Genomic DNA, 72089 nt, shown 5'->3' with positions numbered 1-72089 from the left:
TATAGGGACTGTCAAATGATGTGTATATCTAATATCTAAAGTTTCATGTGTGTTAGTGTATACTCATAAAAAAAACACACGTGTATAAATATATATATATATATATATATATATATATATATATATATATATATATATATTCATATATATTCTTACGTACAACTTCCAAGAACTTAATCCAGTCAATGTAGGACATCTAACACACTTCTTTCACGCCCAAAAATAAACATCTGATCGTGAAATTTACAAGACATTAGCGGATGGTCCATAAGAGCAGTCTAACGTATACCGATAGGTGTGAGTTCTGATATCATGTCAAATTTGTGAGATATCTAACACGGATTCAGAAACATACAATACCCAATAACTTAAGTTCAAACAAACAATACCCAATACTCAATACTCCAAACATCTAAGTTTAGAGACATCTAACATGGATTCAGAAACATACAATACCCAATACTCTAAAACATCAAAGTTCAAACATACAATACCCAATAACTTAATTCAGAAAATGTGAGACATCTAACACGGATACATATACGTGAGACCGGTTTATCCAGTCAATACCAGCAGTAAAAACTAATCATTTTCGACATCATACTAATATTTTTCATGAGTCAGAGATCTGTCTCATAAAAGTATCATGCGAGATGGTCTCACAAGAGTTTTTGTTTTTTTTTTTAAAAAAAACGCCGCCAGTGTGGCGGGGGGTTTGGCAGACCCCTACCTGTAAATAACTGAAACAAAAAAAGGCATCCGTAGAGAGAAAAGAAAACCTAGGTGAGAAAGGGGACTAGACTCACAAGAGTTTGTGTGTGTACATATATATCCTGTCAAATTATTGAACTAATATATATATATATATATATATATATATATATATATATATATGTGTGTGTGTGTGTATGTGTGTGTGTGTGTGAGAGACCCCGAAAATAAAATAGCTTCGATGGTACTTTGGTAAATAAGTTGAAAAATATTCAATTTATTTTGATGGAATTTTCGTCAATAAGTTGAAAAATAATGAATTAATTTTAAGGGCAAAATGGTAAATAGCCACGTATCTTTTTCATATGAAGTCCAAATGATTTGAGATTTGGATATGACATAGAAAATTCAAAGATATAGAAGTTTCATGTTTTGAGTTTTAGAAAATTTGATCGTTTGACTGGTCCGAAGGGATATACCGGCATTAAAATTTTAAATAGTATATATATTATTATATTATATTATTTTATTAATATAATATAATATAATATTAAAAAATAAAAAAAAAATAAAAATATATATATATAATTTGAAACTTACGAGAAGTTTCATTTGAAATATTTCAACAGAAATATAGAAACGAGAAGGGAGAGGAGAGAAGAAATAAGGGTTTGATTTTCTCTTCGATCGTGCAATTTATCGGTTTATCCAATCGACGAATCGACTTCAGTTCTGGGATTGTTGACACAAGGTCTTCGATTTGAGGTATAAATTTTATATTTTTGGTGATGTTTGAAATTTGTCGATTTTCGGAATAAATCCGATAAATTGTTAAATCATACAGAAATTGAAGATTGTTGAGTAGTGTATGATTTTAACGAAGTAGAGAAGATTATAATGATGTTATTTTGAATTATTCCTAATTTATTACAATTAGGAAATTTTAATAGTTGGATTGAGATTGAAGAATTATTTTTCAGTTATTATTAATTCTGATAAATATATGTGATAGAATAACCGACAAGAAGCTAAGTTTTGAAGTCGGAATTGAATTATGTTATGATTTTGATTTGATATGAATTTTTGAAGTTTCAAAAGATATTTGAAACTTATATTATTGAACTTGAATGAAGTTATTGATCGAAATGAATATGTTATTGATGTAGATAGAGTATTATATTACAATCTCCAAGCTACATCAACTGGAAACGAAGAATTGAGGTATGTTGCGACCGAGTAACATACGACAGGTATCTGTATCATATGATATATGTTGGATTGATTTGATTGATTGGATTGAGATTACATGTCTATATGCCTTATTTATTGAGTTGATGTGGCATACATGACATGCACGTTGAGCTATGGTCCTTGGATACCCTGATATGATTGGATTTGATTCTGAGGTTTGTGAACACGAATGCTATGTTTGGCATTATATGGCCCTTAAAACATAGACATTAGTGGCCCCGATGATTGATTGAGATTTGGGATTTGATGGCGCTTTGTCGACGCTATCATACGAGTATCCCTGATTGAGGCCGGTGTGCCAGCTCGAGCATTGATTTGATAGCGATTCGATTGATTCTGGCATGTGCTCAGTGGATGGGCATTTGACCTGATACCTCCACGACATACATGCATTGCATATCATATATCATTGTTTAGATATCTGTGGTATATATTGTGGTTGCTTCAGACTGAGCTTTGCTCACCCCAGAGGGGGCTGTTGTTGTCTTTGTATGTTGACAATGACAGGTACTTCAGGATTTCAGGAGACCGGAGATGGTACTTCTGGAGGGAGTCATGGTTGATTTGAGGTTTAGTGTCTATCTCAGTATATATGTATCTATATACCGGGGGATGTCCCGATGATATGAGTTTGTTTGTTTGTAGTTGGATTTGATTATGTGTGGGCGTATTTTATGATGCGAGATGAAATACTATTTTTAGTATTCAAATAATGTATTTTGGGCTCATTGTAAAGAAAATTTAAACTCGTTTTTCGCTGTAATTAATTAACCCTAATCAGATTGTATTGTAATAACGGTTAGGAGTTAAGGGCCCCACACGGAGTGGTATCAGAGCATAGCTGGGAATGTTCGATTGAGTCTTGTGTACACTTGAATAGGCACAAATGAATTGTGCGTATGTGTTTGATTTATTTGTATTACTTGCTCTTACTTGATTTAGTTTGAGTAAGTTATTGATGAGACTATGGATTTAACATGATGATGATATGAGATGTTGATGATGTGAAATTGATATTGATTTGTGATATTCATCCTTTGATTTGTAGATGGATCCCACAAATGAAACTGCGAGTAGTAGTACTGAGAGGATTGTTGGACAATTTGAAGGATTGTCCATGGATCTGGTGATGGCTCGATTCCAGGATCTGAAACCACCGAAGTTCTTTGGCACCGAGAGTGCAGAAAGAGCAGAGGCTTGGTTGAAGGATATCGAGCACTTGTTTAATATTGTTGAATACTCTAAGGCTCGGCGAATGAAACTTGATCTTTACCAGTTAAAAGACTGAGCAAAATCTTGGTGGGAAGCCGCTGAGATTGGATTGAAAGAGGTCGGGATTGAAGTCACATGGGATGTCTTCAAGGCCCAGTTTTTGGAGCAGTATTCCCCTCCTTCATATTATACTGCTCAGGAGAATGAATTTAATAGTCTGCAGCAGGGAACGATGACTGTTGCGGAATATGCTTCGAAGTTTTCTACTCTATTGAAGTTTGCACCTCACGTAGCTGCGAATGCAAAAGCAAAATATAACAGGTTTGTGAACGATTTGCATCCTGCTATTTATACTTTTGTTGTTTCTGGGTTGCCTACCAGCTACGCAGAGACAGTGGAACGAGCGAAGGCAGCCGAAGCTGGACTAAAGCGAGGAGGTCCGCAGTACACTCCTCCACCTCCAATGACAGCTCAGCAGCCTATTTTGTGTCCAAGAGGCAAGAAGTTTAAGAAGACTGGTTCTACTGCTTCTTCATCTTCTTCGAGTTCTTGTGGATCCCAGAGAGGGAGTCCCGTGATTGCTCCTTATTGTAGCCATTGTGGGGGCAAACATACTATCGAGCAGTGTCGAGGTATGTTTGGTACATGTTATCAGTGTGGACAGAAAGGTCATTTCTCTCGTGTATGTCCGAATAGGGGTACGACTTCTTCTCAACCCCAGCCAGGATTTAGAGGTGGCCCCAGTATGATGAGACCTGATGTTCATGTTCCCTCTTTCCAGCAGTCGAATGTTCCACGATATCGAGGACCGGGTGGTCAGACTGCTCAAGTCCCTCCTCAAGTTCGAGTGTATGCTATGACCGAGGCTCAGGCGAAGGAAGCTCCTGGTGGTGTGATTGCAAGTATTTGCATGCTTTGCGATTATCCTACACGTGTTTTATTTGATACAGGAGCATCCCACTCATTCATATCTCATGCATTTGTTGCATCGCAAGATATTAGTGTACTCCGTTGTATGATACGTTGTCAATAGCCATGCCAACAGGAAAGATTATTTTGTCTGAGAAAGTTGTGCATAATTGTGTATTGATATACGAGGATAATGTGATATTTCTGAATTTGATTGTCCTCCCAATGCACGACTTTGATTGTATTGTTGGCATGGATATTTTGACAACAAATCGAGCTAATGTCGATTGTTTTCATGGAGTGGTTCGATTTCGACCTGTTGATGAACCCAAATGGAATTTTTATGGCAAAGGTTCACAAGCCAAAATTCCATTGGTATCTTCTTTGGAAATGTCTCGACTTTTGATTAGCGGGGATGAGGGTTATCTTATCTACGCTATTGATGTCTCTAAGAAGGAGCCTTCTTTATCTGAGATTCCTGTTGCGAAAGAATTCCCGGATGTATATCCCGGTGATATTCCTGATTTTCCTCCTCATCGAGAAGTTGAATTTAGTATTGATCTTATGCCGAGAACTGCGCCTATTTCAAAAGCTCCTTATCGCATGGCACATCTGGAATTGAAAGAATTGAAAGGGCAATTACAGGATCTTCTCGATAAGGGATATATTCGACCGAGTGTATCACCTTGGGGAGCTCCAGTTTTATTTGTTCGGAAGAAAGATGATACTATGCGAATGTGTATCGATTATAGGCAACTGAAACGGGCTACTGTGAAAAATAAGTACCCACTTCCTCGTATTGATGATTTATTTGATCAGCTTCAGGGTACTTCTGTATACTCGAAGATTGATCTTCGTTCTGGGTATCATCAAGTACGAGTTCGAGACGAAGATGTGCCTAAGACTGCTTTTCGTACCCGGTATGGCCACTATGAATTTTTGGTTATGCCTTTCGGTCTCACGAATGCTCATGCTGTATTTATGGATATAATGAATCGTGTCTTTCGAGATTATCTTGACCGATTCGTATCGTCTTTATTGATGATATTCTTGTATATTCGAAATCGAAAAAGGAGCATACTGAACATTTGAGACTGGTACTTCAAACTCTTCGTAATGGACATTTATTTGCTAAATTGTCCAAATGCGAATTCTGGATGGATCGAGTAGTATTTTTAGGCCACGTCATTTCGAGACATGGCATATCTGTTGATCCTACGAAGGTTGAAGCCGTATTGAATTGGCCGAGACCTACGAATGTTCCTGAGATCCGTAGCTTCATGGGTTAGCTGGCTATTATCGTCTTTTTATTGAAAAATTTTCGAAAATAGCTTAACCTATTACTCAACTGACACAGAAGAATCAGAGATTCATTTGGTCAGATGAATGTGAAGCTAGTTTTCTTGAATTGAAGACGAGATTGACCACAGCACCTGTGCGTACTATTCCCTCAGGTACCAGAGGATTTGTAGTGTGTACAGATGCATCTGGTAGAGGTTTGGGCTGTGTTCTGATGCAACATGGTAAAGTGGTTGCTTATGCGTCTCGTCAATTGAAATCTCATGAAACTCGTTATTATGTTCATGATCTTGAATTGACTGCCATTGTGTTTGCTTTGAAGATTTGGCGCCATTACTTGTACGGAGAAAAGTTTGTTCTTTATTCAGACCATAAGAGTCTGAAATATCTCTTTTCTCAATCTGATTTGAATATGAGACAACGCAGGTGGATGGATCTCTTGAAAGATTTTGATTGTCAGATTCAGTATCACCCTGGATCGGTGAATGTTACTGCGGATGCCCTGAGTCGTAAAGTGCATGATTCTGTTTTAGCTTCTGTCAGTGTCGCCAAGGTACATGAATATATATGTACTTCTGGTTGGACTTTTCACTCGAATTGGAATTCTGTCACTGTTTCCGCATTGCAAATTGAGCCGAACTTGATATCTAAAATACGAAAGGCCCAACGAAGCGATGCTCAGATCCAAAAGTCGAAAGAACTTGTATCTGCAGGACATCAGTCTGGTTTTCAGATTTCTTCTGATGGTTCTTTGCGACTTAATGGTCGGCTGGTAGTTCCTGATAATGCTGATTTGAAATCTGCCCTTCTTCGTGAAGCACATTGTAGCAAATACAGTATTCACCCTGGAGGCCGAAAGATGTATTTGACATTGAGACCTCAATTCTGGTGGAGACGTATAAAGAAGGACATTGCTGAATTTATTTCTAAATGTCTGGTCTGCCAGCAAGTGAAAGCCAAGAGAATGAAACCTGGAGGGTTACTCCATAGTCTCGAAATCCCAAAATGGAATTGGGAACATATTGCTATGGATTTTGTGACTCATTTGCCTCGTTCGCCCAAGGGCTGTGATGCTATTTGGGTTGTTATTGATCGGCTTTCGAAATCTGCACATTTTATTCCGTATGAGCGGACTTATCCTTATCAGAGAATGACCCGTTTATACATTGAGAATATTGTGAGACTGCACGGTGTGTCAGTCTCAATTGTATCAGATCGTGATCCCAGATTTGCTTCTAAATTCTGGGGTAGTTTCCAAGAAGCGATGAGTACGCGTTTGGCTATGAGTACTGCTTATCATCCTCAAATTGATTGCCAAACTGAGCGTACAATTCAAACGTTAGAGGATATGTTACGTGGGATTGTGATGTATTTCAGAATGGGATGGCAAGATGCCTTACCATTGGTAGAATTTTCTTATAATAATAGCTTCCAAACGAGTATTGGTATGGCACCGTTTGAAGTCTTATACGGGAGACGATGTAGATCATCGTTATTCTGGGATGAAATTGGTGAAAAACAATTGACTGGACCTGAAATTATATAGGAAATGAATGATAAGGTTCAGTTGATTCGACATCGAATGAAAGCTGCTCAGGATCGTCAAACGAGTTATGCGAACAAAAGAATACGACCCTTAAAATTCCAGAAAGGTGACAAAGTGTTTTTGAAAATATCTCCCTTTAGAGGCACTGTTCGATTTGGTATGCGAGGGAAATTATCTCCTCGATATGTTGGTCCATACGAGATCCTTGATCGAGTTGGGGATCTTGCTTATCGGTTGGCATTGCCACCAGCTCTATCTGTCATTCATGATGTATTTCATGTTTCTATGTTGAGAAAATATGAACCAGATCCATCACATGTACTTTCACCTGATGAGGTTGAACTTGATCCTTCTATTTCCTATGTTGAACAACCTGTTTGCATCATGGATCGGAAGGAGAAGGTATTGCGTAATAAATTGATTCCGCTAGTTCGAGTACAATGGACACGACATAGTGTGGAGGAGTCAACGTAAGAATTGGAAAGCAAGATTCGAGAATCATATCCGCACTTGTTTGATTCTATTCCACCTGTTCCATTGTATTCAATGTATAGTGATCCGTTTACTGATTTTAGTTTTGATATGTACTATCACTGGTGACATATTATATGTTTGTCAATGTTATGTATATAGAGATTTTTGAGATTTCGAGGACGAAATCTTTTAAGTTGGGGAGAAATGTGAGACCCCGAAAATAAAATAGCTTCGATGGTATTTTGGTAAATAAGTTGAAAAATATTCAATTTATTTTGATGGCATTTTCGTCAATAAGTTGAAAAATAATGAATTAATTTTAAGGGCAAAATGGTAAATAGTCACGTATCTTTTTCATATGAAGTCCAAATAATTTGAGATTTGGATATGACATAGAAAATTCAAAGATATAGAAGTTTCATGTTTTGAGTTTTAGAAAATTTGATCGTTTGACTGGTCCGAAGGGATATACCGGCATTAAAATTTTAAATAGTATATATTATATTATATTATATTATTTTATTAATATAATATAATATAATATAATATTAAAAAATTAAAAAATAAAAATATATATATATATAATTTGAAACTTACGAGAAGTTTCATTTGAAATATTTCAACAGAAAGATAGAAACGAGAAGGGAGAGGAGAGAAGATATAAGGGGTTTGATTTTCTCTTCGATCGTGCGATTTATCGGTTTATCCAATCGACGAATCGACTTCAGTTCTGGGATTGTTGACACGAAGTCTTCGATTTGAGCTATAAATTTTATATTTTTGGTGATGTTTGAAATTTGTCGATTTTCGGAATAAATCCGATAAATTGTTAAATCATACAGAAATTGAAGATTGTTGAGTAGTGTATGATTTTAACGAAGTAGAGAAGATTATAGTGATGTTATTTTGAATTATTCCTAATTTATTACAATTAAGAAATTTTAATAGTTGGATTGAGATTGAAGAATTATTTGTCAGCTATTATTAATTCTGATAAATATATGTGATAGAATAACCGACAAGAAGCTAAGTTTTGAAGTTGGAATTGAATTATGTTATGATTTTGATTTGATATGAATTTTTGAAGTTTCAAAAGATATTTGAAACTTATATTATTGAACTTGAATGAAGTTATTGATCGAAATGAATATGTTATTGATGTAGATAGAATATTATATTGCAATCTCCAAGCTACATCAACTGGAAACGAAGAATTGAGGTATGTTGCGATCGAGTAACATACGATAGGTATCTGTATCATATGATATATGTTGGATTGATTTGATTGATTGGATTGAGATTACATGTCTATATGCCTTATTTATTGAATTGATGTGGCATACATGACATGCACGTTGAGCTATGATCCTTGGATACCCTGATATGATTGGATTTGATTATGAGGTTTGTGAACACGAATGCTATGTTTGGCATTATATGGCCCTTAAAACATAGACATTAGTGGCCCCGATGATTGATTGAGATTTGGGATTTGATGGCGCTTTGTCGACGCTATCATACGAGTATCCCTGATTGAGGCCGGTGTGCCAGCTCGAGCATTGATTTGATAGCGATTCGATTGATTCTGACATGTGCTCAGTGGATGGGCATTTGACCTGATACCTCCACGACATACATACATTGCATATCATATATCATTGTTTAGATATCTGTGGTATATATTATGGTTGCTTCAGAATGAGCTTTGCTCACCCAGAGGGGGCTGTTGTTGTCTTTGTATGTTGACAATGACAGGTACTTCAGGATTTCAAGAGACCGGAGATGGTACTTCTGGAGGGAGTTATGGTTGATTTGAGGTTTAGTGTCTATCCCAGTATATATGTATCTATATACCGGGGGATGTCCCGATGATATGAGTTTGTTTGTTTGTAGTTGGATTTGATTATGTGTGGGCGTATTTTATGATGTGAGATGAAATACTATTTTAATTAGTATTCAAATAATGTATTTTGGGTTCATTGTGAAGAAAATTTAAACTCGTTTTCTGCTGTAATTAATTAACCCTAATCAGATTGTATTGTAATAATGGTTAGGAGTTAAGGGCCCCACAATATGTGTATATATATATATGGAATTTAGTAACATGTTTTTATATATAAGTAAATTTAAACTACACATAAATATAGTTTCAATAATTTGACCGGATAAAGCTATCCTTGTTTTGTGGCTAGTGTATGCATGCAACATTTTCATTTGCTGTCGTTTGTCTACATGCCTCCCTTGTCCGTTGCTAGTTTGAATTTGTGATACCATCTTTAATAAACATCAGTAACAATTTGCAATGTAAAAGAATATATCAAATTAAACGAAAACAATAAAATTATTTAAAAACCGTAGTAACTAGGTAAGCATATTTACTCCACCATTTTCTTCAAACAGACATAAAAATAATATTTTTTTATGAGTCGGATTGGCAAAATATCTGTCTCACAAAATTTACTCGTAATACGGTCTTCAGGAGTTCTGTGTGTTTGAAGAAAAGGCTATATATTATATTTCGTAAAGGCGTTATCGGAAAAAAAAAAAAAAAATCCCTACGGCAATTAAGTTGTACTACTTCTATCCCATTCGCTAAAATTAGTAGCGTCGACTCGACCGCTACTTTGTTTTTGTTACATAGTTGATCAAACGATTCAGGAGAACTGATTCGTTCCCATGTGAGATTGCCTTAAACTATTGCCTTTTTATACTATTATTATCTGAAGAAAAATATGATTGAATATTCATGTGACCCTAAGCCACTAATAAAATTATTAAATATTTATGCAAGAGGGTAATGGTGCACAGAAGTGGACAGATAATAAAATCCACGGGATAAAGAAAATGAGAGAAAAGAAATAGAAATTTAGCTGGCTCAATCTACGCAATGATCGATCAGTGAGAACCAGATGTATAATAATTTAATTTAATTCCTTATTGAGATAATAGATATAATTATTCAAGAACGTCAAAGATATCCAAAGTTAGCAAAGAATGAATGGCGTTTAATTAATATATGTGAATTTTTGGGCTACCGCTCACTCTTTCGAAAGAAACGCCGCGATCTTTTGTTTTAAAATTGCGACTTGTTACAGTTGATGTGACTTCAATCTTTTAAATCGTACCACGAATATTTGGGTCACCCATGAAAAAGTATCACTTTTTATGCTAAGAGTATTACTTTTTATTGTGAATATGGGTAGGGTTGACCCGTCTCACAGATTATGATCCGTGAGACGGTCTCACATAAGACTCACTCACTAAAATATCAATTTGTCGGTATATAAGTGACATATTTGAATTACATTAGCCTCAAATACTTTTAAAAAATTTATATTTTAAAATTATTTTGGTCTATATAAGGTAAATAAATCCATATTAGAGAGAATATATCCTAATACTGTTATACGAATTATTGGCGTAATATATTTTGAGACATGAGAACACATTATTCAATTGTTTATTCGTTTCTGCTAAAAAACAAAGAAAAAGAAAATCTTAATAATGTTTGGAGAAAACCCAATCTGTGTTTTTCAATGACGATGAAATTCGCAATCATTATTTTTGTGTGTCTATTGAATAAATCTCTGAGTTAACGTAACGTTGTAGCCCGTATATCATGTTAGTCAGATAAACCATATTTGACAAACTTTGTGTGACAGGCTCTGCCAAAAAAGTGTCGAGTGTGGTAATCGAACTCATAATGATTGGTCAAACGTTCACCTACTATACCAACTCAATTCCGTCATGTGTGATTGATTCCATTCAATCAATTTGCCGGAAGTTTGTTTGGCCACCAAAGCACCCGCCTATTGCATGGACTTCAGTTTGCAAGCCTTTGGAGGATGGAGGATTGGGTCTTAAGGATCTCAAGGCGTGGAACAAAGCTTTACTTGAAAAAACGCTGTGGAAAATCCACCTCAAGAAAGATAGCCTCTGGATTAAATGGGTCCATCACTTCTATCGCAGTTCAAGTGACATTTGGAGTTGGGAGGTGCATAAACAAGACTCGCCACTACTCAAAAAACTGCTCCATCTCCGTGACTTGCTCATAGGTGGTTTCGGTACAAAGGAAATAGCCCAACATAAAATCTGTTATTGGTTTGCTTCACATCATGGTATGTCTAGGGCATATGAATACTTCGTGCAATCTAAAGGGAAGTGGCCTTGGAAGATCATCTTGTCTCGGCATTGCATCTTGCCAAAGCACCGTATCATTTTATGGTTGCTAGCCCATCAAAAACTTCTAACGCGTGATCGAATGGGATTTGTGGAAGACAAGATATGTATCCTGTGCAATGAAGTTGATGAATCAAACTCACATCTTTTCTTCAAATGCCGTATTTCAAAGAAAATTTGGGATGGGGTTTGACATTGGTTAGATATGAAGAAGATCATGGCCACGCCAACCTCTGTCCTCAAAGCGTTTAGAGAAACGTACAGAGGTAAGTCTACTTTAGACAAAATGAGAGTCACAGCCCTTGCAGCCACGGTATACAATGTTTGGACTTAAGGAATCGAGTGATTTTTGAGGGAGAAAAATCGAAGATTGAAGATACCATTAGGAAAATCCAGATTCACACCTACAGATGTGTACCGAATATGATTGATATATTTTCTTAAGAACATTGAGTAGGCAGTTATGTATTGCATGTTGGTATACTATCTCCTGAGGATGACCAGTGTATCTGTACTGCTACATTTTTACCTTTTTCAATGAATTAGTTCATTAAAAAAAAAGAGCAAATAAGTGTTAATTTTTGTAGCTGCCTCTCGAGAATTAGGGGACTGTCGTAGCAGCACGTACGATCTAGCAGAGCCATCAAACATCTTGAAATAATGTGCTGAAATTAGTAGATATATACATAATCTATCATCTATCCCTTTTATTATTGGCCTATGATCTTTATTCTTTGCGCACTTAATTATTTTGTGTGCTAAAACATTTATTATATGTCATATTATTCAAGAATTGGCCCTTAATCTTCCGTACAAATTATTGATTTAGTTGCACACAAGTAATCCGTAATTAGTATGCATATCGTATCATGATTTTAAGATAAAAATATATTAATTTCTACCACAATTTTTTTTGGAAAAAAGAAAGACAGAAAGAAAGAAAGTTGGTCACTAATATTTTGCAAAATAATTATCACTTGTAAAAAAAAAAAATCCAAGAATCAAATAAAATATTCCATATTCCATATGTAACGACGCTAAGTCTATTTATTTCTCTAAAAAAACTATTACATAATATCATATAGAAAATATTTAGGTTTGTCAATTTTTGACTATTTTTCTATGATACGTCCTTATATATTTTTTCATTTATCCGTATATATTTTTTAAAAATTTTTAATGAACGGAATACTTTCTTTTGATAAAATAGTATTGTAACGTCTTAAAAATCAGTCTACGTAAACCGCATGTATGCAAAATTATTTTAATTGCTTAACTGTTTTATTTAATTGATTTTAAATGCTAGCATGATGTTTATTATATGATTAAATATATAATTGCATGATTAAATGATAATATGACATGTTTACATGAAATTAAGGATTTTACACGAATATTCGATAATAGACATGAGAAAGGAGATCGGGGACGACCAAGACAAGGATATGTATTTTTAATTAAATAATAGTACGGCTTCCTAATATGATTTAAAAATGACTTACTTTTTCAAAAAATGTTAGAGTTCGAATTATTTTACGAATCGAGCTCGATTTTTCCCGGGAAGTCGGTTTTGGGCAAACCAGTAGTTTTAAAAGATCAAAAATATTATTTTATGAAAACTAATTTTATAAACTTTTATTATTTAATTAATTAAGTGTTGTTGGGCTCAATTTAATTAATTTAAGTAGGCCCAATTACCCTTAAGTTACAAGCCCATTTAACTAGTTAATTAAATTATAATTATAAATAAGTAAACCTAGGTATTTTGACTCCATAATCAGCCGAAAATTTCACACACAAGCACACATAAAATTTGAAATTTACAAAGGAAGAAAAACTAGGATTCTTTGTCGTCCGGCCGTCCGTCTTCTTACCCTCGCCACCGATCGAATAATCGAGCGTAGACATGTTTCTAAACCCTTTTAAACATCATACAAATCATAATATGCTTGATTTAATTGTTTATGCATGAAAAATATGTGAGTTCGATTATTTTACGGTAAGTTGCGTATTTTCAAAAATTTAACGATTTCGTACTTATTTTGAAAACGTTTTGAATCCAACGAGTGCGCTGCCAAACCATGATAAAAATATGAATATATTAGGGACAAAACATGATAAATTAATCTAGAGAACATGCTGGATCCGTAGGAAAGAATTCAGGAGGGGACCCGTGGGTTGGTTTGGCTTGTTCTTAATGATATGGCTCGGTTCTTATGCGTGGGGGTATGTGGCTCGACCAGGTCAGGAGGTTATGTTCTAGGGGTCATGGTTAGGACCTGGAAAGGGTCCTAGGGTGGCTAGGGTTCGAGCTTTGGGCTAGGGAAGAGTCCACGTGAAGAGGGACTCTCCCCCCACGCTCGTGTGTGTGAAGCAGCGGTTAGGGGGGGCGCTGCTGGGGCTTGAGCGAGCTATGTAGGTCCATCAGGTTCCTAGAGTGTTGGGCAAGGGTCAGGCCAGGGGCTGGAGTGGCTGGGTTGGGCGCTAGCTCGAGAGATCGTGAGGGAAGCACAAAGTGCGCAGGTTCTGGTGTGGCTGATAAAGAGGGCTCGTGGCTGGCCTGGGGGCGAGCCAGGTGGGTCCTATAGGGTCTAAGGAAGTTGGGTAAGGGCTGGGCTAGGTGCTGGTGTGGTTGGGTCCAGGGACGGATCCAGGAATAAGAGTTGGGGTGGGCTTGAACTCAATATGATAAATTATATATTATTAAAAAAAAGTACATTATATCGTTCAATGAAGTTGTGCCTTACAGGATTTTAAAACATAAAATTCATCAATAATAGAATTTACATCAATATGTTTAGCTAAATCTCGTTCAATATAGAGTGTCAAACAATCGGCAAGAAAGTCATCCTCCATTTTATTGCGAAGTGCCGTCTTCACATGCTTCATTGCTGAAAAAGCCCGTTCAATAGTGGCAGTAGACACAGATAATGTCAAAACAAGATGAATCAATCTAGTCAACATAACATAAACACTTGACCGTCCACTCTCGGTCAATTGCTGACACAACTCAACAAGTGTAGAAACCTTTAAATTCTGCATCACATCGAGTTTATAAATGTATCAATGCATACTTCAAAACAACAATTTCTTGATCTGTGAAATCTCCAGGATAAAAATTCTTCGCAAGCTTGCAAATATCATCACTGTTAAATGAGTCAAATGAATTTTTAGGATCTAAAGATATACTAAGAGAAAGAAGTTTCACCGATGACTCATTGAACCGAGTATTTAACTCCATCAAAATGAAATATATTGCTGCATTAAAAACATCAAAGTGGTAATGATGTTCTATTGAATAAACCGTCGCTAATTAAAACCAACGATCCACCTTTTTTTTATTTTTTAATAATTTAGCGACGGTTTTAGCAATAACCGTCGCTAATATTTGCGACGGCTTTTGATAAAACTGTCGCCGATCCAATCGGCGACGGTTTACTAACACCGTCGCAACAGTAGCGACGGTTATCAAAAAATCGTCGCTAAAACTGTCGTTAAATAAAAAAAATTGGGCTGACCTACAGCCCAGTATAACCCTAGCGTAGATCCGTCTCTGGCTGGGTCACTGCTGCCTTGAGGGAAAAAATGGAAGTGCAGGCAAGGAAGAACGCGCAGACTGTTTTTATGATTCAGAGCTTCGTGCTTGGGCTCCAGGGGCTGGGTTGGTCTGGGATGGGTCTGGACGTGGTCTAGGGATGGTTAGGGTGCGCTGGTCTTGGTGGTGGTTCAGCTGGAAGAGTCCTAGGCTAACTAGGAGTCCTAGAGCAACTACGATACACACTTACACAGATGCATGCAATAGGGTCACAAGCAGGAGGTTTTAGAGCGAGCCAGGGCTAGGTTAAGGGGATTGTGCTTGGTCAAGAGGGTGCCTAGATGGGTTGGCTAGGGTTTGGCTCGAGGTGGCTCGGACGTGGCTTGAGTAAATTGGGAGATGGCTCGGGTGGTTGGATTATGTGTCAATTTCAAAAATTAAAGAACAAAAATTGAATCCATGGGTCCACGGGTGACTTGGAAGGGTAGAATAAATACTAAAAATTTTACTTTTAAAATTTGGGATCAAAATAATGAGTTTTGGATTTATCCAAGATTTTATCGCCGCACAAAACGTTAATTAAAGAATTAATTGAAAAACCTAGTTTTATGCTTTAGAAAATTATGAAAAATTATATTTAAGCTTAAATAATTATTTAGAATAATCTCATGTCATTAAATGTGAGAAAAAGATAAATTCGAGAATTTTCACGTCTAGGGGCAAAACGATCTTTTTACACTTACGAAAATTCGTAAAAGCTTGACAGCGTTCCGAAGGATCATAACGCATGTTAAATGATATTATATGATTTTAAATGATGATTTTGATGATAATATGTATTTTTATGATTTATGGTAAATCTGTGCAATTTATACTGTTAAAAATGCTATTTTTGGAAAGCTGTCTTATTTTATGATTTTTAAGAAAAGGAAAAATATTTTGACCAATGTGAATTGACTGTGACAAAAGATATGATATATGATTTTGTGGGGATGACGTGAGGGCCAAGACCCCAGAGGGAGCCTATATACGGGCCAAGGCCCAGAGGGACCCCGTGTATGGGAAAAGGCCCAGAGGGACCCCGACGATCGTATTTCCACGGTGGAGCCTGGTGTACACCCCATGGACCATGTGGAGCTAAGACTGCAGTCGACCAAAGGGTTAAAGCTAGCCACTTTCAAGGATCAAACTTCACCTAAAATGATATATGATTGAAAGTTTTATGATAAAAATGATTTTATGATTTATGATTATGATTAAAGCTATTTTTAAATGATTTTTAAAATGATTTATTTATGTTCAAATGATTTTTAATGATTTATTTAGGTTCAAAAGATTATTTTAAATAAAAATATGATTTTAAATGCATGTGGATGTATATGTATTATTTGTTATCCATATTTAGAACGTGCTGAGTCTTTAGACTCACTAGGTTTATATGATGCAGGATTTGATGATTTATGGGAGGTGCTGACGCTTGAATGGATCGAGTGCAACAGTACACACCCGAGGGCCTTAATGTTTCCGCATTAGCTTGATAGATTTATTATTTAAATATTTATGCTAATGGTTTATTTAGAGATATTTTATATTTTATTTTTATTGATAGTGATCTTTTCAAAGGTCGATTTAGGTGTTTTAGTTAGTCGATGATTTGATATTTATTTTGTCGATGATTTGATATTTATTTTATGCACTTAAGATTTAAATTGTTAAAAAATTATTATCTCATGTTTGGTGCTTTTTTAAAAATCCAATGATAATATCATAAGCCTTTAATAAATAATTTTTTAGAAGGATAAAATGTTCCTTCTATTAGGTGTGATAATTGAAGTTTTGACAGAACATGAATTTTTATCAAATTGTACTGAAAATCCACTGTCGCATAACTAACTGATGCTAATCAAGTTATACTTCAGGTTTTCTACTAGTAGAACATCTTTAAAAGTAAAGTTACCATGGATAAGCTTACCCTTACCCACAGTTCTACCTTTTGAATTATCACCAAAACTGATGTTTGGACCACTGTATTTGATCAGTTGAGATAGCACACTTGCATCTCCTGTCATATGTCGTGAACAGCCACTGTCCAAATACCATATTGAGTTTTTGCCTGTACCTGTTACCTGCAATCACACATATAATATGATTTGGTAAACATATCTATTTGGGTCCAGAACTTATTAGTCCCTTTGAAACCCATACTTGGATTAGTCTAACTGACTTTCCAGTAGCCATGTTCCAAATAGTTTTTCTCGGCTTTTGTGTCTTAAGTGTGCGGTTTACAGATGACACAGTATGTGTTTTAACTTGGTTCAACTGATTGTTCAGTCTATATCTTTTCTGGACTGGTTTGCAGTTATAATAATTTGAATAGTTGTTTGAGTAGTTCTTGCGAAATCTTTTTGATGAATGAGTTTCTGAGTCAGTATAGATTTTTGGACTGTAACCAATCCCATGTCTTCTGGCTTTATACATATTTTCCATAGGTTGTTCAGTCAGTTTACTAGGCTTTATCTGTTCTTGTTCCACTGTTGATTTGACAAAGTGAATATATTTCCCTTTGTCCATTTTCTGTTTAGGTTGAGTATCTCTTGGAAACGTTTCACCTTGAGTGTTGAGTCCTAATCCAGATTTATCAAAAACTGATTTTTGTGAATTTTGCATTTCATTCAATGCAGCTGATGACTTGTTCCAAGATTTGATGAGCATAGTTTGTTCTGAGTTTTCAAACATTAATTTTTGAATTAATGATTTATCTTTGTTTCTCTCTTCTCTTAGCTCAGCAATCTCCTTTTTTAGACTCAACTCATCAACTGATTCATCAGTTTTGGTCTTATTGTCTATGGGATCAGTTTGCTTTGTTTTGATTTTCTCAAATGATGATGCAAGTTTCTGATATTCATTTACCATATCATGCAATGTTAAAATGAGTTCTTCTCATGTAAAGTCAGTTGAACTAAAATCAAATACATGCTGACTTGTAGATTCTGCTTCAGTATCATTTGCCATCAGACATTTGACTTCCTCATCATCACTTGAGCTATATGAGCTTTCTGGTTCTGACTCGTCACTATCAATTTCTGCCCATTTGGATTTGTTCTCTTCAGCTAAGAGAACCTCATGTTTCTTTCTGTAGGTTTTCTTATCATCTTTGGCTCTTCTCTTATGCTCATATGATTTCTTTCTTCTGTCAGTTGATCCTTGACTGTCCTTTTTAGGTTTAGGACAGTCAGAAATGAAGTGACCTGTTTTGCCACAATTGTAGCAAGCATTTGTTTCTTCTTTGGAATTATTTCTCTGGTATGGCTTCTGAAAGTTTCCTTGGTTCTTTCTCATGAACCTTCCAAACTTTTTGATGAATAATGACATAACATCATTGCTCAACTGATCAGCAGATTTCTCGGCTGAACTGGTTGGTTCAGTTCTGACAGCAGCTTGAGCAGTTGTGGCTGCAGGAGTGGATGGTTCTCCTTCTCTAGTCTGCAGTTCGAATTCATAAGCTTTTAGATCAGCAAATAGATCATGAAGTTCGATCTGATTCAAGTCTTTGGACTCTCTCATAGCCATAGTTTTGACATCCCACTCCTTCGGAAGACCTCTCATCACTTTTAGTGCAACCTCTTTGTTGGTATACACTTTTCCAAGTGCATTTAATTCATTTATGATACTGCTCACCCTTTCATCATACTCGTTCATTGATTCTCCTACTTTCATTTTGATATTGTCAAACTTTTGAACAGCAACAGAAAGTTTATTTTCTTTAGTTTGGTCATTTCCTTCACACAACTGGATCAGTTTCTCCCAAATTTCTTTGGCTGTTTTGCACATCTTTATCTTGCTGAAGGTTGCTTTGTCCAATGTTTTGTATAATATATCTTTAGCCACATTGTCAAGATTGGCTTTTCTTTTGTCCTCAGTTGTCCATTCATCTCCGGGCTTTTGTATTCTCTGTGGTGCCCCTTCAGTTATGGCAACTGCTGTATTTGCTTTTAGAATCTTCATTGGTCCGTCAGTTATGACATACCACATGTCATCATCTTGTGCAGCTAAGTGAGCCTGCATTCTGATTTTCCAGTCATCAAAGTCTTCTCTTGAGAACATAGGAATTTTGTTGAATGAAGTCATGCTAGCAGATTTATAAATCAGAAGTATTCAAGAACAATATTCAACCCCTCTGATACCACTTGATAGGATCGGTTATCGTAACAAAAGTGTTTAGAAGGGGGGGTTGAATAAACACTTACAATTAAAAGTGTTCTTTTCAAATATATGAGTTCAGTTTGGTGACAAACTGATTCTCGGAATCTTGTTGGTCAATAACAATCAGTTAAATTGGAGTAGTTGCGGAAAGTAACTAACTGAAAGATAGAATACGAAACTGAAAAGAAATACGCAAGAATTGTTTCTGGATGTTCGGAGATTTCAATTACTCCTACGTCACCCCTTCTATCACAAGGATAGGATATCCACTAAAAGACTTTGATCGAGTACAACACTTGTACAGACCCACTTCAGTTTGGACTTACCACTGCCAAAACTGAAACTTTTAGTTTTACACAATATTCTCAGTGCGTAATTGATCTTAGCACTATTGAATCTAACAACTTTTGCAAAGTGCTAGTGAGCTCAAATTGTAGCCTTGACTGCTACGAATAATTCAAATAAGAGTGAGCTAAGAATTTGACAGAGTAACAGCAAGTTTTGAGATTGAGTGATCGTCCTATTCTTCAGCTGTTCTTCAGTCATATTTATAGACTTCTCTTTCAACGGTAACTTTGAAATGTATTTGAATTCTTGTATCCGTTGATTGCCACTTCACCATTCCTTGGGCTTAGTTTACTTCATTGATTGTAATGTGGCGTCTTAATGGCAGTAGCCGAAATACGTTGTTCTATGCTTTAATGATTGAAGTGCGGCTTTTCATATTTAGTTGTTGTATGCTATGTCTCTTTGTTGGTTGAATGTTCTTTCCCGAGATATATTCAGTTAAGGGATGCTTAACTGAAACTTGTGCGGCTAAATATATTAACTGATCTGTTTCCAACTGATCAGTTTTCTTCATTAGTTCGGCTGGTTTCAGTTGCTAAGTTTAGTTGCCGAATATTATTGCACTTTCAGTTGCGAAGGCTTTTATTCATATTTATTGCGGCTTCATATTACTCATTTAGTAATAAGTTTGTCAAACTCCGGAATTCAGTTTCCAACATAACATCTGGTATTGCCTCACAGACTCGGGAAATATCTCAACACTATCTTGATTGGAAATTTCAATCTCAACAATTTTTTATGCGATAGATGTATCAAAGATTGCTTCATCTGCATCTGTCATCAACACATCCTCTGGTAGGGTGACTTGTTCAATTGGAATAATCACTTCTTCAGTAGCCTTTGGTGCATCCAGTTTGATCACAATAGGAGAAGAAGAAAGAAGACTGCTTAATGTCACATTGTCTAAATCAACATCTTCTTGTTGTTGTGTAATAGATTGCACAATATCATTAACATTTGCCAAAGAATTATCCCTTAGCGGAGGAGAAGGAGATATTTCAGATTTAGTGGCTTTACGAACTTCTAGGATAGGTTATTGTGTTGAGGATGAGGGTTGAACCATTTCTTCGATTGGTGGAGAGCCTGACTGCTCTGGTTGTTCAACACCATTCTTTACTGACTTCTCTATTGGCAACACTAGAACATGTTCATCCTCCCACATCTTCACTTTCATCTCCAAAGATAGCAAATCCATGTCTAGCTTATTTATTAATCCAAAGTCATCAAAAGTCATGGGATGCAAAGGATTGTAATTTTCTCTTATTTCAACACAAATCTGAGTCAACTTTATAATCCTCATGAGGTCCATCAAGTAAGATATCCTATAGAGGGCTTCTCCAATGTCTTGAGTCTTGATTAGCTTCAAAATTTTCTTCTAAAGATGTACTCCTTTATCCAATGCCTTTTTCTTCTTCAGATTTTCCAGGTGGTTCATTGTTCTGATCTTGGCTCAATTATCAAATATGTGAATCTCCTCATCTGCATACTCATTGAATTCTTCAGCAAGTAGATTAATTTGAGTCTGAACTGCAAATATATACTCGGGTTCATATATCATCAACTGTTTTTGTAACCTGCCGTTCTTTTAAGCAACTTTAAAATTTGCGAAAAAATAAAAAAATTTCTTCAATAAGAAATAAACCTTCAAATTTCGTTAACAATAATTTGATAGTCTAAAAATAGTTTAAAGAAACAACCACATCCAACGTTCGCAAAATCACATACATGAACATCGAAAACAATCTCGTAAACATAAGAGTATTTGAAACATGCATAAAAATATTCTTAAAAGCATGGGCGGTCCTCGGGTTTAGCCTCCTGCGCAGTCCAAGTCGACTCATTGGTCCCCACCCCTCGTCTCCTCAACATCTTCCTCACCTGCATCGATCAAGTCTAGTAAGTCTAAAGACTCAACATGTATAAACTGGAAATAACAAGTAATACGTAATAAAACCACATGCATCTTTAAAATAGAGCATACATACTTGAAACTTGAACATAAAAACAAAAGCTTGAACATACATACATAACATAGACGTGCCATCAACGTAAAACTTTTCTTAAACATGCTTACTTCATACATACTTGAACATACATAAACTTCATCATTTTGCGTAGAGATATGTTTCAAAGCAAGTGACTCATACATAAATGTGCCTGATCAGACTAAACCACAGTACTGGGCTGACAGGGAAAATCCACTGTCACATACATAAGATCTCCGGTCATGCTTTACCGCTTTCCAATCCTGATCTAAACCCGGTCATGCTTTACCGGGGTAGAGAGGTCCTCGGCCACATTCACCGATTTTCAAACCCGTTCATAATTTGGTCACAAGAAATTTAGCATACCCCAAAAACTTAAAATATTTTCTTTTGCACATCGAACATATTTATTTGGCGTTGAGGAATTCGTTGGATTTCGCTTGAGGTCACTGCTGCACATACTAACATGAGTTCCAAAACCTATCTTGCATAACTTAGACGTATAGTCATGCTCACACCCAAAAATGACAAATTTCCTTATGACGTTATAAATCTCTCGGGACTTGACATCGTTTAATCATCGTACTAAATCATAACATCAAACCCCAAAACAATCCCTAAAAATATTTTAATTTTAAATTGTTTTTATTTAAATAAGGACACGGACCCCGTGTAAGGGTCCGGATAGGGGTCTGGGTAGATGCTGAAATTTCTCATTTAGAAGGAAAAAGGGCACGGACCCCGTGTCAGGGTCCGACTAAGGGTCCGTGTAGGTGCTGGAATTGTAAACCAACGGCGAAACACTACACTTATGGCTTATTCCTCTCAACTCGATCATAGGGACCGTGAACCAACGCCTCGAGACCCATCCTAGGATCCTATGGCATTAACTCAACCGATACAAACACCCCAAACGAGGACGCACTCCAAACAACGCAACACAAGTAAACATGACATTTTGACACCAAAACGCATCCTACAACTTCTAATGCAATCAAGTGCCTATCAACATGAACAAACACACCAAAAACCATCCCAACATCATACTTAACATACTTAAATGCAACAGCGATCACCCGTCGATCCCCAACGAAGCCCGCAACAATAAAACTTCAAGAACAAATCAAGAACGCATTTTCAGAAAATCGCAATTTAAGCAGTCCCATAAAAACCATCATAACTCGCTCATTTCTTATCCAAATATTTTGAATTTACTATCAAATCGAAGGTATCAAAAAGTTCTACGATTTATATTTTGAAAGTTTTTCCAGAAAATCGACCGAAAAATCGCAGTTTTTAAAATGACAGCAAATTTTGAGTTTTTAGATCCAAAAATAATTCCAAAAACGATCCAACCATTTTTGCTCAAACTTTTGCATAACATACACATATTTTTCATACAATATACATCAAAATTATTACTATGACCAGATCGATGCCAAAACAAAAGAATATACATATCTTTTGATATTTAAAATTACCGAACCAACGATACCGAAGCGGGAAGGATGCGAGAGACGATCCGGGACTACCGTGGCACAATTACTTGCAACAAAATCAACTTAAAGTTTATGGAAAATTTCAAAGGAGAGGGGCGGCTACTACTAGTGCTAGAACCCTAAGTTTTGCTTCAAAAGAAATGGAATAGAGCTCAAAGAAATGTGTGTGTGTTAAACGTAAGTGTGTGTGAGTTATAATTAAAATAAAAGTAATTAGGGGCTAGTTAGCTTAATTAAATAATTGATGAGCAATTACATGGTAATTGAAATACTAATCCCTTCCTAATTTAAAAATAAAAACACACAAGTACCAGATCCTTAAAAGTTTAAAATCATAAAAAAAATCACCTAATAATTAAATTAGGTTTTAAAAATGCTAAATCTAAATAAAACATTTAAAATGCCCCAATCCTAACTTAAAATAAAATATCACATTTCAAAATTGCCAAAATTGTCGTCGGTCTCTTTTCCTCGATCTCGCATCGAATAATCGCCTGAAACATGAAACTCAAGAAAACATTTTTAACGTGCATTACAAAAACCTAAATAATTTAAAATAATACAAAGAAATAAATCATGCATTGCTAAAACAATTTTAAACTTAAATAAATAATTTAACAATTTAAATAAATACATGGGTTTTACGTGTACTGATTTTGATCTCTACAGTTCATCCCCCACTTATATAAATTTCGTCTTCGAAATTAAATCTTACCAAACAATTCCGGGTAGCGGTTCCTCATACTTGCTTCGGTCTCCATGGCCTCCTCCACAGATTGATTCAGCCACCGGACTTTGACCAACGGGGTTTTGATAACCTAAATGCTCAAGTTTCAACCTTATTGGATATTCAGATGCAGATTATTCATGTTATAAAATTGATCAAAGAGTGCAAGTGTATCATGTTAATTTCTTGGAGATAGACTCATTTCCGATCGTATCTATGATATTTTGTTTATTTCTTTTTAATATTAGTTTGTGGACTAACCCAATCGAATGTCCACAAATTTTTCTTCCCAAAGATCATTGATTAACAAATGACGAGGATTTTTCTACCTCTTCTATTAAGACAATTGGTATAAATAATTGTTATGTTGGATTGTAACTCCTTGATTTTTGTGATAACAAACAATATCTAACTATTATAGTATCCAACTGTCTTTCTTTGTATTGACATGTGCCGGATCAGAGTCCAGAAGTCTAACCGCACTGTTTCTATAACTGGACTACTCAATACTGGATCATATAAGTTCTCAACAAGATTATTTGCCCAGCAGTAATGATCAAACTGAATTATTTAAGTATCAAAACGGATGTTCTTCAGCATATCAGACTGTGCAAGTCTCAGCATATTTGGTCTTCGAGCCGAACTTCACAAAGTTCAAAACAATCATACCTACCAGCTTGGTTATATCATGAGATCTTTTTGACCAATCACGTACTAGAAACAAGTCAATCAGAATGTCTCTGAATAAGATATATAATTTTTGAAGTCTTCTCTCTCATCAATATCAATTTTTCACAGGTTTTTTTTTACTATTTTTGGCAAGGCGATAGAAATCATTTAATACAGGGGTACGATGAATGATGAATAAAGAAAAAATTGAGACATTTGCATCTTATTAGTTAATAATTATACTTGGTAAAAATATTTTATGATTTTGATTTGAATAATTATTTTTATTGTTTAAATAAATAAAATTACCATAAAATTTATGCAATTTATGGCTCATTTTTAACTATCTGTCATATATTCTTATTTTCTTCTAAGTTCCCAAAATTTTCAAAATATTTCTTTATCGTTGTTCATATATTTTAATATATACGAATATAGAATAAAATATTTTAGTATTATCATGATTAATAATTTAACAACTAAGAATGTAATTTTTTTATTTTAGATTAAAGAATGTAATTAATTTCACTGAACAACATAGGTTACGCAGTAAATTGTTAGTATCATTTACAATATTCACATTAGTCCTTTGCAACTTGCACAAAAAAGTTCTTTTTTCTCAAATAGATCTAACATATTCAAACTTTACACACCACGTGTCTTTTAGTCTTTGAGGGTCTAAGTTTTAGAAAACTTTTTCTATATATGTCTATTAATAATTTTTTTTATTATCGATTTTGATCTTCTAAGTCGTAAAATTTCAATTTTATTCTATTATATTCATTTTTGTGTGTGTAAATTTAGTCATTTTTTCAATGTGAGGTTCACGTGTGTAATGTCACATCCGCAGTGCTGATGTAAAATAATTAAAATTGACAAAAATCGGACAATATATGACTAAAACTGTAATTTGATAACATAAAAGATAAAAATTGTAAAGAGATAGATATTGATGCGATTCTTTGTACGATGAAAAGCAAACACGATTAAAAGTGAATCGCGCCCTTAATTCGAATACGAACAAAGATCGTGTTGTTGTCCCGATCTTTTGAATCAAGTGTGTGTTGTGTTATTCACCTCTAAACTATGAAGAGTTTAGCAACAAATAATCACGGAAGTAAACAACCGAAACTAGAACGAACCTTCAAAGAACCCGTCTTTGACAATCTGCGCAAGACACGATCGACAAACGCCACAAAGTTGAAAAAAACTTTGATAAGTTTGATTTTTTAATACAAAGCAACGCTTTGAAAACTTGAGAGAAAATCTCAAAAAGTTTGTATAAAACTCAAAAATAATGTGTATTGTGTGTAAATTTTCGTCCAAGATTGTTTTACATATCAAAAGGATTAACCAAATATAGTTGCCAAAATAATTGAAACTCTAAAATAAGAAAATAATCTCGCGCAAAACGCTAAGGCACGAACCCCGTCTTCCCCTCCGGCTACAGGTCCGTGTTCACTCGATTAAATTACTTGTCGCCGAAAACAAAGGGCACGGACCCCGTGCCAACCTCCGTGTACGGGTCCGTGTCCGCACGGTCTTCGCAAATATTAAAGGGCACGGACCCCGTGTGCTGGTCCGTCATCAGGTCCGTGTAGGCACTGTCATTCTTCATCTTCGGCTGTGAAGGACACGGACCCCGTGTGCAGGTCCGTGGAGACTCGGCCGGCTTCAAACAAGCTTGAATCATGTTTCGTTCACCTCCACACGTATCCCCATGCATTACGACCCCTTCATGCTTGCTCATGACTCCCTGTAGTGCCTCCTTGAACTTCTTTAATCGCCCCCGTGTGATTGGTCCCTCCGGCAGCTGCAAAGGATCCCATGTTTCCTTGGGGCTTGACGACCCATGTTTGCATCATCCTCCCCTTCTTGAAAAGGATTTGTCCTCAAATCTTGCTCATCACCTACATCAAACAACGACAAGTCACTAACATTAAAATTAGAACTAATATTATACTCACTTGGCAAGTCGAGTTTGTAGGCGTTGTCATTGATCCTCTCAAGAACTTGGAATGGTCCATCGCCCCTAGGTAATAGCTTCGAACGTCGCTTCTCCGGGAACCTTTCCTTCCTCAAGTGTAGCCACACCCAATCACCCTTTTCAAAGGTCACCTTCTTCTTCCCCTTGTTGGCTTGCTTGGCGTATTGCTCATTCCTCTTCTCAATGTTGGCCTTAACCTTCTCATGCACACTTCTAACGAATTCAGCCTTCTTTTTCCTGTCCATGTTTAACCTTTCACTCACAGGTAAAGACATCAAATCCAACGGAGTCAAAGGATTAAAACCATACACAATTTCAAAAGGCGAATAATTGGTAGTAGAATGCACGCAACGATTATACGCAAACTCAACAAATGGCAATCAATTTTCCCAATTCTTTAAGTTCTTTTTAAGAATAGCACGTAATAACGTTCCTAATGTCCTATTAACTACCTCAGTTTGACCATCAGTTTGAGGATGACAGGTCGTAGAAATCAGTAATTTATTGCCAAGTTTAGCCCACAGTGTTTTCCAAAAGTAACTCAAGAATTTAACATCGCGATCCGACACAATAGTCCTAGGCATGCCATGCAACCTAACGACCTCTCTAAAGAACAGATCCGCAATGTTAGATGCATCATCAGTTTTGTGACAAGCAATAAAATGTGCCATCTTAGAAAACCTATCCAACACAACAAATATAGAGTCTCTCCCCTTCTTTGTCCTAGGCAACCCCAAAAACAAAGTCCATAGATATATCAATCCAAGGTTCACTAGGAACGGGAAGTGGTGTATATAATCCATGTGGTAGTGTCCTAGACTTAGCTTGTCTACAAGTTATGCACTTATCACAAACTCTTTCAACATCACGCTTCATATGTGGCCAATAAAAATGTTCATGCAATACAATTAAAGTTTTAGTCACACCAAAGTGTCCCATTAAACCACCCCCATGTGTTTCCCTAACAAGTAGTTCACGAATTGATGATTTAGGAATGCACAATCTATCTTCTCTAAATAAGAAACCCTTATGCAAATAGAATTTATCATGTGGACCATGCATACAAGTTCCAAACACACTCTTAAAATCCTCATCTAGCACATACAACTCCTTGACATGCCCAAACCCCAAAATTTTAGATTCCAAAGTAGAGAAAAGTACATACCTCCGTGATAGTGCGTCGGCCACTACATTTTCCTTACCTTGTTTATACTTGATGATGTAGGGGAATGTCTCTATGAAAGCCACCCACTTAGCATGCCGCTTGTTCAGCTTTTGTTGCCCCTTGAGGTGCTTTAGAGACTCATGATCCGTATGAATCACAAACTATTTAGGCCTCAAGTAGTGCTGCCACGTCTCAAGAGTCCTCACAAGTGCATAGAACTCTTTGTCATACGTGGGATAGTCCAGCGCTGCCCCATTGAGCTTTTCACTGAAGTAAGCCACTGGCCACCCTCCTTGCATCAACACGCCACCAATACCTACACCTGAAGCATCACATTCAATTTCAAAAGTGTTAGCGAAATCAGGTAAAACAAGTAAAGGAGCATTAATTAATTTTTGCTTAATGAGATTGAAGGATTTCTCTTGCTCCTCGCTCCAATAGAATGGAACGTTCTTCTTGATCACCGCCGTCATCGGTGCCGCCAATGTGCTAAAATCCTTGACAAACCTCCTATAGAAGCTTGCAAGACCATGAAAACTTCGAACTTGGCTTACAGTAGTAGGCGTTGGCCAATCCCGAATAGCACTTACCTTGTCTTCATCAACTTGTATACCCTGTGAACTTACCACAAAACCAAGGAAGACAAGTTTGCTAATACAAAAATCACACTTCTTCAAGTTAGCATATAAATTTTCAGCCCTTAATGTGATTAGAACAAGTCTCAAGTGGTTAACATGCTCATCCAAGTTTTTGCTATACACTAGGATATCATCAAAATAGACCACAACAAATTTTCATATTTGTGCACGCAAAACATGATTCATTAACCTCATAAAGGTGCTAGGTGCATTAGTTAAGCCAAAAGGCATGACCATCCACTCATACAACCCGTATTTGGTTTTCAACGCAGTTTTTCACTCATCACCTTCCCTCATCCTAATTTGATGATAGCCAATTTTCAAGTCAATTTTGCTAAAAATGCAAGAACCATGCAATTCATCTAACATATCATCTAGTCTAGGTATGGGATGCCTATACTTAATGGTTATGTTATTGATTGCTCTACAGTCAACACACATACGCCATGAGCCATCTTTCTTAGGGACTAGTAAAACAGGCACAACACAAGGTGACATGGACTCACGCACAAAACCCTTATCTAATAACTCACTTACCTATCGTTGTAGCTCCTTAGTTTCCTCCGGATTGCTCCTATAAGCTGGACGGTTTGGCAAAGCACTCCCGGGCAACAAATCAATTTGGTGCTCAATCCCCCTCAATGGTGGTAAGCCTTGAGGTAGTTCCTCCGTAAATACATCGTCAAATTCCTGCAAAAGTGAAACAATAATGCTCGGAAGAGATCCGGCTATATCACTTGTTTTAAGGAGGATCTCCTTGTAAAGAATCAACACAAGTGGTTCACGTGTGTGCAACAATTGTTTCAACTCACCTTTTTGGGCCATATATGATTTCTTTTTTGCCTCTTTCCTCTCCTTTTCTTTCCCCTCATTTTCTTTCCTCTCTTTTTTCTTTTGTATGGCTATCTCACTCCTTTCATCTCTCTTTTTTTCAGTCATTTCATTTTTATTTTCTAAGGCCATCTCACTCTTTAATTCACTCTTTTTGTCGGCCTCATCTCGCTTTTTCATTTTCAATTGGTCCTCCAACACTTGCTTTGGGGACAAAGCAATACGATGGATTCTTTCTTTAAAACAAATGAATAACGATTTTTGAACCCATCATGAGTAACGTGCCTATCAAATTGACATGGCCTACCCAACAAGATATGACAAGCATGCATGGGCACCACGTCACACAAAATCTCATCCACATACTTCCCAATAGAAAAGGACACTAGAACTTGCCTATTTAATTTCACTTCCGCACAATCATTCAACTATTGAAGCCTATATGATTGAGGATGTTTTATTGTAGGAAATCCCAATTTTTTCACCATCTCAACACTAGCCATATTAGTGCAACTCCCCCCATCTATGATTACATTGCAAACCTTACCATTCACAAAACATTTAGTGTGGAACAAATTCTCCCTTTGGCTAGCCTCCTCATCCTTGACTTGGGCACTCATGATACGCCTAGTCACCAAAGCTTCACCTACAACCGCCTCGTACCCATCATCAGGATCCTCCAACGCAGGCATATCATCATCACTACCCTCGCCATCTCCCTCACTTTGAGACTCATACTCACCATAATCATTCAAAATCATTACCCTCTTATTAGGACATTCACTAGCAATATGACCCAACCCTTGACATCTAAAACATTTAGTATCTCTAGAACGAGTAGAAGGAATTTCAGATTTACCTTGCACTCCGTGTCTAGGCGTCTCTTGCTTTGTTTCAATCTTAGGCTTGGTCACCACTTTGCAATCGTCACGCTTTGCTACATTTGGTCGCCAAGAAGTTGACGATCCTCCAGTTTGATGGGTGCGGCCAACTCCTCGTCTTTTGAGTTGTTGCTCCACTTTTATGGCCATTTGCACCATCTCATCTAGGTCCAAGTAGTGCCGAAGCTCCACTTGATCTTGGATTTCCCTGTTCAAACCACAAAGAAAACGAGCCATGGTTGCCTCACTATCCTCCTCAATATTGGCCCTAATCATGACTATCTCCATCTCTTTATAGTAGTCTTCAACACTCTTTGACCCTTGCCTCAAGGTTTGAAGCCTTTTAAACATCCCCCTATAATAGTGGTTGGGCACAAAACTCTTCCTCATGACTCTCTTCATCTCATCCCAAGTCTCAATAGGCCTCTCATTATACCTCCTTTTAGTGGTCACTAGTTGATCCCACCAGATGAGTGCATAATCCACAAATTCAACCACCGCCAACCTAACCTTTTTGAGTTCAGAATATTGGTGACAGTGGAACACAAACTCTACCCTCTTTTCTCACTCTAGGTATGTCTCCGGGTCAGATTTCCCATGGAACGAAGGGATTTTCATCTTAATACCACCCATGTTCCCATCTTCCCTATGCCCGTCAGTATATCTACCCCGCATAGCTTCTCCTCTTCCTCTACCAACTCCTCTACCTCTTCCATTCCTACCCCAATTTTCATTTTGACTCACCTCGTCTCCACCCAAATCATATTCCTCCTCTTCGCCTCTACCAAAGTCTCTACCCTTAGATTTACCCACACTAGCACTAACTTCAATTTTATCCAACCTCTCATGCAACGGCTCCAATTCCGCCCTCATCATCCTACTAAAGTGTCCAAACAACGCCTCCATTTGGACTTTCGACAACCCCGGATTAGAACTATCTCTTACCTCCCTCTCCATCTAATTTCAGATTTGTACCTGCAAGAAAAGGTTAGTAGAAATAAAATAATCCTCACCCAAATGCTCACGGTCACTCCAAAGAAATTCACTCGTCTCTCTTATTTTGTTTGCTCACAACAAATACTCACTAGTCACTCCAAAGAAATAACACTCACACTCAAATGTTTCCACTCAAATTTGATGTTTCTCTCTAAAGTGTGCTCAAGCTTTATATTTGGATATCAAACAATCAAGCTTCAACTTGTGAACAAATGTGACCGACTCACTTGGACTGCGTGGACAAGTAATTTGAAGATAACTAGTATATATATTTTTTTGACTGTGTGAGACTATGGAATATGACTCACAAGAAGGAATAGAACAAAATACCAGCACAAATTTGTAGGCAATTTTCGGAATTTTTTTTTTTTTTTGCCTTGGAACTCGAAAATTCAAGGAGGAAGGAAAAAAAATTACACCAAATTTCGAGAATCACAGATTCACGAAAATTAATAACGATAGTATAACGCAGATCTGAAACGGAACGAAGAAATATCACAGATCTGAAATTTAATAACAAGATACTTACTTGAATTCAATGAACCTATGCTCTGATACCAAATGATGCGATTATTTGTACGATGAAAAGCAAACACGATTAAAAGTGAATCGCGCCCTCAATTCGAATACGAACAAAGATCGTGTTGTTGTCCCGATCTTTTGAATCAAGTTTGTGTTGTGTCATTCACCTCTAAACTATGAAGAGTTTAGCAACAAATAATCACGAAAGTAAACAACCGAAACTAGAACGAACCTTCAAAGAACCCGTCTTTGACAATCCGCGCAAGACACGATCGACAAACGCCACAAAGTTGAAAAAAACTTTGATAAGTTTGATTTTTGAATACAAAGCAACGCTTTGAAAACTTGAGAGAAAATCTCAAAAGTTTGTATAAAACTCAAAAATAATGTGTATTGTGCGTAAATTTTCGTCCAAGATTGTTTACATATCAAAAGGATTAACCATATCTAGTTGCCAAAATAATTGAACTCTAAAATAAGGAAATAATCTCGCGCAAAACGCTAAGGCACGGACCCCGTCTTCCCCTCCGGCTACAGGTCCGTGTTCACTCGATTAAATTACTTGTCGCCGAAAACAAAGGGCACGGACCCCGTGCCAACCTCCGTGTACGGGTCTGTGTCCGCACGGTCTTCGCAAATATCAAAGGGCACGGACCCCGTGTGCTGGTCCGTCATCAAGTCCGTGTAGGCACTGTAATTCTTCATCTTCGGCTGTGAAGGACACGGACCCCGTGTGCAGATCCGTGTGCTGGTCCGTGGAGAATCGGCCGGCTTCAAACAAGCTTGAATCATGTTCCGTTCACCTCCACACGTAACCCATGCATTACGACCCCTTCATGCTTGCTCATGACTCCCTGTAGTGCCTCCTTGAACTTCTTTAATCGCCCCCGTGTGATTGGTCCCTCCGGCAGCTGCAAAGAATCCCATACTTTCCTTGGAGCTTGACGATCCGTGTTTGCATCAGATATTATACGACATAGTTAAGTTATGGTTTTCTATCTCTTTCTTCACGATCACTTTATCAAACACTCTAAAATGGTTTGAAAAAGCTTCTACAAGGTCTTCTTATAATAGCGAAGGCGAGGATTCCGACGATTCGGGTCGGTCGGAAATAGGATGGTATTAAGACTTCCGATAAATATAATTACGATCCTTAATTACAAGTCCCTTATAGGATAAATATTTGTTTAGTCTTTATTTTGTTGTACTCATCTAGGTATTTTCAAAATATTTTTATTATTGCTTTTAGATTGATGAAATTATGATTTATGAATAAAAAAAATTAGCATGATGTGTAATTTTTTTCACAATATTAGAAATTATGGTATCATTGCGTCTCATTTTATATTTGTATCGATGAAATTTATTAGTGCTGATATATATCATCTTTGTAATATCAATACACTCTGTATTAAGTGAATTTTTCATATTTTCAAGAAAAACGAAACATGCTTTCAAATTTAAAAAATTGTTTATTAATTTCAAATCTCTTTGCCCCAAAATATATACTGATCGATTTTTATACCTTCCAATATTATCATGAGCAATGCAAATATTCAAAACTTATAAAAAATTATATGGTATTATATTTTAACCAAATCCAATATGTTTTAAATTTGACAAAAACTTGTGTGAGATGGTCTCACGGATCGTATTTTATGAGACGAATTTTGTGTTAAGAGTATTATTTTTTATCCATGAAAAAAATATTATTTTTTATGCTAAGAGTATTATTTTTTATTGTGAATATCGATAGGATTGACCCGTCTCACATATAAAGATTCGTGAGAACGTCTCACAAGAGACCTACTCTTTAAATTTTATAATTTCTCAGTACCATTCATATCCCAAAAAAATCAATTCAGCTATAAGTTCATAACATTTAGCAAAAAAAAAAAATTCTTAACATTTTTGTAAAGTATCCTCTTAAAAATATATCAAACTTATATTTCTTTTCACAAATTATATCCACAAAATATTTACCCTAAAAATATTTTCCCAAATCATAAAAGAGATTGTCATCCGATTTATTAAATAAGGCTTGCAATGATGGTAATATCCAGTTGAGAGGAGGTTCAGTTTAATTACGATCTGGTTCGGTTTTACAGTTTGGTTGGGTTTTAAAAACCGACAAGGGTTCAATTTGTCTTACAGGCATGCATAAAACAGAAATATTAATACACAAAAATTAAGAAAAACAATGTCGGTGAAGAAGTGATCACAGAATGTGGCAAACTGTAAATAAATAACATTCAGTTCACCTCCTCAAATACATGCTTTATTTCACAACATATTTTGTTGCACAAACACAATACAGGACAACGTATTTCACAACAATCAAGTTGTGAAAAAACACAAATCATTTCTGAGGTGGGTAAGAATTTTTTTAACTTCCAGAGAATAGTTTAGTTACTTACTAAGCTTTTGAATTTAGTGATACAATCTAATGCACGCTGGAAATCACTGTCTGTCAAGCCGAATGTGAAGCGACAGTAACCAGGGATTCCAGTCCACGAAGCACCATTGATGCACAAACCACAGCTCTTGAGCATGACTTCCCTGATATTCGAGTTATCGAGCTTGATTTCCCGAGTATAGGAAGAGTTGTTACTTTTGATAGTCTTGCCAAGATAGGCAGAAGGCTTTGCTACAATGGAGACACCACCATGAGCTTCTAGAACGTCCCAACCACAACATTCGAGTGTCTGTCATGCCACAAATCACAAAATTTGCATAAGAAAGTGCTACGGGTGCAGGCGAATGTAACCATATGTGGTGCAATTGCTGCATGCTGAAACGATATTCGTGTGTGTTTTGATGGGATAAAAAGACGGCATGTCCAGGGATAAACCAAATTTTGATAAGATTTATTACTTGGGGTATATCACAATACCAAACGCCAACCATTAAGTCATGGCAGACGTAAATAATATTTCAAATAATAAAATAGCTCTAATATTTGTGTTTCGACTACATACCAAATACGTGACCTCCACTCTATCATCAATCGTATCGTTTAGTATCCGTTGCCTTATGAAAAGGAATATAACAACAAGGTGTAAATTTATTTTAGCAATTGTTGCTCCCCCTACGTATGCTTTTTGCAAGTACGATATGTGAAATATGAAGATATTTCGAAAACTATTATCCCTACTCGATCATGTTTTTCAACAGTCACACTAAGTGGTAGTATTGATATCGAGAATAAATTATACCTGCTTCAATTGTTTATATCTACTTCCCAGAAGTTCAGTCTGCTCTGCAATGTCATTCAGCAGATCACCCGTCTTCTGTTCTTGAAGATCCAACAATTTCTTCACTGTATACTTTATAGTGCTATGAGGTTTGCTTAATCCTGCAAAGCTACGGAATATATCCACGACAGATTGCTGATTTATAAGAAGAAATCCAAACTTAAGCCCACTGCCAAGCATCTTAAAAAATAATCCTCCAAGTAGTGTTACACAAAATGTTGGATCGGTAGAGGAAAGTTTCTCCAGAGTAGCTCTCAGATTCCAGCCATCTACACCCTTGGAGTTAAATTCAACCCCTGAGAATGAAGTATCTAGCATAACCCTTGCTCCAAACTTAGCACAAATGGATAACAAAATATTTATCTCTTTGCTACTGTAAACCGATCCAGTGGGATTGACTATTGGACCAGAAACGTAGATCCATGGTTTATTCATAGTCTTTAAAACGTCTGTAAGAGTCTGTTCTGTCAGCTTGAAACCTACTTCTGAATTTGTAGGAATATTAACAATTTCGGCATTCAAAAATTTTGCAGCAGAAACATAATTTCCATTGGTACCAGTAGGGAAGCACAGTGTACCGCCCTCGTGAACACAGCAGAGCACCCACTTACAGAAAAGTGGCACTGGGCAGTCTGCATATATAAATTCTGTGTTGCTATCGGATGGGAAGCCATAATTACTGCTAATTAATTGTCTTAAGCCACGTGCAACATCAATTTCGGGTTCTGTAATGTTCTGCCTGGCGAAACTCTCGAAGATGGCAGCCTTTACGGGGGTTATTATGGGCAAAAAACTTTGATCGATATCCATATGGACCAGGGTAGAATTTTCCAGTTCGTCTATTGCCAGTTCGGCCTGATCGAGTACTGAGATTGTGGAACTGGAAAAGTGATTGACCTTAGAAGCTCTAGTAAGCTTGGCATTTCGCTGCATGGGAGTAAAGAATCAAGCAAACAGTTAATAAAGCAGATTTTTATAATGAACTAGACATGAATATCTATTGAAATAACTCTCTCATCAGCAAATAAGATGCTCGATCACATCATAGAACCTGAAATTGGGACAAAAATTTTCGCACAGTCTCAAAAATATCTCAGACCGAGATAATTGTTTGAAGTTGTAAAGCATTACAGATCTAGATAAAATGCGGAGAGGAAATAAAATATAAAATCATATTTTTGTTCTTCCATTTATCTTCAAATAGTAATGTGTGACAATTTAATGAGGCTTTAAATGGTTTGAAAGTATCTTAATCATCACTTGAGATTCAATATCAGATAAGTTTGATAATAAACAAGACCACTCGTGACCTCTCGACGGCAGAATAGATAAATACGTTGACCACCTAACCTGAGCAGGTGGATGTCGATCAGCAAGTTGAAAAGACAGAAGCTCATGGAAAAGACAACCATAGTAGTACTGACTAACTATGGCTGTACTTCCTTGTAAAAGTTCCACAGTCTTGCATAGTGTTTTAAACATTGTCTCTTCTTCTGTTATCACAAAGGCCACCTCCAAATCCGAATAAACCTAGCAGGAAGAGAAAAAGGTAGGGGATGAGCTTAAAATTCAGTTTATAATAAAAGAGATTTAGTAATTGTTCCAAAGAGCTCAGTGTAATGCATAACTGAGGGCTTTGACGGAAAAGCTCTTTTGAAAAAAGGAAATAAAAATTCTGAAGAAGCCCTTTAAAAAAAATGATGTTTGACAGAGCTTTAACTTTTACAAAAATGCTTGAAACGATTAAAATTCAATAGCTTATGTGATATAAAGGCATGTGCATCAACTTCTCTTTACATGATAGTAAAAAAATTGCTATTCTATTATGTTTAAACAGAAAATTAGTTTTATCATTTTCAAAAAAACACACTGAAAAAATCTCTGCTTAATAAAATATCTTTTAACGTAAATACTTTTACATCTAGACTAGCTCCGGGACTTCGAGAAAATCCCATTACCTAATATTAGAAAATTAAATACACACACCTTATTTTTCAGTAAGCCGCAGACAATTGCTGCATGTGATGGAAGAGGAGTTCCAGCGAGATATTTCAGGACTCCATTGGAAGTGGGAAGACTAGATAACTCAAAATGCTCGGACATATCTAAAAACAAACGACATCCTATTTCTTTGGTGATATCTAAAAGAAGCTCAAATGCAGAAGTGGTAACTGACTCAAATTGAGCTATCCCAGTGATGACCACCTCTGGCTTCAATTTTTTTATCATCTCTACCATCAAATCTGACTGGCGAGGTGCTTCAATGACTGTGATTTCTTCCTCAACATTTCTACTAGTTTTTGTCCTCTACGAAAAATGTACAACATATCAGAGATATTACCATCTTTCACTAGGCAACACATGAAATGCTCACATATGTGCTTAAAACATCTTGAACAAACATCTAGAATGAGTTCATGAAACTGCCTATCATGCTGTCTGTTTAAATGTCCCCAGGTATTTTTCTATCTATCTTTAAGTATATATACCAGAAGAGAAAAAATTCTGACACATAATTCAACGTATTGGGATAGTCTCAAAGCACTATAAACAAAATATGCAATAGAGGTCCACGAGAAATCAAAACAATCTTTTAACAAGGAGAGATGTTGAATAAACTAGTTCAGAACTTAAATTTAGACAGAGCACCACTCTGACCATAAATAAACGTATATCTTATTATGCATGTATATCTTGGCGAGTAGCAAAAGAAAGTATGATCAGGTGCCTATATAATAAAATTTTAAAATATCTAAATCATGTATGGAGAAATTTAATATAGAAGCACAAAATGACAAGATTCACATCGAAAGATAAATTGTTAAGAAAATTTGAGAGCTGCCGATGCCAAAAATTAGGTGGTCAACATTTTTAAAGAGAAAATATTCTGCACAGGAAATACAAAGAATGAGAGTGTCATTCGGAGGACATGGCCATGCATATCAGCAATACATGCCTAGAAAGTCTTCACAAACCTTTATTCTTCATGAATATGACAGCAATCAGGAACAACTTCTCTTCAAGGACTAGTATGTACTATTTCCCTGACTCCCTTAACTGATGCATTACCATATTTCAAAGGACCAATCACACAGGCCCTTTCAGAATGAAACAATGCTGACTTATAGATTGGGATTATCGCTAATTGAATATAATAAAATCAGAAACTAACATAATTGCACGAAATTACTTCAAAATAACCATACCTCAATATTTAGGGATGTTAACCATTGCCTGGGTAAATGTCGTGATAATTGTTCATCAACAATGGCGAGGCGGGGGGACAATAATCGAAGAGCACTTTCAATTGCCACAATCCTCGATGGAAATACAACAACATTCTAGCCCAAAAAAAGAAGGCAAAGAATGTCATGTCAGATATTTATATATTGTTTTGTGATAAACAACGTCAATTTTCATAAGAACATCAAAGTCGAAAAGCTATTCAGAAGATAGTATATATACAGGACCAAACGCTTGCCGCTTTTACCGAAATGGTGACGGTGCAACTCAAATATTTTAAACTGTGTATAGCTGTCCAAATGCCACGGTTCGATCACTCTCTCACCATGGACAATTATTGCACCCCAACAATCTTCATCCCAATAATTACAACACTTCTTGCAATCAATAAGAATCGAACCCTTGACATTAGCTCTAATATCAATTGTAAGACCAAACGCTTGCCGCTTTTACCAAAAGCTATAGCTGGTGGAAACTCAAATATTTTAAATCATATAGCAGTCCAAGCGCCACGGTTCGATCGCTCTATCAACAATGACAATTATTGCACCCGAACAATATCAATGGCAAAGACTCTGTCCATAAAGACCTTAAAGCCAAAATGGCAGACGACTGGTGTAGGCAATCCTAAAATTGAGGTAAGAGCCTCTAAAGCAATGTTTGTCGTAATCAGTCTAAGGGGCTTAGATTTTTTACAGAAGATTTACAGAAGATTAATTGACACATTGAGAAACTACACAAAAGGCATGAATGAGAGTACCCCCATTGACAAAGAGATACGATCTTTGATCAATTCAAATAAGGTATCAGTGTTTGTTCTGTTTGACAACAGAAATCGCTTTTTTCCCTTCATAAGTAATGAGTGGAAAAGTGGAACTGACTATACAAGTAAAAGAAGGTCTAACTACTGACCTAAGAACTGTTTTCACAAAAGGCTTACAGAAAGAAATAGGCAAATAGCCATAAATATTGTGATTGAATTTAAGTTATTTCAATGACAGTCAATTAGAACATCAATTTTTAAGTTATTTCAATGACAGTCAATTAGAACATCAATTGCAATTGACAGTCACTTACATCTGCAGTAATTGGTACGTGATGGTATGTTTTCATGAATCCAGCAATAAGACTACGAAATTGTCTGCTTCCGGCTGGTGATTCATAAGGGAAAAAGGAAATATCTTTTAGAACATTAGCGAGATGAGCTAGGAATGGTATCTTCTCATTTTTTACAGAAGATTTACAGAAGATTAATTGACACATTGAGAAACTACACAAAAGGCATGAATGAGAGTACCCCCATTGACAAAGAGATACGATCTTTGATCAATTCAAATAAGGTATCAGTGTTTGTTCTGTTTGACAACAGAAATCGCTTTTTTCCCTTCATAAGTAATGAGTGGAAAAGTGGAACTGACTATACAAGTAAAAGAAGGTCTAACTACTGACCTAAGAACTGTTTTCACAAAAGGCTTACAGAAAGAAATAGGCAAATAGCCATAAATATTGTGATTGAATTTAAGTTATTTCAATGACAGTCAATTAGAACATCAATTTTTAAGTTATTTCAATGACAGTCAATTAGAACATCAATTGCAATTGACAGTCACTTACATCTGCAGTAATTGGTACGTGATGGTATGTTTTCATGAATCCAGCAATAAGACTACGAAATTGTCTGCTTCCGGCTGGTGATTCATAAGGGAAAAAGGAAATATCTTTTAGAACATTAGCGAGATGAGCTAGGAATGGTATCTTCTCATCTGCAACAGAGTCATCTTCAAAGGACAAATCCAAAGAGCTGCTGATATCTTTGAATCCATTTCTCAGAAACTCGAAAATTTTTTTAACCTGTCAGAGAAACAGAATGACTGTCTTTCACTTTCTTAGTTTCTTCACCAAATTGCACCCTATCGCTTTGTCGAGTTTCAAGATGTATCTATACAATTAGATTTCCATCTATACAATTAAATTTCCATACCTGATTAGGTTGTCGGAGCTGACATATGACCCCCAGCTTTGGCATAGGCCCATGCAGTGCGCGCACAAATAGGCTGGTCTCCACCAAGCCCCATGAAGAACTCAAATCGGTGTGGGCTATTCTTTTCAATTTCAACTAAAGCTGAAATATCTGTATCAGCAGCCTGCAACATTAGATCTTCAAAATGTGTTTATTTCATGGGTATAGGTATTGCATTAAAGTTATTTTATCACCTGGATAACTTTAGTTTGCCATGGCTTGTTAACACAAAGGCCACGACGCTCAAACAAACGCTTACATACAGCTTGTCCTGGGCGACCTCCGATATTAAATATCATAATCCCAAGAGGTTTTATAACAGAGATACCTTCTTCAACAGCTCTTGCAATAAGCCCTAAGCCAAACTGGTCCTCCACAAAGCCCTGAAGACAACAAAGAATAGCTCAACAAACCAGTGAGGTATTTGACATTGAGCAGTGGATTGAGCATATTTTGAATGGAATGAAAAGCTCTGCGAATGTGAGGAACCGGAACTAGAATGAAATAAGTGGCATATAAGACTACATGTAGTTCCAACAATAAAAACAAACTGAAATGTCTTGAACATAAGACAGATGAGAATTGCAAAGATGCAGGTCAGCAACCACAAATATTTTTAAACTGCAAATTAAATAACCTGACTGTGCTGATTGAGTTGAGAATTGGATTTGTGAATGTTTTCAAGAAAGCAGGAAAGAAAAAGTTGGACAAAGTTCAAGGGGACGAAAAAACCTGAGTTTTTGAGTGAGCACTCAACATTGACAGAGGACAGAACTTCAGACACACCACTTAGGCTGCCTTAGTGGCACATTCATGTATTAAACAAAACATTCACAATCGTAATGGAATCACATACTTCATCACGATGCATTTAGATGCTGGTAAGTGAAAGAAGAACCCAAGTATACCGTGCAATAAGAATGAAAATATTTTGCATAGCACACCAACCTGGAGGGCGCAATAGTTGCTCAGGGAATGTAAGAATTCTTCACTGGCATTTTCTGTAATCATCTTGGACATAGCATCAGGATTAGGGTTAAGAATCTGCGTAGTACACAATTTTGGAAGAATCCTTTAATCACCAGAATAAACTCGGAAAAAGTAAAACTTGAGCAATACTTTACAGACAAGGAAAGCTTATTAATGTGCTAAAAGTTGCGTAAATAATTTCATTCATAAATTGATGAGAACACCTGAGGTATGCATCCAACGATTTGCTCTAGTTCTATGTGATTCTCTCTGCAGTAAGATAGCAGATCAGATTCATAAAATTCGACCCGGTCAAGCAAAGTTTTTTTCTCAGCATCATAAATGGGTTGACCATTGTCATCCAAAGCATTCAAATACAGATTTATCCAAGAGATTTTAACTGCTCTTGGATTTATATCAAGTCCATATACCTGCAAAGTGATATTCAAGTCCTCAACAGGCTTATTTATCAAGTCTTAGTAAAATGAGAGGAACACAATAAAAGGTATATCATATCTGGAGAAGGGATGCATGAAAATGTAACAAATTAAATGAAATGCACAACCACAAAACTGTAAGGATTAAATAATTCCAGACCTTTAGAGGCAACCATTTCTCAGCAACTGCAATGGATATCCATCCATTTCCACAACCAAGCTCAGCTAATGTCTTGTCCTTAAAAGTTGAGGCCGGATGCCTGTTCAGTCCCTCGTAGAAAGTGAAGGACCAATCCTCAGGAACAAAAATGCTTGGTATGACCATCATCTTAAGTTTCTTTCTCTTCTGAAAACCTGTGATAAAGTATACACAAATGTAAATGCTACTAGAGTGTTCTGCAAATAGGGAGAAGTAAAAACTGTTACAAAAACATTTCAGTCTGCTATTAAGTGGAATTTGATATCATAAAAGGAACCTATAAAGGTCAGATATATATGGACGGAGCAATAAAAGTTGGCAATTGAACTCATTCGAAGCAATCCAAGATGTGGATTGATTGTCGTAGACACATACTAAGAGTACCAAGAAATCACCTAATATTCAAACTAACCCACAAAACCACTAATAACTGCATTCTCTGAATCCCTTCCTCGTAGTAAGCCTAAGCCGAACTCGAGTAACGTATGTATCCCTTTTAAGACTTTGAAGTCACTGCTTCCTCTTACTTCTTTCATTTGTTCAAACAAAATAAAAAGAACAAATGATCGCTCAAAACATAATTGATGGGATAAAGTTTTTTTTTTTTTTTTTTCACTTTTTGCCTGCTTAATTAAATTATATCCCTAAAAATAATATTTTTAACTTTAAATAACTTTATCCAATAATTTCTTACTCAACAGTTCTATCTATGATCCAAAAAACGACCAATCTTATTCCACGAAAATATTGCCAAAAATATCTTCTCTAAAGTCTTTCCCAGAAACTCCAAAACAGAACCAAATAGCCGAAAAGCTTTTGGTCAGCATATCAAAACGGATAATTTTTGGCACTTGATCACCGACGTTTTATAAACTGTACTACCATATAATCCAAAATAAAACTACGAATTAGACGATAAACCATAGGTCAACATCATGAAATTTTACAAGGAATTCAAACATTCTGCTCGCTTTTTTCCTAAAGTACGCACTTTCTACTATCTTAAACGATGAGACATAAAATCCAAAACATAAATACCGTAAAACCATCCAAAAATTCTGTTAATTCCCTGTTTGAACCTCCCAACAAGAAACTTTCCATCAAATCATTAGAAACAAACAGAATCATCCAATAATAAAAAAACATAAGCAATTGAATTTGAAATGTGGAAAAGGTGCTTGACCTTCATACTGATCGAGGTAGATGTCTTGAATTTGGAAATGGTGAGTCTGAAGGCAACTCTGAGAGGCTCCGTCAGATGCGAACCGTTTCTGGAGATCCGACAGGAAGATCCGAGCATTGGTTCGGGTACTCGGGTCCTCTAGTCTCTCCAAGAGTGATCGTAGCGCACTGTACGCCGAGTCTCCGGACCGTTCACACTGCTTCAGAAACTCTTCCATGGATTCACACACACTCGCACCAGCCATTTTCTTCCTGCAAAAAACTCAGACACTGCGTGTATATGCGCTCTTGTGAGTCACGGCATTGAAGACGGAGGAGGTCTATATATCTATAATATTACTGGAAATATAATAACATATGGGAAATTGTTGACTATATATATTATATTTTTATTCCAAATTTTTCATTCGTGCATGCTCCTTTCATCTGTATAAATAAAATTATAAAAAATAAAATAAAATAAAACTAAAGATACGATATTAAAACTTAATTTTGATAACATAGAATCGTGGAACAAAGAGTTTTTAGCCTCAAACACATGCGACTTAATCTTGTTGCACACACTTTAGCCCAATTTGTTTTTTCTTCATTTTCTTCTTGATTAGTTAATATAGTATCCATGAATGCTTGTTCTTATAAAAGTGATACGAGTTTTCCGGTCAAAAAAATAAAATTAAACATCACATATAGACGATGGACCGAATTTACTCGAGGGTGCATCTAAGGAGATCACTCTCGCTTCAAATAACGATCGAACATAACACGAGTTAGATTAAAAAAAAACGCATAAAGAGAATAGCACAAAAGTCGTAAGCCTAAAAATTGACTTACCAAACGTAATTATATATGCCTAAACCACCGTATTAGCAGCACCAACCCTCAAAATGGAGATTAATCATGGAGAACTTCAATAAGTTGCTAGAAAAATAATAATTAAATACAACTGTGGTGCGAATATTCTTTTTCCCATGTATGAATAAGATTATTGTAATGAAAACAAATAATCGGTTACGATTTAATTAAATTTATTTTGAAAAAAAAAAAAATCAAACTACAACGGTCAAACTGGCTAACTCATGTCATTCCAATGGACTGGGAAATCACCAACTCAACTTAAGGTGGGTTGCGAGTTAAAAGGGCTGCGTCGGCACAAAAATAAGAAATAAATAAATAATCATTATGATTAGCTAAAAATTTCATTTCATAAATAAATATATATAAAAAAATATCAATAAAATTTCTAATTATTGATTTCACATCTCTAAATTTTATAAAAAAATAATTAATACAAACAAATGGGTTGAAAAATTTCAAGTCAACCAACTTATTTGTGTGGCGAAGTGAATCAACCCGACGGAACTAACCCAAATCGACTATTATGGGAACAAATTCATTTAATAAATGTTTAACCGGTTATAGAAAATGAAAAGTAATAATAAAGTAAAGACGACGGTCGTCTGTGGGTGCGATGACACTAAACTAATTAACATGTGCAAAATATGATATTCACTTGCAATTATTATTGCACTAGAATTAATTCTCTTTTGAGTCCGAACGAGAGGTTTATGGCCGTCCTTTTTGTTTTGTTTTAAAAATAAAAGGATTTCATTATTATTTTTAAATATTTTTCTTGTATTTATATACTAATTAATTTTTTTATTTTTTTTAAATCTCCATAGGCATAGATATATCAAATTTTCTATCTCCATTTTATTTATAAACTAGTATTTCACCCGTACAATAGTGTTGTTTTATATAATTAACGATTAGTAAATATTAATGTTTGAATAATTATTTAAAATAATTGATATAATATAATGAATATATTTAAATTTTACATATTATTATAAAAAGTTATCATATCAAAATATTTATATAATTTGAGATAACACTCAAATGATAATAACAATATTCTATCATTAAATAAACTTATTTATTTTGTCTAAGTAAAAATGTTATTAATAAAAACAAAAAACAAAATATTTTAAAAATCATATATTATTTGTTTATCAAAATTTTAAATAATAAATAAATATTTTTAAAAAATTCAATTTTTTGTCACTTATTTAGATGAATAAATTTTGATTAACAATTTATTTATTTTTTAAAATCTTAAAATATTTATATTAAATTTTTATTAAGATACATATATTAAAGTTTTATTAAGATATATAATAATAATAACATTTCACTGGCAATTAATATACAAAAAATTAATGATATTTTTTAAAAAATTAAAAACTTAATATTATATTAAAAAATTTATATTTTATTTAATATGATATAGAGTAGTAAAAATTAAATATATAAAAATAACACACAACTTAAAAACAAAATTGAAATTAAATAGAATGATATAATCAATGATGATACTTAAATATAATTTATCTTTTAAAAGAACATCAAATTTAATATTCCTATATCAAAAAAAAATTATAGCCTCTTGAAAAAAATTATAGCCTTTTGATCATGGAAAAAATTTAAATCACATTCAATAAAGTTAATGAGAAACAACTTTTTAAAAATTCAGTATTTTCGTCAAAATCCACATTCACAAACAATTTTGTGACATGACACGTGTTTGACACATTTGAATGATAATCCAAATAGGTGGTGATTTTATCTACAAAATCTCTTCATAATATACACAACAGCCTATTATTTCGAAAGAAAAATGAAACATGTGATCATAAGTAAATTATGTATAAATCAGAAAAGTTATGTATTAACATTTATTATGTTTATTCCAAAATAATGTCAATAAATTTTATAAGGTGTCTTCTAATAAGATGCGTACTTTCTTTAGAATTTGTTTAATCATTTCCATTACGGGATATTGTATACTATCATGTATCCGCGAGCTTTGTAATATAGAAGAAAATTATCACATTAGTCATACGTAATAATTAAAATTTTGTACAAATAGAAAAATAATATTTTTTACTTCTCGATCGTGACATATTTCAAATTTAATGTCTCGTTGTTCTCGTTGTTTCCATATGTAGGAACAAATCTAAATTTAAACGAACATTACATCTTGGAAGGATTCAATTCATATATGATGCTGAAAATAGGAGTCATTTCATAATTCAATTTTAGAGTAGATAAATTTAGTAATATAAATAAAATAAAATTGATTTTTAATATAATATGCAATATTGCATTATTTATAATTTAAAATTCAAATAAGACATCCCAAGAGACAAAAATTATACATTGGATGTTTTTGACAGAATTATATCATACATTAACTCTTTCAAATTATAGAAATCTCGAATTGCATACATTGGATGTCAAACATTTCTGATTATTGAGTATAATATATATATGTTTATTGATAGAAATTTAATGTCCATTTGAAACTCTTTTGGATATATCTCTTTTAATTTTCATGTGCTATCTTATTTGAATTTTTAAGAAGACAATTCAAGATATACAATATACATATGGGTTTGGAAGAAAACTACAATGCATTAATTCTTTCAAATTAAGGTAATTTAAATAATATGCATTTGAGATAAAAAAAAATTTATGATTATTAAATGATAATTTAATGTCCATTGGAAAACCTCGTTGTAGTGATAACTTTTAACATTCAACCAATTTTATTTTTAGAAAAATTTAATAAACTAATTAAATATTGTATTTGTTGAGGATCGAAGTTGAGTTTAGAGGGGGGTGAATAAACTCTACTCGTTTTTCGTTCTGATGAGGTACTAAAATCCTGTTAAGAATAGTAGTTGATCTTGTGCGAATACTTTCACCTGATTACAATAAAAACGTGCGGAAACAATCTGATGAAGTGGTTGAAAACAGTAAAACAGTAGGCAACAGTTGTTTATGGAAGTTCGAAGATAAACTCTTCTACGTCTCCCCTTCTTCTGTTTCCAGAAGGTATAACTAAAAGACTTTGGATATTACAGTACAACTCTTGTACACACCCACTTCAGAAGGACTTACACCTCAGCCTACTGAAACTCTTAGTTTCTCAACTTACGAAAAATACGAAACACACAGTTCTGAAAAGACTCTTTTCAGATTACAACTCTTCTTGATAAAGTATAAGTGATGTAAAGATTGTGAAGAGTGTAAGAATTAGTAGCACAAGATGATCTTTTAAAAGATCAGATACAAGCTATGAAGCGTGTGCTACTTTTCTTTGTGTTGAACTTTTAAATGCTCAAGGAATTTTGATATTCGTCTGATAAGAGAGAAGCTTTGTTCCTTGAAAATGATAATAAGCGAAGTGTCATGTCGAACAAGGATTTGATCCAAGTATATATAATCGACTGAGTTCAACGTTCACAATCAGAGAAGTCTTCAGATAACTGATACAATCAGCTTTATTACCGAAAAAAGTTCCTGCAGAAAAGCTATAAAACAATCAGTCTTGTTTTATACTTAATTGGGTAATATGCATTAAATAACTCCGTATAGTATTTAATGCTGCAATTAATACTAGTACTAGGAACTCTTTAACGGTAACAATTAAGATAGCAACGTTAGAAAACGTTCTCTACTGGTTTTGTATTGATATCCCTTTTCTACTGGTTTAGTTTTACTAGAACAACAGCTACTGATAAGTTATTCTGTTGTTCTGGTCTGCTGGTCTACTGGTTTTAGTTATCATCGCCACAATAAAATTCATGTCTAACAATTTCCCCCTTTGTGGTGATGCCAAAACCTAAACAGTAGAAAGTCGTTAAGTAAAACAGATAATCATTTAAACAAAAAAGATAATGTTAATAAAGCATCAAAGTAAACAAATCAATCGGTTCCAATATCCCTGTAAATGATTTCTTCATTCTGAGGTTCTTGATCTCTTCTGTTAGAAGGTTCAGCCTCATCTTCTGTTTGCCTAACTCATGCTTGATCTTCTCTAGCTGCTCTCTCTTCCCCCTTTTTGGCATCAGCGGCAACCACATGGGTAAAGAGATCATTCAGTCTGCCGGAAATATTTTGAATGCCATCGGTTAGCATCTCCAGATACGGGGTCTGAGAAGATATGCGCTTATCTAATGCAGTGATAAATTGATTTTGAGAGTCAATCTTGGCATCCAAAAGTTCCACAGAAGTAGAGAGTGATCGAAAGAGATCATCATGCTCAGTGATTCGAGTGAGTATATCATTTTGAGCAAGCATGATGGTGCCGTGAGTTCTTGAGATAGCTTGTCTGAAAACGACGGTCTCAGCATACATCTTGTCCATGGTCTCCTTAGTGTTATAGATGTGTTTGCCCATTCGTTCTCTGAAAGATTGAGCACCACTGAATTCCGAAATGTTTTCACAAGATATATGTTTCACTAAATCAGAGATGTTGTTGAGTTCGGTTTGTAGAAACTGAATCTGATGTTCCAGGTTAAATGCATCTGATTCCGGGGAGGGAGTTCGCGCCAGAATGCGTTGTTTAATCTCAGAAAGACGAGAGTTCGTCTCAGTCAAAACAGGAAGAGAGACAGTCAACGCAGTAGAAACAAGATTAGCATCCATCAAGGCAGTAGAAAGAGCAGGGTCTGCTGTGCTTTCTGCAGGAATTGCAGAAACAGTAGGTTCAACAGCAATCATGGGAAGAGCGATTTCTTCAGTAGGAACGGCCAAGTCAGAGGCCAAAGCTTCTTCCGTTGGTGCAATAACAACCTGTGAATCTGAAGGTGCTTCAGTAAAAGGTGCAGAAGGCTGTTCCAGAAGAATGTTCATTTCTGCTTGATGAGCAGCAGAAAACATCTCTAAATTCGGCAGTAAAGAAGTAGCATCTGGTTCTGCTATTTGTTGCCCTGGGTTAGGAGAACCAGAAGGGGGCAATGAAGTAGCCGGTGCTGCTTCCAGATTAGTAGAGACAGTAGGGACAATCGATTCAATGACTTCCTCAACTGAAGCCAGTTCCTCAACTTTCGCAACAAGTTTTTGGCGCCGTTGCCGGGGAAGTATAATTTAATTTCAAGTCTATTTAATTTTGTTTATAGTTTATTTTTCTTTATTTGAATTTTTATTGCTTTTGTGTGTTTTTATTCTTTTGCATTTACATTTGTATGAGCATTTGGTCACGTACACTTAGTGGTCGACTCATTCGAAATAACCCTTTATTTTTACAAAACATGGCGGAGGAACCCATCCAAGAAAATGAAGATGAAATTCAATCTCAACATGATCATGATAGACGAAGAACACTTAGAGATCACATGAATCCTACACGTACTAGTGCACTTTCATGTCTAGTTTTTCCCCCTGATGCATCTCATTTCAATTTTAAGCCTGATATTATCCAACTTTTACCCAACTTTCATGGCTTAGATTCTGAAAATCCATACATGCATTTACGAGAGTTTGAAGAAGTGTGCAACACATATAATGATCTAAATTGTAGCATGAACACCATTCGACTTAAGCTTTTTCCTTTTTCTTTAAAAGATAAAGCTAAAAATTGGCTACAAAATCTTAGATCGGGATCCATTCGAACTTGGGATGAATTGCAACAACAATTTTTGAAAAAGTTTTTTCCATCTCATAGAACAAATTCCTTCAAAAGGCAAATCATCACTTTCACTCAAAAACCAGGAGAAACTTTTTATCAGTGTTGGGATATATACAAAGAATTGCTTAATCTTTGTCCACATCATGGTTTTGAAATTTGGAGAGTTGTTTCTCAATTTTATGAAGGCTTAACATCTAAAGATAGGCAAATGGTTGAATTTATGTGTAATGGAACATTTGAAGATAAAGATCCAAACGAGGCAATTGAGTATCTCGATTCATTAGCTGAAAATGCTCAAAATTGGGACACTATAGGTACAATCGAACCATCAAACAAGATTCAATCTCCTACATCTGGTGGAGGTATGTACACTCTCAAAGATGAACATGATCTTCAAGCTAGATTTACCTCTTTGGCAAGAAAAGTTGAGGCACTTGAATTGAAAAAGAATGGTCAATTAAAATCTGTTCAAGAAATTGCGTGTCACATCTGTGATACAAGTGATCATTTTACAAAAGATTGTCCCACTTTGCCCTCTTTTAAAGAATGTCTCCATGAACAAGCCAATGTTTTGAACAATTTCAAAAGGCCAAATTTTGAACCATTTTCTCAAAATTACAATCCAGGTTGGCGAAACCATCCAAATTTTAGTTGGAGGAATGATAATGCTTCACAATTTCCGCAACCAAATTTTCAAAATCAACAAAATTTTCAAAATTATGCACCTTATGTTCCTCCGCCGAAAAGAAATTGGGAAGATACATTGAATTCTTTCATTGCAAAGCAAGAGTCTATCAATACTCAAACTGCTCAAACCATGACAGATTTGAAAGATACTCTTGCTAAATTTGCATCTGGACTTAATGTTCATGAAAAAGGTAAATTTCCTTCACAACCTCTGCCTAATCCCAAGGATCATCATACACAAACTGGAACTTCTGGAACTCAACCGATAGATCAGGTAAAATCTGTTATTACCCTTCGAAGTTGTAAGGTTGTGGAAAAATCCATTCTTGAACCTTGTGAAGATGATGATAAATCAACTCCAAAGGATAAGGAAGTGGAACCCATAACTTGAGAAGAGGAGGTTCAACAGATAGTGTCACCACCATTCCCTCATGCATTGAAAAATACAAAAAAATCAAATTTGAATTCTGATATATATGATATTTTTAAACAAGTAAAAGTTAATATTCCTTTATTAGATGCAATAAAACAGGTACCATCATATGCTAAATTTTTGAAAGACTTGTGCACTGTGAAAAAAAAATTGAATGTGAAAAAGAAAGCATTTTTAGCCGAACAAGTAAGTGCAATCATTCAAAATAATAATACTTTGAAATACAAAGACCCTAGTTGTCCGACTATTTCATGTATTATTGGAGAACGAAAGATTAAAAAAGCCTTGCTTGATCTTGGAGCTAGTGTGAATTTACTTCCATATTCAGTTTTTCAAGAACTCAATCTAAGCAAGTTAAAACCTACTTCGGTAACACTTTTACTTGCCGATAGATCTGTTAAAGTGCCAAGAGGTATGGTAGAAGACGTGTTGGTCCAAGTTGATAACTTTGTATATCATGTCGATTTCATTGTTTTAGATACACGACCTATCGAAGCTTGTAATGCAATTCCTGTAATTTTGGGTCGTCCATTTTTAGCAACTTCTAATGCTCTTATAAATTGCAGGAATGGAATAATGAAGTTGTCATTTGGTAACATGACCTTGGAGCTCAATGTTTTTAATCTTTGTAAGCAACCACATGACAAAGGAGATGAAAGTGAAGATTAAAATCTTATTGAAACTCTTGTGGAAGAAAACATTCAAGAAGGGAGTACTCGTGATCAATTAGATATTTGTTCAATTGAAACTGTTAAAGAAAATATTGAAATTGATCTTGATGATTTTATCAGGTATCACTCGTTAACAGGATCAGAGAAAGAATTTGATGCAAAATATGAGAACAAAGACGAACCACCAATATTGGAGTTAAAACCCTTGCCAGAAGAATTGAAGTATGCATTTCTTGGAGAAGATGAAACATATCCAGTGGTAATTTCTTCCAAACTAGAAAGTGATCAAGAAGGTAAATTAGTTGAAATGCTTAAAAGACATAAAAATGCAATTGGTTGGACACTAAAAGATCTGAAGGGCATTAATCCACTAATTTGCACACACAAAATTCACTTAGAAGAAAATGCAAAAACATCTCAACAACCACAAAGGAGATTAAATCCACACATGAAAGATGTTGTGAAAACTGAAGTTCTCAAACTACTTGATGTTGGGATTATCTACCATATTTCTGATAGTAAGTGGGTAAGCCCAATACAAGTAGTTCCAAAAAAATCTGGCATCACAGTGATAAAAAATGAAAAAGGTAAATTGTTAACAAGTCGAGTCCCATCTAGTTGGCGGATGTGTATTGACTATAGAAAATTAAATGATGCCACTAGAAAAGATCATTTTCCATTACCATTTTTTGGATCAAATTTTAGAAAGAGTAGCTGGTCATTCCTACTACTGTTTTCTTGACGGATATTCAGGCTATTATCAAATTCTCATTGCACTCGAAGATCAAGATAAAACTACATTCACATGTCCTTTTGGAACATTTGCATTTAGAAGGATGCCATTTGGATTATGCAATGCCCCAGCAACATTTCAAAGATGTATGCTAAGCATTTTTTGCGACATGGTTGAAAATTGTTTGAAAATTTTCATGGATGATTTAACTGTCTTTGGGAATACATTTGATAATTGTCTTGAAAATTTGGAAAAAAATTTAAAAAGATGCGAGGAAAAAGGTCTTATTTTAAATTGGGAAATATGTCATTACATGATTATTTCTGGAATTGTTTTGGGACATGTCGTGTCATCTCATGGAATTGAAGTTGATAAAGCAAAAGTTGATGTCATTGCCAATTTACCCCCTCCAAAAACCATTAAAGAAATTCGCTCATTTTTGGGACATGCTGGATTTTATAGGAGGTTTATAAAGGACTTTAGTTTAATCTCTAAACCCATTTGTAACCTCTTAACAAAAGACACTGCATTTGAGTGGACTCAAGAATGTCAAAATGCTTTTGATAAAATCATTCGACATTTAACATCAGCTCCTATCATGCAACCTCCTGATTGATCTTTACCATTTGAAATCATGTGCGACGCGAGTGATTATGCAGTCGGTGCAGTACTGGGTCAAAGAAGAAACGGTAAGCCTTATGTGATATATTATGCAAGTAGAACTTTAAACAATGCTCAAATGAATTACTCCACAACTGAAAAAGAACTACTTGCTGTAATATTTGCATTAGATAAATTTCGTTCTTATTTGATTGGATCAACGACTATTGTGTTTACTGATCATTCTGCTATTAGATATTTGTTGATGAAACAGGATGCAAAGCCACGACTGATACGATGGATTTTGTTGCTCCAAGAATTTGACATTGTGATCAAAGATAAAAAAGGAACCGAGAATGTCGTAGCCGATCATTTATCGAGACTAGTAACAGGATCATCTTTTGAAATGACACCAATTAACGATAATTTTCCTGATGAACATCTATTTTCAGTTACTACTACACCTTGGTTTGCTAACATAGTAAATTTTCTTGTGACAGGAAAAATGCCACCGCAATGGAGTTCCCAAGATAAGAGAAAATTTTTGAATGAGGTAAAAAACTTTTATTGGGACGATCCGTATCTGTTCAAGTACTGTCCAGATCAAATTTTTCGACGTTGCATACCCGACAATGAGGTAAGTAGTGTCATTAAATTTTGTCATTCAGAAGCATGCGGAGGACATTTTTCTTCAAAGAAAACGGCTGCAAAAATTTTGCAGTGTGGATTTTATTGGCCCACTTTGTTTAAAGACACCCACGAAATCTGCAAGATCTGTGAAAATTGTCAAAAATTGGGTGCAATTTCAAAAAGAAACATGATGCCTTTGAATCCTATCATTGAAATTGAAATCTTTGACTGTTGGGGAATTGATTTTATGGGACCTTTTCCACCGTCGTTTGGATACTTGTATATTTTAGTTGCAGTTGATTATGTTTCCAAATGGATAGAGGCAATTCCATGTCGAACAAATGATCATAAAATCGTCATCAAATTTTTGAAAGAAAATATTTTTAGTAGATTCGGAATCCCTCGAGCTATGATAAGTGATGGGGGAACTCACTTTGTTAATAAACCATTTGCTTCTTTAATGAAAAAATATGGTATTACTCACAAAGTAACAACTCCTTATCATCCTCAAACAAATGGACAAGTTGAATTAACTAATAGGGAGATAAAGCAAATTTTGGAAAAAACTGTTAACTCAAATAGAAAAGATTGGTCTCTGCGACTTAATGATGCACTGTGGGCATATCGAACAGCTTTTAAAACATCATTGAATATGTCTCCCTATAGGTTGGTTTATGGAAAACATTGTCATTTGCCTGTGGAATTGGAACATAAAGCTTATTGGGCGATCAAAACTTTAAATTCAAGCATGGATGATGCCAACAAATTGCGTAAATTGCAACTTAATGAACTTGATGAACTTAGAAATGATGCGTACGAGAATTCAAGGATTTATAAAGCAAAAAATCAAATCATTTCATGATAAAACAATTCTTAGAAAATCTTTTGAGATTGGTAAAAAAATTTTGCTTTATAATTCTCGACTTCACATATTCCCAGGAAAATTACGATCAAGATGGACAGGCCCATATGTTGTAAAGCATGTGTATCCTTATGGAGCTGTGGATATTGAAAATCCTAAAAATGGTGATGTTTTTAAAGTGAATGGACAAAGGCTTAAACCATTTTTGGAAAATGAAATCTTTCAAGAATAGTTTATTTCCCTTTCTGATCCTTAAATTTTTATGTTGCATTTAATTTTGTTTGTTTTTATTTCAGGTTTCCTTAATCTTTTTATTTTCCCGGTTAAATGGCGGATAACGGTACTCCGTGACTCTCATAGTCGGTTAAATCAGTTTTCCACAATTGCTGATACAAAAATAAAAAAAAAAAATCATTTCTTTTCTTTCCAAAATGGATGAAATTCTCTCAAAAATTTGTAAATATTTTCCTTCTGTTTCTGAAAATTTTCTAAGAAAAATTTATGCAGGAAGGTGTGAAAGATTGAGATTGCTAATGCAAAAAAGAATTCCAGAAGATATTCGTCTTGTAATTGAAGCTAAGGTCCGATTAGGAGGAGAAGTTCCACAATCATTGCTCATTCGATATTTGCCTGGATTAGGAAAAAGCACTTATGCGAAAAAACGAAGGGCAAAAAGTTTAGGGGTTTGTCATAAGTGTGCAAGATGGACTTGTGATAAACGATGCAGATCTTTGGGATGTGTTTCCAATAACAGAGAAGATAAAATTGATTTCATTAAGAATGGGCTGAGTAAGGAGTCTTTAGATAACATCTTATTGACTCTTGAGACGCATTCTAGTAGGACATGTGCATATTGAACTTCTCCGTTTATGGAAACAATTTCAAGATGAGCGTCATAGTCTTGGGAATCTGACTAAAAAAGACCCTGTTTGCCAATTTATAATAAAATTGGATGGGAAGCATATCCTCGACTCATAGAAGGCGTTGAAGACGTTTCTGGACGTAAAACCAGAGGAAAATTGTGAGCCACAATCACACTACTGTTTATAAGCATGTGTGTCATTATTTTTTTACTATTTATTCTGTTTACAGCTGTGACCCATAGTTTTGTCATGATAACATATTACCCCTATAAAATCTCTCATCTTTCTCTCTATTTTCGCAGAAAAAAAAAGGTAAAAACATGGCTGGATCCTCTACACAAACATTGAAAAATATTTGTGTATTTTGTGGGTCGAGTCTTGGAAAAAATGAAGTGTTTGTAGAAGCAGCGAATAATCTTGGAAAGATATTGGCTGAGAGAAAAATTCACTTGGTATATGGGGGAGATAATATTGGGTTAATGGGATCTGTTTCAAAATCTGCTCATCTTGGAGGTAGTCAGGTTTTGGGTATTATTCCTATAGCTTTAGCTGAAGGAAATATTACAGGTGTTACGATTGGGGAGGAATTAAAAGTTTCTTCTATGTATGAAAGAATCACTCAAATGATTGAAAATTTTGATGCTTTTATCGCACTACCAGGTGATTTTGGTACATTAGAAGAAATTTTTCACACTGTTTCTTGGGCACAACTTAATATCCATAATAAACCTGTGGGCTTGTTGAATATCAATAATTATTATGACAGTTTGTTGACATTTCTTGATAAAGCTGTGGAACAGAATTTCATTTCAGAAAATTCACGACGGATGCTCATCTGTGCTTCGACTATCGATCAATTAATTGATGATTTGGAAGCTTTTGTTCATAAGCCTGATCCGATGATAACAAAGATCAATTGATCGCAATCAAGCAGTAAGAAAAGGAAGTTGGATAATTGATTCAAAAGTCGTGGATTTGTTTGCGTTTGTTTCAGTTTGTTATATTCAATAAAATTCTAGGTGATATCCCTTTCATTATGTACTCTTTATTAATAGCTATTTTGACATTAGGGACAATGTCATATTCTGATTGGGGGAGAACACATTTAAAAAAAAAACAAATTTTTAAAAAAAATTAAATATTATTTTAAAATAAAACCATGTTTATTGTTTGTACCTTAGTAATTTTTGCAAAAATGTCATACATTACATATTTGAAAGATTTAAATTAGAACATGCATTAATCTATTTAAGAATGTTTAAATTTTTATTTGAAAAAATGTCATTTTTAATATTCTGATCAATATAAAAATATGATTTACGAAATCTTTTTGAGTGATTAACCATTGTGATAAAATTAGGTATTAAAGTATATGGCCCAAGATATACCTTATAAGAGTGCCTAAAATTTTTGAACTCACACATATTTTGTGAGTGAGTGGAGAGGATTGAGAAAACAGCTTGCGAGCCTTTATTGATCATCGGAGAGGCTATCAATTGTTTAGATCTTGAGTTCTTATTTTGAAAAAAAAAATTGATATTTCCTGAAAAAAAAAAAGAAAGAAAGATGTTGAAGATTTATGTAATTTAAGTTATATGCTGCGACCCATTTTTCTCTCATAAAAATACAAATAAAAAAAAAGAAAGAGAGAGAGAAATACATTGTACAAATTAAATAAATATGTGGTCAAGAAGCATAAACTTAGTTTGATTCCATGATGTAAAAAAAAAATAATCAGGAAAAAAATATATATATAATAAGAACAACTGGATTTTAAATCAATGGATTTCCTATCTTTTGATTAGTTTGGCTCGTTTGTCTGTCTGCATTCTGTAAACCATTTTTCTGAGCATTTATCTGTATACCAACTCCATGAGAGAAATCGTTGCCATAAATTGAAACATTTATTAACCTGTGGAGTTGAGACTCTTACTAGGAATTTCTGAAGGCCGTGTACATTTAACTACCTGAAATAAGCTTTGAATTAATCATCTCAAATTATTTCATAAATTATAATTATGATGATCTTGATATAACTTTGACAGTTTTCAAATTTAATTTAAACATTTAGATAGTTCTGATTACATTTCTATTTAAATTAATCAATATGTTTTATATTGCTATTAACGCTTAAATTGCTAGGGACTAGCAATAAGCTGGTTGGGAGGTGTGATAAACATAAAAATTGTACATTAATTAAATATTTTATAATATAAATATATAGTTTTTGTTTTATTAAATGTTTAAATATTATATGTTTTATAATAAATTGTATAAAATATAAGTTTGTTGTGTATTTATAAGTTTTTACTATTTTTTACAGGTTTGATAAAATAAGAATAACCTTGGCGTTGCAAATGAGATTAAGATGATTCTTGGACCTGTAGAAAGTTGATTATAATATCTACAATATTGTTGTCAAGCATGAGATAAAAATTCTCTCACAAGTGGGATCAAATTAAGCAACAATTAAAGTTACCAAATGAGTGGCAGTTTTACCATGCTCTAGTATTTTGACCATATCTCTCAAATTACTTGGTCAAATATTCTGAAAAAAATACCACAACTAGACAACTCAATTATCCACATGTTTCATTTTATGTGAAGAAGCAAATTCGGAGAAGAAAATTTTCAAAAGTGATGTGTAATATAATATTAATTTCTTGGAACACCAAGGAAGACTTATGTGTAAAAAATAATATTTTATTTGTGGTTGTCTCCCCAAATTTGGCTATAAATAGGGGTGCATTGTAATGTATTGAGAGATCCCTCATTCTATGAACAAATCTTTGAGTTCATAATATTTCTCTCTATATTTTTCTTTTATTTCTTCATTTAAATATAATTAGCATGTTAATTTCATATTCAAAGTTTTACACTTTGAATAATGAATAACTAACTTCCTAAAGTTGAGATGATAAGGTGAAGCTCTTGGCATGATAATAAGGTTATTATAAGGTAAGAATCTATGTTTTATATTATTTAATCATTATTTATTGTTTATGTTATATTTATTTCTTTAAGCATTTTTATACCCTACTTATAAGTGGGAGTTTTGATTTATTGTTGCTATATGTTACACTAAATTCTTGGAACCATTTAAATGTTAGTTTGGTATTACCAACCATTTAAAGTGGATGCCTTGAGTTATTATATATAAATATATTATAATATTAAATTCTTGGAACCATTTAAATGTTAGTTTGGTTTTACCAACCATTTAACTTGGATTCCTTGATTTATTATATATGAATATATCATAATATTAATTTATTGGTACCATTTAAATGTTTGTTTGGTATTACCAACCATTTAAAGTGGGAACCTTGATTTAGTGTTTACAAATATATATAGCACAATAAATATTTGACCACATTTATAAGTTTTGGTATATATTATATAATTATAAGATAATAATTTATAACATAATATAAATATGATTATTTAATATATTGGAACTATTTTATTAAGTGGATTTCAATATTGTTCGTTAATGTTAACTTTATTAAAATACGGTCCTTTAATCTCAACTACTTAAATTTAAATTTGAACAATAAAAAATTACCAATTAAAGATTCAAACAACTAAAAGAAAAAATAAATAAAAAGACATTGTAGTGGACTTGTAATTACCTTAGCTTCCTCGTGGATACGATATTCGGACTCATCGAATTATATTACTTGTGGACAACCTGCTCTTGGAAGTGCAACAATCAAAGTCGCAACAACTAAGCATGTAGAAGTATTGACATGATTTGAGTTCCAAGAGACTCTATAAGTATTGCCTTCTTTTTTTCCGGTTAACACAGTAGTTTCAGCAGAATCTCTAACTATACATGAATGCTTTTGAAAAGCCACAGGATACCCATTATCACATAGTTGACTAATGCTGATTAGATTGTAACAAAGATTGTCAACTAATAACACATCATTAATAGTTATGTTACCGTGGATAATCTTACCCTTACCCATTTTTTACCTTTTGAGTTGTCTCCAAAAGTTATCTTTGGTCCAGTACAGCTCACTATCTCGGAAAGTAGGTTTCTTCGTCCAGTCATGTGTCTGGAACATCCACTGTCCAGATACCACGTAGAGTTATTGATTTCTGCTTCCTTCTGTTGTTCCTGCAAACACAAATTTTAGTATCTGGTACCCAAATCTATTTGGGTCCAAGCCTTATCAGTCCTTTGGGAACCCACATTTGTACAATTCTTGGTAACTTTGTACTTCGAGTATCCAAAGATGTGTGTGCAACAGAAGGTCTGTTATTTCTAACAGTATGCATACCAAAATGTTGTTCTTCCTTTCTGTTTCTGTTTTCCAGTATGTATCTCTTCTGAACAGGTTTAGAGTTGTAGTACTGGTAGTTTTTAACCTTCATAGGATATTGTCTTCCAGAGTTGAATTCTTTTCTGAATCTAGAACTCTGGTCAACTTTTTCCTTAGGTTTAACGTAACCCAGACCATAGTGCATTCTTCTGTTCGTCAGATTTACATTCCTTTCAACTGAAGCAGTAGGTACTTCTGGTTCCTGTACCACACTGGATTTCACAAAGTGAATGTATTTCCCTTTGCACATATCCAGTGTTGGCTTAGTATTCGTTTCAGAAGTGCCTTCATTATTACAAAAACCGAGACCACTCCTATCTCCTGACTGTTTTTGTAATTCTTGCATCTTTTCCAATGAAACAGAAAACTTGTTCCAAGCATTTACCAGTAGCGACAACTTCTGGTTTTCAGAAAGCACCTTCTGGTAATCTGCTTTGGCTCTTTCATTCTCAGTTATTAATTTACTCATCTTAACTTGTAAATCATTGCAGCTGTCTACTTGCAAGCAAGTTAACTTACTGTTCTGATTCTTTAAATTCTGATTTTCAATCTTAACTTCTTCAAATGATTGAGAAAGTCTGGAATACTCTTTACCATTTCATGCAGTGCATCAATCAAGTCATTTCGTGTAAATTCATTAGAGTCAAAATCAAATACCTCTCCAGATGTCGAGGTTGAGTCATTGTCTGCCATTAGACATTTGACTTCTTCTGCATCACTATCACTAGAATGACTCTGTCAGATGACTCAGAACTAGAGTCCGCCCACTTAGATTTGCTTTCTTCGGCAATCATCGCTTTTCGATCTCTTCTGGACTTTTTGTCATTCCTCTTGTGATCCTTTCTCTTTTGGTCATCCTTCTTTGGTTTAGGACAATCAGCAATGAAGTGACCTATCTTTCCACAGTTAAAGCATCCCATATCACCAGATGGTGAATCTTTCTTGTAGTTGCGATTGGGACCCTGATAAGTTCGATGATTCTTCTTCATGAACATGAAAAATTTCTTCACAAATAAGGACATAGCATCACTACTGATTTGTTCAGCAGTCTTCTCCATTGTATTATCAATGATCATAGTCGGTAATGCCTGAGGTACAACTGCAGCAGCAGTAGAAGAGGTAGAGGCAGTAGCAGTAAAAGCAGTAGCAGTAGCAGTAGCAGCAAGAGCCTTGGTGGGTAGGCTTGAAGGCTCTTCTCCACTTCTCACTTCCAATTCGAACTTGTAGGCCTTCCGATCTGCAAATAAGTCGTGCAGTTCCAATTTGTTCAAGTCTTTGGATACTCTCATAGCCATTGTTTTAACATCCCATTCTCTGGGTAAGGCTCTCATCACCTTGAGGGCTATTTCTATGTTGCTATGCTCTTTACCCAGAGCAGCTAGCTCATTGACTAAGCTACTGAATCTTTCATCAAACTCATTTAGAGTTTCACCAGCTCTCATTTTCAGATTTTCAAACTTCTGCATTGCTACAGACAGTTTGTTTTCTTTTGTTTGCTCATTTCCTTCACATATTTGGATGAGCTTCTCCCAAATATCCTTTGCAGTAGAACACATTTTGATCTTGCTGAAGGTGTTTTTGTCGAGAGTTTTATACAATATGTCCTTCGCCACATTATCAAGATTGGCTTTCTTCTTATCTTCACTGGTCCATTCACTTCTTGATTTATCGACCATCTGTGGTGCACCGTCAGTAACAGCAACAGCTGTGTTAGGCTTTAAGATTTTCAGTGGACCATCTGTGATGACATACCACATGTCATCATCTTGTGCTGCAAGATGAGCTTGCATTCTTATCTTCCAGTCGTCAAAATCTTCTTTAAAGAACATAGGGATCTTGCTAAAGTGTGCCATTTGTTGTAGTTTTTCACAAACAAGAATAACTTGCTCTGATACCAATTGTTGAGGATCGAAGTTGAGTTTAGAGGGGGGGTGAATAAACTCTACTCGTTTTTCGTTCTGATGAGGTACTAAAATCCTGTTAAGGATAGTAGTTGATCTTGTGCGAATACTTTCACCTGATTACAATAAAAACGTGCGGAAACAATCTGCTGAAGTGGTTGAAAAACAGTAAAACAGTAGGCAACAGTTGTTTATGGAAGTTCGAAGATAAACTCTTCTACGTCTCCCCTTCTTCTGTTTCCAGAAGGTATAACTAAAAGACTTTGGATATTACAGTACAGCTCTTGTACACACCCACTTCAGAAGGACTTACACCTCAGCCTACTGAAACTCTTAGTTTCTCAACTTACGAAAAATACGAAACACACAGTTCTGAAAAGACTCTTTTCAGATTACAAACTCTTCTTGATAAAGTATAAGTGATGTAAAGATTGTGAAGAGTGTAAGAATTAGTAGCACAAGATGATCTTTTAAAAGATCAGATACAAGCTATGAAGCGTGTGCTACTTTTCTTTGTGTTGAACTTTTAAATGCTCAAGGAATTTTGATATTCATCTGATAAGAGAGAAGCTTTGTTCCTTGAAAATGATAATAAGCGAAGTGTCATGTCGAACAAGGATTTGATCCAAGTATATATAATCGACTGAGTTCAACGTTCACAATCAAAGAAGTCTTCAGATAACTGATACAATCAGCTTTATTACCAAAACAAGTTCCTGCAGAAAAGCTATAAAACAATCAGTCTTGTTTTATAATTAATTGGGTAATATGCATTAAATGACTCCGTATAGTATTTAATGCTGCAATTAATACTAGTACTAGAAACTCTTTAACGGTAACAATTAAGATAGCAACGTTAGAAAACGTTCTCTACTGGTTTTGTATTGATATCTCTTTTCTACTGGTTTAGTTTTACTAGAACAGCAGCTACTGATAAGTTATTCTGTTGTTCTGGTCTGCTAGTCTACTGGTTTTAGTTATCATCGCCACAATAAAATTCATGTCTAACAGTATTTTTTTAGTAAGTAATTTGAGCAGGAAATTACTTAAAATAGCAAAATGTATTTTTTAATGATTTACCTCATCAGTGATACCGAACATTGCTATCATTTGTATTTTAAATTTATTTAAACAGTTTTAATTAAATTGATTGATATAATAAATGCAAAAATTTTAATATAGTTTACGTTTTCAATAGAATTTAGTTTCAATTTGATTAAAAAAATAAAAACATATAATACATAAATTACATTTGAATTAATATAAAAATTAAATAAATTCAAAATTGAATTAAACAAATTGATATAATCAATGCAAACAATAATTGAAGTGATCATTTATTGCAGTACACATATTTCAATATTCATGATATATATTTCCTTTTTTAGAAATGACATTTTGACGGAAAATTACTATTTTTGGCAAAAACTCTGCTTTTATATATACTAGTATTTAACCCGTGCGATGCACGGCATGATATTATTAAAAATTAATGATAAATGAATAGATATTTAAATAGAAAAAATAATATAATTAAAAAATAAAAACTATTTTTCGCTAATTTTAAAAAACTTTCTTAAATACAACGCATGTCGATTAATTTTTTTGGCTAATAATCACTATAATATATCAAAATTTTAGATTATGTTAGTCTAAGGCAATGACATGATGCTTATCGTGTTTAGTGTATTGATGTCGACCACAACCTTAATACATATTTAATTCTTTAATTTTCGATAAGCTATATATTATTATTTTTTAACATGTGATAAAAAAATATTTTTAAATCACATTCAATAAAATTAATGAGAATTTTTTTTAAAAAAATTCAGTAATTTCGTCTAAATCTACATTAAATAAAATTATTGAGAGTTTTTTTAAAAAAAATTCAGTAATTTTGTGACATGACTCATGTTTGACACAACAATAATTGTTTCATCAATATCTTTATCCAAATGAGTTGTGATTTTATCTACAAAATCTCTTCATAATATACACAAAACCCTATTATTCCGAAATAAAATGAAACATGTGATCATAAGTAAATTATGTATAAATCAGAAAATTTATTTTATTAACATTTATCATGCGTATTCCAAAACAATGTCAATAAATTTTATAAGATGTCTTCTAATAAGATGCGTACTTTCTTTAGAATTAGTTTAATCATTTTCATTACGGGACATTTTATACTATCATGTATCCGTGAACTTTGTAATATAGAATAAAACTATCACATTAGTAATACGTAATAATTAAAATTTTGTACAAATAAAAGAATAATATTTTTTACTTCTCGATCATGAAAGACATATTTCAAACTTAATGTCTCGTTGTTTTCAACGAACAAATCTAAAGAGGAGTCATTACTTCTTGGAAGATAACAACGAACAAATCTAAATTTAAAAGAACATTACTTCTTGGAAGGATTCAACTCATATGTTGTGCTGAAAAGAGGAGTCATTTCAGAATTCAATTTTGGAGTTAATAAATTTAATAAGATAAATAAAATAAAATTGGTTTATAATATAATATGCAATATTGCATTATTTATATTTTAAAATTCAAATAAGGCATCCCAAGGGACAAAAATTATACATTGGATGCTTTTGACAGAATTATATCATACATTAACTCTGTCAAATTATGAAAATCTCGAATTGCATGCATTGGGTGTCAAACATTTCTGATTATTGAGGGTAATATACATGTTTATTGAGAGTAATTTAATGTCCATTTGAAACTCTTATGAATCTATCTCTTTTAATTTTCTTGTGTTCTCTTATTTAAATTTTTAAAAAATACAATTCAAGATATACAATATACGTATGATTTTGGAAAAAAACTACAATGCAAGTATGTAGCTTTGAAGATTCTGCTGGCAAGTGTATCTGGACTGGAAATAAAGGACCAGCCTTGTCTCCCTAACATTGCAAGATTGAAACCATAGAGATCTCTGAAACCAAGTCCTACTTAAATTTATAGCCATATAGCCTATAAACACAGGTAACATAACAAAATCAATTAGAAAATAAAATTTATGCATCCGGCTCACCTCCACAGACTTCTCAACTAGAGTTTCTACTATCAAATTTATTACTTGAGGCTGAAGAACTCTGAGGGAGTTTCCACCGTGTAAAATACTCTGCTTCACAAGGTCAAGTACTTCAGCAGGACACAACTTCAGAAGTTCAAGAACATGCCTTAGATAGTCAACACAAACTTCCTCCACCAAGGATTTTAAATCATGAGTTATCTGTGAAACAAAAATTAATCAACAAATCTGAAATAATAATCTTTGGCACACAATAAGATGGTTGCAAATTTTGCATAAGCATTCATATATGCTACAACCAAGAACTGCCAACAAGAAAAGGAATCTTAGGGGAAAATTTATTTATGGTTAAATAATAAAATAACATCAAGAAAGAAATAAATATGTCAGCATTCCACCAGGCTAACTAATTAGATGTTTACAACCCTGGCGAGGTTAGAACTAAATCCATGCCTTGTGACTAGGGATGGCAATGGGGCAGGACGAGACGGGGCGGGGCGGGGCGGGCCGGGGATGTCTTCCCCATTCCTGCCCCAATCCCCGCTTTTTCTAATCAGGGATTCCCCATTTAATCCTCGCGGTGATTAAGTCTTCATTGGTCCCATACCCAGTTCTATCTAATTGGCCTGAAAATCCTCATCCCGACTTCGCGTACATTAAATCTTCATCATAGTCCTTATCCTTGCTTCAAATAATCTAGAAATGGTACAAGGTGGACCACATTTGTCATCATCATCCCCGACCTGACATGAATTAAATCACTATCCTCGTCACCGCTTCAAATATCGGTTGAATTAGTCCAAAAAGTCTTCAAATTCACTTAAAGAATATTGATAAAATAATTGAATTATAAATATATATATATTACTAAAATAATACAAACTTTTGTAATTCATGGTTTTAATAAGTAAAAAAATGAAACCACATAATTATCATAAGGTGACGAGTTGAATCATGAACGAGATTTGAATGTTATGAATTTGAGTTTTTTTTGTTAATTATTAGAAAAGATCATTATTATTAGTAGTAATGATATTATTATCGGGAGCCTCGAGATGGGTTTTTGGATGAGGATAGCATTCTCACACTCGTCCACAATTTGTTTCGGGGAATTGAAAATCCCCAATCCAGCCCCACTTCAGGTTTTCCTAGCAGGGAAAATTGGCATCCCTACTTGACATATTAAAAGAAAATGGGCTTTGGACTTGCAGAATTCAGTGCTTACCAAGTTCTCTATTTTTTTTCCTCCTCATGCTATCACTTGTGGTTTCGGGGATGTATTTACAAGGCTCGGCATCCAACAATCGTCTTCACTTGGAATAGAGGACAAAGGATCACATTTTTACACATGTAAAATGTGTGGAATTTGCAGAATTGATAGCCACTGATTGGGACAATATATGAGAAAAAAGTTTCGGGTCTTCCCAAGGTGGCACACAGAGGCTTAGATAACAAAAAGAAAATTACAACAAATAACCAATAACTATGGTCTTCATAACTATCCCAGTATGTAATAATTTCGACTTTTTACGTCTAAAAGCTCATTAAAAATAACCAATAACTATGGTCTTCATAACTATGGTTGATAATATGTTCTTCATCGACTCCTGTATCAAATATATCTTCTGCTTGTGAGTTACAGTAGCCACAATAGAAAAATCCATCATCAGATATCATAAAGCCAACGCTGCTGCCACACACTTGGCATGTCTGTCGTAATCTTCATGTCATCGTATCTATGAGAATATATAGAAATTAGATGTATGGCTGGCATCTTTTTGAAAAAAGGGTGAAGAACTAATTACTTTGTCACACCACATTGCGTAAAAAGGTAACAGATAATATTTTCCATGAAAATAAAACATAGGGAGCTTCAAATTGATTACTAAACAAAAAACAAAGTGGAATCCGGTAAAGAAATTGATTGTGCTGAAAGACGCGATCTTTGAAACTAAACACACCAACAACCATTCATTGCTTAGGTCAAACTCTGTTGCATAAGCAAAAAAACCACGTGCGCGCTCAATATTGCACAGAAACATGATAATCAAGGCAAAATAATTTTCTACCCGTTTGTTTTGGCAAGGTAAAGGATTGAAATCAACAATGAAATCAGTGGAACATTACATCTATTCGTGCTATAATGCTCGGGGTGGAATAATCTGGCTGCTTTCGCCGGCCAGGACGGTTGCAGCTACGTCTGAAGCGGCGGCGCAACGAGGAGAAGTACGTGGATGTGCGTTGCAGAGATCTGATATCCGGTAAGCGTGGGCGTGGGCGGCGGCGGCGGCGGCAGGGTTTGAGAATAGTTTTGTTGAGGGAAGCCGAAGATTGTTATCTGTGAAAATCTAAGAAAAATATGGGGCCCAGAGAGTTATTAAATTAAAATAACATTTTTCCTTGTGAAAATTTAATTACAAATTCACTCCAAAAAAATTTTAATTAAAATTTTTAATATTTGCAGTCGGCATAAAAATTGAGGACCATTAAACATATATAAAATATAAATATTCATTTTTTATAACTTTAATTAATATATTAATATTAATCGACGTCTCATGATAATGCATGCACATATTAAGTGAGGTGTATTCAATTCAGAGTTTTGATAACTTTTAATGATTTTTCCAAATGATAGAATTGTATGGATTTGATAGATTTTTATTGACTTTTACAGAATCTCACAGATTTAACAGATTTACGTGGATTCATGTAGACTTTTTTGCAAGATTTTTATAGACTTTTGTGAATTTTTTTTTTATAGAATTTTATAAATTTTATACTTAATTATAATATATTATTTTTTATTAATTTATTTGAACCAATAATTAATTGACATATATAACATATTCAGTTTGAAATAGTTTTTCGATATTTATATTAATAAATAAATTTACTTATTTAAAAGTTAAATTATTTAATCCTTACATGTGTATATATGTGGGATTGTAAATTTTTAAAAATACATCAATTGATTAATCTGTAACCTTGTTTTTGAATTGATAATATGCATGTGAAAAGAATATTATTTATCATTGCGTGGATACAATTTTGTATAAAAATATCATAACTTACATCTTAATTGAAAATGCTAAAAAGAATTTAAAAAATCAGTGTTGTTGCGAGGCTTATTCAATTATTAAGAATTAAGCGGTATTTTTTTGGATCATCTTTTATTATTATTGAATATTACATCAATTTGTATAAATCATAAATTAAAAATCACAAAATCAATTCTAGAATTAAAAATTTCATATGATATTAAAATAAAAAGTTATTAAATGAACAAGCAAAAAAATAAAATATTTGAAAGAAAATATGAAAATATAACTAAAGAGACATTTCGAAAATTTGAGAGAGTGATAGAGCTAGATGAGGGGAAAGAAGATAAGAAGAGAGATGATGTAAAGCGACATAGAGAGAAATAAATAGCTTGTGTATTAGGTAGAAGTTTTAAAAATACATCCAAATCTTCGGGTTGAACCTAATACAATTTTTGACAATTTATAGTTGTACATTAGGCTTTAATGTTTATATGTTAATGAATTCCATGAAGTTATTAAAAGTCTATTGAAAATTTGAATACATCTAAACTTTTATAGAGTTTTTAAAAATCAATGTTGAATATCACTTGACTTTTAAAAGTCTTAATTGAATATTTCTAGACTTTTAAAATCTACAAAAGTCATTAAAAATCAGTAAATATCCTACAATGAATACGCTAGTTTAAATTTTTTGTTTTAAATAATATTTGTGTGAAATTCTAGATATTATACAAAAATATAAAAGTTATAGTGATATATTTATTTAAAAATATAGTAATCCTATTTTTATTTATATAAAAACAATTATATATTGTATTTATATTTAAAAACAATTTAAATGTTTTATTAAATTACCAAACCTTTTCAATTGGGATATTTTTCTTTTTTTGTCATTAGAGATATCCAACGTGCCAGAAAAACAAATGCATTGCACCATTTTCCAGGATTGTTTCTTGAGTTATTATAAATTCATTTAAATTTAAGATATCTCCAAACTTTTATATATAGCATAACATATAATATGATGTTGTTAAAATTAAACTTTAACTTAAGTTTTTGTGTTCACAAGCCATGTCGATTTAACTTAAGCTAAATTAATAAATGTGAATTACTGAAATGAATTAAGAAAGTTATCGCTGAAAAAATATCAAGTGTGTTGATCAACTACGCTGATACAAGATGAAACAAACAAATAATTCGAGATGTCCAATTATTTAGATCTGAAGAGCATCTCCACTAGCTTGAAGTGAACCAAGCTGTCCACAATTACTCTGTAACAGAACAGATCAGCTTGCAGACTGATCTGACTATATTATCCGAAGACACCGACAGTTATCTCCGAGTATATTTCAAAGAATTATCAACAAAGACAGAACAAAAGATATGTTTGTTACCATTTTTATCTATTGTCCAATAAATTTGAATTGGACGTAAATATTTTCGAAAATACGACAAGGACACGTGACACTCTCTGGTTAATTGTCGTCTATCCAATATATTTGTGAGTACCGTCTTTTTTTATTAATGTTGGTGACCAACACATATTAAAGAGAATGCATCAAGAATGAAGAAGACTACTGCAACATCTATGAGCTTCATCACACATTCTCTACTTGTACAACAATTCTCAAAAGATTTATCTTTTTTTCCACATGGACAAAGTTATATCAAATCAATTAAAGATCATATTGTGCACTTTGTATTCTCACTTATCTTTTGTTTACACAAGTTTCATTGTATTGTGAGAATCATTGTATTGTGAGAATCATTGTAACTCTCAGAAGTTTGTTTTTGAACATATCAAGTTAAGAAAAAAGTTACTAAGTGTTTCAATTTATTAGGATTAGTGAATCGAGCTGAAGTGAATTTTTACAAAGGGTTGTACCGATCCAATCTTTTAGTAAATCTTTCTGAAAACAGAAGAAGGGGAGACACATAAGTTTAGTCCTCAAACTTCCATAAACAATTTTTTGTCTCCGTTTACTTTCATTCATTTTACTTATCTTGTTCACTTATCTTATTCACTTATCATGAATGAAAATCCTAGCTTACAGAGACATCAAAGATTCTCTGTATAGGAGGTAGAAAAATTCTTAGAAAATATTGGACTAAGAAACATAAAGCATCATCTAATATATAAGATCTTCATAAGGGAAATAACAATCCAATGAAAGTTACGAGAAACCAGATTAAGATGAAATTAATTATTTATGAAGAAATTAAGTAGGAATTGCAAAAACTCAAGATAGAAGTAGCACAAACAATGTCCTGTATTCATATCGGAGTAATTCAGATTATGATAAAAGCTACTTTTAAAGAAGAGATAGATTTATCTATTGACGTTGTTATATGTGATAAATGAATGGGTGATCTTCAAAATTCGATACTAGAAACAATATCAGAGAATCTATATGTAGGGGAAAATGTAGTAGTAATTTATCCAAATATTGCCTGCAACCTGACAGATTGAGATTTTAGCCGAGCTTTAACATTGCATCAAAATTTCAAAGAAAATATACTGATGAAAGATTATAATAGATCATATTCTATTAACTCTAAAATTTAATATGCTCTATCTATTACACATCATTCAGAATTGTTTATTATAAATGAGTTTATTGAAATACTATAAATATTTGCAAAAGTTGCTCAGATAATTTATCCAAAAAAAATCGAGTTTTTTTTAATACAGGAAATAGATATCCAGATCAAAGACAAACCGATTCTACAAAAGAATAAATTTTTTAGAGTTGATTCAATCCAGATCAAAGACAAACCGATTCTACAAAAGAATAAAATTTTTAGAGTTGATTCGAAATGACTATCTTTTCAAGGAGATAGAATAACAAGTCATAGGTAAGAAAAAACACGTGTCCAGGAAGCCCAATGGTACTAAAAAGCTTTTCGGCAATAATAAAACTTAGATGTCTCGAATGGTGAAGATAAGTAGAAATAATATTTAATATTACAAGACAAAGAAATAAATTTTATTGTAATACTATATATTATTTGGTACAACCTATAATATGAAATATCGCTTAATTCAAAGTTCATGTCAAAGGAATCCCAATAGAAAAACCAAACAAATTGGTTCATGGGTTAGAGTTTCTCGAGGAACACAAATCTTAGAAACGTCTAAAGAATGGAATGGAATGGGATTCATGGCATATGATAGAATGTGGGAAAATCCAACAACGAGCGCATTCTCGATCTACATCCCAGTACGAAAGTTATATGAACAATATAAGACCTGATATTTTATTGCTAAATATTGATTCAGATACTTAAATCTGTACAACAAAAAAGATGAGTTTTTCCAAAAAAAAATGGAAGAAAAATTACTTCATGTTACTGAACGAGATTTCTCCAAGAGAATCTTATGTAAAAGGGATTAAGATGTCAGAAATATTAATCGTAAGTGCTGGACAAACACCTTGGTACAAGGTGAAAACACCACTTATTTATTTTCATGATACATGAACATACATTTTGCTATGAAATAATTTACTACAACTGCTTAAATCCTATTCACAATAAAATAAGACTAAATATTAGTGTTCACAACATCATGTGATCGCAAAGTCATAGTCCAGAGACTAAGATATGCATTTTACATAAAATTACCAATACAGTTTTACAACAAGCATGATGTTGAAGGAAAACTTCTGAACCCATAAATGAAGAATGCTATATAGTATAGAGAAACAATAGTACAATTAAGAGCAGATTAAAAACTCCAACCAGAAGAAAAAGTGTTGGAACATTTCATGTTTGCAATCTTGATTTTGATGTTAAAAAAACTTGTTATTGTGTTTCTAACATATTTACTCAAGTGTGAAGTTGTAAACAAAAGAAGCATGCTGAAACTGAATTCTGCACAAATTGAATTTCTGGCGATCTTTAGTATTTTGATGATATCTCCCATCTGGATGATTCAAATGACAATCCGCCAACTTTTCTAATCAGAAAACGCAATTTGAAACAAGTCGTATCTCATGTCAGTTGTGCAAAATTAGATGTTATCATGGTCTAACTGATCGCTGAATTACAGAACTGATCACACAAAAACAGCAATCAGTTGGGTTTGAGCAGCTGTGGTATTTTGGTCATATCTCTCAGCTCTGTTATTGAAACGAAGCGATTCATTATGCGTTGGAAAGATAAGACGATGATCTACAAATCATCTTGAGAAGTCAAAGTCTGAATCGAAGCTTAAGATGTTGATAAATGGCGATGAAGCTACTGGTTTTGCACAATCTGAAATCAGCTAGATTGATTTCAGCACACCAGCTGAAACTGAACCAGACCAGCTGAAGACCAGTTGAACTAGACCAGCTGAACTGAACCAGATGCTGACCAACTGAACTGAACTGAACCAGCAGTTGACCAACTGAACTGAACTGAACAAGATGCTGACCAGTTGAACTGAACGACCAGTTGAATTGACCATAGTTGACCAGTCGGGAAATTGTCCAGCAAGACGAATTTGACCGTTGCAATTCCAGAAACAGTACAGAAACTTTTCAAACGGTCATATTCTTGTGCCTAACGTATATATCACTGTTGGAGCTTATAAATACAACATCTTAAAGATCAAACAAGATCTTTGGAAGGGGATTCAAAGCATGGGCAGTTAGCATGAAGAAATCAGCTAGTTAAGAGCACAAGTCCTTGTGTGAGGATATATTTGAGATGTACACTGTAAAGGATAAATTCCTCACACACAATCACTCACACATATACAAGAGAGTTGATGATCAAAGTTTAGTTGAGTGAGTATTTACACAAAGACGTAAAACATTGTGTTTGTAGTCTTTGCATATGAGACATTAAACAATATGCTGATTGTGAGGTGCTGCCTACAATCTTGAGTGCAAAGAGTTCAGTTAGGCAGTAGTGTAAGTCCTAGCTGAATGAATTTGTACAAAGAGTTGTAATT

At 34.3% G+C, this 72089-nt stretch overlaps 2 pseudogenes; one reads left to right on the top strand and one right to left on the bottom strand.

Moving 5' to 3' along the window:
* Nucleotides 1-33782: 33782 nt before the first annotated feature.
* On the bottom strand, nt 33783-43214 carry LOC140813593 (methionine S-methyltransferase-like; annotated as a pseudogene).
* A 5752-nt stretch (nt 43215-48966) lies between these two features.
* LOC140814228 (uncharacterized) lies at nt 48967-55845 on the top strand (annotated as a pseudogene).
* The last annotated feature ends 16244 nt before the right edge of the window (nt 55846-72089 follow it).

Source organism: Primulina eburnea, chromosome 15 (genome assembly GCF_022965805.1).
Source record: "Primulina eburnea isolate SZY01 chromosome 15, ASM2296580v1, whole genome shotgun sequence".
NCBI classification, from domain to species: Eukaryota; Viridiplantae; Streptophyta; class Magnoliopsida; order Lamiales; family Gesneriaceae; genus Primulina; species Primulina eburnea.
The sequence above is the reverse complement of the archived record's forward strand: the minus strand, read 5'-3'. Positions and strand labels throughout refer to the sequence as shown.